The following is a 72,089-nucleotide window of genomic DNA, read 5'->3' as shown; positions in this document are numbered from 1 at the left end:
ACTACATATAAAATAGATAACTAATGAGACCCTATTATAGCACCGGGAACTTAGTGCTCTGTGGAGACCTAAAAGAGAAGCAAATCTAAAAATGAGGGGATATATGTATACTTACAGCTGACTGACTTTGTTGCACAGCAGAAACTAACACAACATTGTAAAGCAGCTAGACCCCAACAAAAATTAATAAAAAAACAAGTAAGTTGGGGTAATTTTTCCAGTGCACTTCGGCTTGAAAATCATGGATTTAGGAGGAGACATCCATTGCTTGGAACAGAGTGAAAGGTCATCTGTGCTCTTCGGTTGGTCCACTTGGAAGCCTCATCTCATCTCAGGCACTCCTCTGTCTCCTCCACAGAGCGCCATCTCCCAGACTCCTTTGCAAGAATCTCTGCCTGCCTAGAATGCCCCCTCTGGTCCCCATTTCCTTGGTGAGCATGATTCACCTTTCAGTTTCCAGCAGGAGCTGGTAAACTGCAGTAGAAGAAAAGCAATAATTTGTCCCAAGGTTTCTGAGGGTGCTCATGGGTACATTTCTTAGGGTACATTTCAGTAGCCATTTTCTATGTCTCCTTTGGTTACCGTTAAAGGTATCCCCAGAAATCCTCCCCCAATCCTCATTTAAGAATAGAACCAACTATTCCATTAAAAATAGGACATAAAAATAAGCTCATGTTTGCCCCAAATGACACTTATACCAGGCCCATGTCTGAACCACACAGAAACAGGCTTTTTTTTTTTTTTTTTCATGGCTGTATAAAATGAAAGACTCTCAAAAAGCAAGAATAATCATTATTATTTGTTCTAAAATCCAAATGTATATTTTCCATCCTTTTTATTTACAATATAAAGTGCTTTTCTCAGTAAATCAACAAATATGAGTATTCATGTCACCAAGTGCTGATGATTAAAAATAATTACTTTAATGGTAGCTGGCCCGATGCCAAACACGATCAGGTTTTGCATTTCAAGCATGATCATGGATAATTTACATCTCCTTTTGCACCAGTACCCCACTATTCTTAATGGATTCTATTTTAGTTTTTATGAATTAGTAGAAATTTAGTGCCTAATATTATAGTCCACCATTTGCTTTTAGAATCCACAGAACTATCTTTTTTTTTTTTTTTTAAGTAGGATGGTTCAACATCATATAACTCTTCAAGTTACTTATTTAAAATGTTTAGGTTTCTGCTTTCTGTGAATTCTGAATGGAGGCACGGGAATGGGGTAAAATAGGAGGGGAAAAACAGAACCAGGTCTCATGCCTCCGGTGGCCTCTTCCTTACTCAGGAGAATCTTTGTGGCCATGTTGGCAGGCAGTGTCCTTTACAAAGCACAGGACCCCTTCAAAGTGCCTGTCCCAGCCTGAGGGCCTGGAGTCTTTACCACACAGGAGGCTGCCGCTCAGTGTGAGAAGATGGGGCTGTCTTGCTCCCTTTCTTTTTCTTATTCCTTTGAGCTTTCATAAGTAATGAAAACATGTCACAAGAGGGTTACAAAGAACTGTAGCAAGTTTTTAAATGTTGGTATGCATCTCAGTTTGTGTCCTGTCTGACTGTTTGCTACCTATTGGACTATAGCCCACCAGGCTTCTCTGTCCATGGGATTTCCCAGGCAAGAATACTGAAGTGGGTTGCCATGCCCTTCTCCAGGGGATTTCCTGACCCCGGGATCCAACCTGTATCTCCTGCACTGGCAGGCAGATTCTTTACCACTGTACCACCTGAGAAGCCTGTTTTAAATGTTTACACTGAACAAATTAACACTTTCACCAAAAATGTAATGTAACTGTATTATTCAGAAGATGATTATAGGATTTATTAACAAGAACTGTATTAATATGTGGTATCCTAAAGGCAGTGTGGCCCAGTAATAGGAATACAGTTTAAATCTGTATAATGCTTTTCAATCCTATCTATTTATCTCTGTGACACTATATGGACAAATGACAGCATCGAGTTATTTGAATTTAATGTCAAAAGTAAAGATTTGATGTCCCAAGTGAATGCAAGTTCTGTCAAACGGCCCTTTGGTTTCCCCACTAGATAGATTTGTAAATATGTGTCAAGTAAATGCACTTTAAAATGTATTCACTGCTGGTAAGATCAGGGTAGAGAGAGATGCATGCCCCAGAATTTGGTTCAAAAGATAAGCAGATAAGCAGAGAAGACTCAGAAATGTTACCAGGTCAAGAGGAGTCTCTACTGGTGCTGGGGAGAGGAAGCAGAAGGGTTAAATGAGCAAAGATTCTCCAGGTATACAAGCCGGGGGCAACCTATCATAAACATTGAGCATAACTTGAGTCATGCTAGCCAATGGCAAGCGAGGAGAGGACAGGGCTTTATTTGCTTATTCTTATATATGTGTTACCTGAACCAGTGCCTTTTGACAGTGGGGAAATGAACAGTAGGTTGGATAGTGGCTTCGTTTGTAGTATCTCCTTTGACCATCCTTAGGAAGACTCATGATGATGCTAAAGGAAAAAACATTGGTACCATTTTGCAGGACGACTTGATTCCAATTCAAACTGTTCAGTTCAGTTCAGTCGCTCAGTTGTGTCTGACCCTTTGTGACCCCATGGACTGCAGCATGCCAGGCTTCCCTGTCCATCACCAGCTCCCAGAGCCTACTCAAACTCATGTCTATTGAGTGGGTGATGCCATCCAATGATCTCATCCTCTGTTATCCCCTTTTCCTCCCATTTTCAATCTTGCCCAGCAACAGGGTCTTTTCAAATGAATCAGTTCTTCACATCAGGGGGCCAAAGTATTGGAGTTTCAGCTTCAGCACCAGGCCTTCCAATGAATACTCAAGATTGATCTCCTTTAGAATGGACTGGTTGGATCTCCTTGCTGTCCAAGGGACTCTCAAAAGTCTTCTTCAACAAAATAGTTTAAAAGCATCAGCTCTTTGGCACTCAGCTTTCTTTATAGTCCAACACACACATCCATACATGACCACTGGAAAAACCATAATTTTGACTAGAAGGACCTTTGGTGGCAAAGTAATGTCTCTGCTTTTTAACATGCAATCTAGGTTGGTAATAATTTTTCTTCCAAGGAGTAATTCAGTTCAGTTCAGTTCAGGTGCTCAGTTGTGTCCGACTCTTTGCTACCCCATAAACCGCAGCATGCCAGGCCTCCCTGTCCATCACCAACTCCCGGAGTTCACTCAGACTCACGTCCATCGAGTCAGTGATGCCATCCAGCCATCTCATCCTCTGTCGTCCCCTTCTCCTCATGCCCCCAATCCCTCCCAGCATCAGAGTCTTTTCCAATGAGTGAACTCTTCGCATGAGGTGGCCAAAGTACTGGAGTTTCAGCTTTAGCATCATTCCTTCCAAAGAATACCCAGGACTGACCTCCTTTAGAATGGACTGGTTGGATCTCCTTCCAGTCCAAGGGACTCTCAAAAGTCTTCTCCAACACCACAGTTCAAAAGCATCAATTCTTCAGCGCTCAGCTTTCTTTATAGTCCAACTCTCACATCCATACATGACTACTGGAAAAACCATAGCCTTGACTAGATGGACCTTTGTTGGCAAAGTAATGTCTCTGCTTTTGAATATGCTGTCTAGGTTGGTCATAACTTTCCTTCCAAGGAGTAAGCGTCTTTTAATTTCATGGCTGCGATCACCATCTGCCATGATTTTGGAGCCCTCCAAAATAAATCTGACACTGTTTCCAATGTTCCCCCATCTATTTCCCATGAAGTGATGGGACCAGATGCCATGATCTTACTTTTCTGAATGTTGAGCTTTAATCCAACTTTTTCACTCTCCTCTTTCACTTTCATCAAGAGGCTTTTTAGTTCCTCTTCACTTTCTGCCATAAGGGTGGTGTCATCTGCATATCTGAGGTTATTGATATTTCTCCCGGCAATCTTGATTCCAGCTTGTGTTGCTTCCAGCCTGGCATTTCTCATGATGTACTCTGCATATAAGTTAAAAAAGCAGGGTGACAATATACAGCCTTGATGTACTCCTTTTCCTATTTGGAACCAGTCTGTTGTTCCATGTCCAGTTCTAATTGTTGCTTCCTGACCTGCATTCAGGCTTCTCAAGAGGCAGGTCAGGTGGTCTGGTATTCCCATCTCTTTCAGAATTTTCCACAGTTTATTGTGATCCACATAGTCAAAGGCTTTGGCATAGTCAATAAAGCAGAAGTAGATGTTTTTCTGGAACTCTCTTGATTTTTTGATGATCCAACAGATATTGGCAATTTGATCTCTGGTTCCTCTTCCTTTTCTAAATCCAGCTTGAACATCTGGAAGTTCATGGTTCACATACTGTTGAAGCCTGGCTTGGAGAATTTTGAACATTACTTTGCTAGCGTGTGAGATGAGGGCAATTGTGCAGTAGTTTGAGCATTCTTTGGCATTGCTTTTCTTTGGGACTGGAATGAAAACTGACCTTTTCCAGTCCTGTGACCACTGCTGAGTTTTCCAAATTTGCTGGCATATTGAGTGCAGCACTTTCACAGTATCATCTTTCAGGATTTGAAATAGCTCCACTGGAATTCCATCACCACTACTAGCTTTGTTCGTAGTGATGCTTCCTAAGGCCCACTTGACATTTATTTTATAATAGTAGGAAGAAATGACCAAAGATGTTCCATCTGCTTTGGGAAGATAAACTAATGCATGCCAGTTTACTAAGTTGGACAGTAGGGAAAGAAGCCTTTTACCACAGTCAGATCAGATCAGATCAGATCAGTTGCTCAGTCATGTTCGACTCTTTGCGACCCCATGAATCGCAGCACGCCAGGCCTCCCTGTCCATCACCAACTCCCGGAGTTCACTCAGACTCATGTCCATCGAGTCAGTGATGCCATCCAGCCATCTCATCCTCTGTCGTCCCCTTCTCCTCTTGCCCCCAATCCCTCCCAGCATCAGAGTCTTTTCCAATGAGTCAACTCTTCGCATGAGGTGGCCAAAGTACTGGAGTTTCAGCTTTAGCATCATTCCTTCCAAAGAACACCCAGGGCTGATCTCCTTCAGAATGGACTGGTTGGATCTCCTTGCAGTCCAAGGGACTCTCAAGAGTCTTCTCCAACACCACAGTTCAAAAGCATCAATTGTCCGGCGCTCAGCCTTCTTCACAGTCCAACTCTCACATCCATACATTACCACTCCTTTTCCTATTTGGAGTGGTAATGGAAAAACCATAGCCTTGACTAGACCGACCTTTGTTAGCAAAGTAATGTCTCTGCTTTTGAATATGCTACCTAGGTTGGTCATAACTTTCCTTCCAAGGAGTAGGCGTCTTTTAATTTCATGGCTGCAGTCACCATCTGTAGTGATTTTGGAGCCCAGTAATTACCCAAAAAAGGGCTTCCCAGTTGGCTCAGTGGGTAAAGAATTTGTTGCAATGAGGGAGACACAGGAGACGTGGGTTTGATCCCTGGGTTGGGAAGATCCTCTGGAGAAGGAAATGGCAACCCATTCCAGTATTCTTTCCTGGAGAACCCCATGGACAGAGGAGCCTGGTGGCCTGCAGTCCACAGGGTAGTAAAAAGTCAGACATGACTGAAGCAACTGAGCACACACCCCAAAACAGAAAAAGTTGCCCTGTCTCTGAGGATCAGTGGCTTCTCCCACTTTGCGTGGCCTAGAATGAATCTCTTGGTATGAAACTGGCCTTGGACAGTGACACTCCTTGTCCCCCAGCCTAGCCAAGTTGCAGGGCTGGTGGCCTCTCTGTAGTGGACAGTCAAATATGTAGGAAAGAGCCCTTACATTCATGCCAGTCAAGGTGAGATAGGTGTAGAGACCCAAGCCAAAGCCAGCTACCTGTACCTTCTACTAAGGAATCTGTACCATCTATATAAACCTCTCTGTGTATGCTCAATCATGTCCAACTCTGTGTGACCCCATGGACTGTAGCCCTCCTGGCTCCTTTGTCCATGGGATTCTCTAGGCAAGAATACTGGAGTGGGTTGCCACTTCCTTCTTGAGGGGATCTTCCTGACCCAGGGATAAAACCCACATCTTCACCTGGGAAGCCCACAAAAACTTCCCTGGTCTCTAGAAAACCAAGAACACACATCACACACACACACACACACACACACACGCACAGAAAAGAAAGAGAGATGTGTGTGAGGGGGGGAGAGAGAGAGGCTACAATTACAGTATTATCTAGTCGAGTTTCCTGTGGATTCTCAAATTACCTCAGATCAAAACAGCAGGATGCATAGCTCACTTGTAAGAATGTTCTAAGAAATATATCTTATGCAAAAATAGCGCTTAATTTTTATTTATTTACATTTCACTCAATAAACATTTATTTACCCTCTTGATCCATAAAACAATCTTTACTCTCAAAGAGATGGCAACAGTGGGGAAATGGTTCAGATGTTAAAACAGACTAAAACAGGACAGGGTGGAAGCTGTTACATGCCCAGTTCTGTGCAGGGCAGGAAGGGGAGGGCTAAGGGAGTGAGGGTGGGGTTGGGCAGGGAGGGAGTGATCAGCAGAGGCAATACTCATGACCTTTGTCTGGGAAGACCTCACAGTCCTTTTGAGAGAAGGATTTAATTCATTGATGAGCAAAGAAGCATTAGATAAGTACATCCTGTGCCCCTAAAGTGAAACAGGAATTGTAGTGGTTCAGGCTGTGAGCAGAACGGGCCACGCTGAGAAGAAAGACTCAGCCGAAGCCACTGCCTCCCTCTCAGCAGAGAGCCCTGCACTTTTTCTTCATGATGATAACAAGAGTTGAGATAAATTGAGTGGCCTAGCACTTTAAATTTATTATCCCATTTAATCCCTACAATCAAAACTGAAGGTAGCACAATGATTACTGCCATTTTAGGAAAGGCTAGTGAGGTTTGCAGATGCGTTAACAGCTGGAAGTGATGGTGCTGGGATTGGAACAGGAACAATCAGACATTACAACCCACGAGCCCCTTTTCTCTAGTCCCATGTGATTGTAAGCCCACATCCCTGGTGGTTTTCCAGCTATTCCCTGTAGTTGTGAAATAGAGTCCCTTGGACTGCAAGGAGATCCAACCAGTCCATCCTAAAGGAGATCAGTCCTGGGTGTTCATTGGAAGGACTGATGCTGAAGCTGAAACTCCAATACTTTGGCCACCTGATGCAAAGAGTTGACTCACTGGAAAAGACCCTGATGCTGGGAGGGATTAGGGGCAGGAGGAGAAGGGGATGACAGAGGATGAGATGGCTGGATGGCTCACTGACTCGATGGACATGAGTCTGAGTGAACTCCGGGAGTTGGTGATGGACAGGGAGGCCTGGCATGCTGCAATTCATGGGGTTACAGAGTCGGACATGACTGAGTGACTGAACTGAACTGAACCTGGCTCGGTGGCTCAGGGATGAGGACGCAGAGAGTGACCATTCCTCTTGTGCATGCGTGAGGGTGGGTCACTGGAGTTTCCTGAGCTTGCGGCACGATCTGATGGTGCATGGACAATAATTCTACTCTCCAGCCTCCTCCCTTGCTGTGTGTGTGTGTGTGTGTGTGTCTGGCACACCACGGGACTTGCTCTTGGAGCCAACACTGCTGCTGACTATACACACCCCTCCCAGTTCACAACTGGGCTCGAAAAGCCCGACCATCTGTGGTCCCCAAGCTCTGCCTCCTCAGAGGACCTTTCCCCAGCTCACCAGGATAAACCTCCACATTCCCTAAAATCTCCCTCTCCTCTGCCTTTTGGTCTGGTTGCATCAAGGTTGGCAGAGTATTTCTGATCCAAAGGTCAGCTTTCAGGTTACCCGGGTAATGATAGGAAAAGGAGTATGTCAAGGCTGTATATTGTCACCCTGCTTATTTAACTTACATCCCGAGTACATCATGAGAAACACTGGGCTGGAGGAAGCACAAGCTGGAATCAAGATTGCTGGGAGAAATAGCAATAACCTCAGATATGCAGATGACACCACCCTTATGGCAGAAAGTGAAGAAAAACTAAAGAGCGTCTTGATGAAAGTGAAGGGTGGAGTGAAAAAGTTGGCTTAAAGCTCAACATTCAGAAAAGTAAGATTATGGCATCTGGTCCCATCGCTTCATGGGAAATAGGTGGGGAAACAATGTCAGACTTTATTTTTTGGGGGCTCCAAAATCACTGCAGATGGTGACTGCAGCCATGAAATTAAAAGATGCTTACTCCTTGGAAGGAAAGTTATGACCAACCTAGACAGCATATTCAAAAGCAGAGACATTACTTTGCCAACAAAGCTCCATCTAGTCAAAGCTCTGTTTTTTCCAGTAGTCATGTGTGGATGTGAGTGTTGGATTATAAAGAAAGCTGAGCACCAAAGAATTGATGTTTTTGAACTGTGGTGTTGAACAAGACTCTCGAGAGTCCCTTGGACTGCAAGGAGATCCAACCAGTCCATCCTAAAGGAGATCAGTCGTAGGTGTTCATTGGAAAGACTGATGTTGAAGCTGAAACTCCAATACTTTGGCCCCCTGATGTGAAGTGCTGACTCATTTGAAAAGACCCTGATGCTGGGAAAGATTGGGGGCAGGAGGAGAAGGGGATGACAGAGGATGAGATGGTTGGATGGCATCACTGACACAATGGACATGGGTTTGGGTGGACTCTGGGAGTTGGTGATGGACAGGGAGGCCTGGTGTGCTGCGGTTCATGGGGTCACAGAGTTGGACAGGACTGAACGACTGAACTGAACTGAAAGAAAGGAAACCACAAACTGACTTGGTAAGCAAGTGTGAATACACAGTGGCAGAGAAGCGAGGGTTGTGAGCACCTTGAAACCTACCATGACTTAGCGTAGGTCAGTGTCAATACCTTGGGCATAAAATGGTTAACTTTTATGATGTGTGAGGCATCCAATTAAAGTGGATGGTTCAACATGCTTAATTGTGGTTCCAGCCAACTTTCAATTGAGAAAAAGACACAGAGATTGGGGTGGCAACTGAACCTCATTCCTCTTTGGTGTAAAAGAAATCCTTGAGATCACTCAGACTTCCTAGGAGTGCAAATTTTGCCAGAAATTCAATGTCCCCTTGGGTACTTTGCAACGGGGAGAAGCTTGTGGTCTGAACAGTCGAGTATAACAAATACATGGTTCATTGGAAGAGAACTGACCATGCTTCATTTTTAATAGTCTAACTTATCAGTAGCTACAATTATTAATCTATTAACTTATTAGTATTACAATTATTAATCTATTTTAAAGTATATTCAGATTCAAAAATGTAGTTACGTTTTGGGCTTGCCCCAAGGGGCACCTTCCAGGGCTGCTGCTGCAGTGCCCCCATCCCCAGAGCAAGCCACCAGTGTCCCACATCTCCACGGGAGACTCTCCAACACCAGCAGGAGCTCATCAGGCAGGACTTTCCTGTCCAGTACAGCCCTGCAATGGCCACCACCACCACAGGCTGAGACATCTGGTCAAGAATCTTCAGTGCTTTTGCATTTACTGTCAACTTATTGTTGTGGTTTCTCACCAGACAGATGGAGTCCGTTATGGTGGATCCAGATGCCATGGGAAGCTGTAACCCAGAGGAACAACTCAGCAGAACAGAAGATCTGGACATCATCTCTCATGGTGCACATCAGCCTTCTGCTTGTGGAGCTCCTAGATCAATTCTCTATGATTTGTATGTTTCTAAAAGTGGATTGGGAGCAGAGATGGGAGAGTAAAATGACCTTTTACTGCTGTGTTATGTGAAAATTAATAAAGTGAAACAATTCATATGGCGTTAGCAGGCCAGAAAGAAGAGCTCTCATGCAGTACAACTGGAGTTCCATTACAAGAAGAATTGTCAATTACAGACCCCAAGGAAAAAGTTTTCAACAAGGGAGTCATCAGTGACAGTCCCCAACAGGAAAAGGTGTACATTGCATCTCTTAGAAGAACTGACTACCCCAACAACTCAGTTAATGAGAAAGAGTCATCACCCTGATCCCTCACTTTTCTCCAGTGGACTTGCTTTCAAAATAATCTTTCCCAACTCCTTTCTTTTCTCTGTAAAATAATGTTCTTTCTTTGTTGGTCTTGCCCACGGATTTTTCTATAGCTTGCTTCTCCCAAATTACAATTCCTCTGCTATTCCTGAGTAAATTCACTTTTACTTGAAAAAAAAAAGATATAGTTAAGTTTTACTGATCAGTAATGTATTTGCCAATTGTTTATTCATTGTTTGATAATATTGTTGTTTTATATAAGCCAGTATGGAGCATGTCTTTCAGCCCATCATTCATATCCAAGCAAAATCAAAACCTTTTCCAGAGGTATTTCTCTTAAACTTCAATCGATGGCAATAGCTTCCTATAGGTTCAGACACTAGTTCCTGATGCTGATAGTATAAAAGGAATCCAAAGTCTGTATATCATATTGCTCAGAATCATACTGAATTTAGTGTTGGCTGTTGCCTTGCTTCTCTGACTTTCCCTGAACAGCCCATATTTGGCTACTTCCCCTTACTCTTGTCCCCAGGTATGTCCTGTTTGTGTGACAGTTCCTGACAAGGGTCATTTGCTAATGTTTGGCTCTAGTTGTTAATCTGGTGTCTGGGCCCCTAACCTACCCTGCAGAGAAGTAACTGACTGTTTGAGGGACTCTTGCTATGATTATCTGGGTACCTACCTCCTAGATGAATTGTACTCTTTTCCAATTTCCCTTATGCCCGTCTGAAAATTCCAGTTTTCTGGATATCCACACTGGGTGTGACAGAGATAGAAAATATATCAAGTGATGTGATGTTACTGATTCCCCACCTGCCCATCTCTCATCTTTGCCCTTGGAAAATTTAACTTAATTATACTGATGAATTTACATTACATGTTCCTGTAGTACTCATCATTTTTACAGCTTTCTTTGGGAAGTCTCTTTACCCTGCTTTAATTTTCTTGGTAACATTTACCACTACCTGACACTAAACTTTATATTTATTATCTATTCCTACCATGAGATTAAGTTTCATGAGAGCAGGATTACAACTTTGGTGCTTAGAACAGTGCTGGCATGTAGCTTTCAGGCAATATTTATAAATTTTTTCAGTAAATGTTGAGTGGATAAATTAGCCATATGCAAGGAGAGTTTGTAACACCGAGGAGACAATATTGCTGATTATCAACATAATGTACCTTCTACAGGAATCTTTAGGACTAAGATGTCTAGGATGTTTTGTTATGATATTAGGAGATGGATGAGACATTGTGCCATACTGCTTAAGAGCACAGATTCTAGATTCAGACTGCCTAGACTTGAATCTGGTTTCAACTCTTACCATCTGCTCAAAATTTCTTGCAACTTACTTAATTTGTGACTCAATTTTGCCTTTTTAGAATGGGGGTTATAACAGTGCCCTTTAAGGGCTGTCAAAGGATTGTGGTGAAGATGAAATAATGTATCTAAAGGTCTGGCGATAATGACTTGCTCATAGTAAGCACACAATACGTGCCATGTATTATAAGTTGAACGTGATTACAAACAACAGAAAACTCAGTTCAAGTTGACTTAGTTGACAATGATAAAGGGAATTTACTGGTTCATATAACTGGTTCAAAATTGCTTCAGAGGCAAAATGTGATTCAAGCATGTATTGATAAAGACTGCTCATATTTTTCTGCAATCCACTCATTTCTACCCTTCTCTCTTTGGAGATGTTTTTCTTCATGGCTGGAAGGTATTGCACTAATTTTTGACTTTTACCAAAACATAGTGCACTACTAAAAGACAGAGAGGTTCTCTTTAGATAAGTGTGGAAGGTTGGGCAAGTTCCTGCCTACGAGCAGTGTCTCTGAGAGTCTCCTGACATCTCCTTGGGAAACTGCATTGCATGCCCATCTTGACCCAATCACTGGGACCTCTGGAATTGGATATATTGATTGGCACAAGCTAATCATGTGTAACTTCTTGGACTGGAGATGGGGTCAGCTTGTACTGAAACCCAATCAAAATTGGGGCACTATTAATTAAAAAAAGGGAAAATGGATGCCCAAAACAGCCAACATATTTTATTGATGAATAAACCATAGAGAACTTCTTCATTCCCATTGGTGCTATAAAACATGCAGAAGGGGAAGAAATTTCATCACCATCACCATAACTTTCACAAAACATTTATTTTGGAGAAATAGTTTACCAATACACTGTAATAGACAGTGTTCTTCAAACTCATGGCTTGCTGAAATTTTTTTTCACTCCAATTTCTCCCTAGTCAACAGTCCCTCTACCATAAAGATACATTCTGTTATTTTATATTTTCTGGACTCTTTTGAATGTCTTAGTGCACAATATGAATGAGAAACCTTAATCCCTTATAATCCTGGATTGCATTTTTTCATTTTTTATTGCAATATATATATATATAACCATTTAAAATGTACAATTTAATAGTATTAAGTACATTCACAGTGTTGTACAAAGACGAGCACTATCCATTACTAGAACCTTTTCATCATCCCAAACAATACCTCTGTATCAACTAAACAATAACTCCATCTCCCACCTTGCCCTCAGTCCCTGATAACCTATATTCTACTTTATGTCTCTACGAATTGTGTCTCTATGAATACCTATTCTAGGTATCTCATAGAAATGGAATCATGTAATATTTGTCCTTTTGTGTATGGCTTAACTCACTTAGCATAATGTTTCTAAGGTTGATCTATATTGTAGCCTGTGCAGAATTTGGATTGTATTCTTAATTGTATAAAAGAAAAGCATCTTTTGCAGTTAATTCTCTTATGTGAAATAAAAAAAATAGTGAATTTAAAGTGGGATGATGATGTTTTATGTGATTTTTTTCCTTATACATCTTATGTGACTGTTGATTTGCAGAGGATAATGAGATATAATCCTCATTTTATCCTAGTGACAAAGGTTCATGGGACAGTGTCAAGTATCTAGTTTTGGAAAATGTTCAGGCCATTTCTTATTCTTGCTCTGTTGTTGTTTTGTTTAAATAATATGCACAAAAGACACTGCTTTCATTGTAACCTTCTGTATGAAACACTATTATTGACATCTGAGGATTAAGTTCTAATTGAAGTAAGATTTCAAATGGTCTATTATCTGTGATCCCTATATAATGATCACAAAGACATCCTAGAGCAGGCAATGAAACAGATAAATATGTTGAAAAGACAGCTAACAGCTCCATTTAGCTCACCCACGCTTGCCAAACTTGACACACACAATTTATCCCAGACTGATGGAAAGGGAGCATAAAATATAGCCAGATTGTAATACTGTATGCTTCTCAGATGGTGTTTCCTTGGGCTGAAAATCAGGTGTCTCATATGCCCAGATATTGTATTCAGATAGCTGTGGATGGGCTTTTTGCCCAAACTTATCGTAGTATTAATGTGTTAGTTTGGAACTTCCTTGAAAGCAAGGTCAATAGTGAGTCTCTCATCCATGTAACATCTTGGATGAAACAAGTGCTCCAGCACAAGGAAAGAATTGAGAATGTCCACAAAACCCAAGCTAACCCTTAGGGGAGAAGTGAGAAGTGACTCCAGCAAATATTCAACAAATAATAATAACTTGAGATTATTCTTGTAAAGGATAGGAAGTAGAAGCTTTGCTGTAAAAGTGACTCTAGTGATTTTTTTTAAGTCTCTAGATTTTTAAAGATCTTCACTCCATAGTTTTGCCAGAAGAACATGCCAAAGGGAATCTGCTCCAGGAATTTGAATCTCTTCCGAAAAGTGATTCAGTAGCCTGGATTCCAATGGCCTAAACACAAAACCTGGGCAAGCCTTAGACTGTGGTTTCATATAGGGTGGGAACTAGGCCATAGCTGTGGCGTTATCCATTTTTATTAGGAACCACACCCCTCTTGCACGTGTGTCTCACTTTCTGATTCTTGTTCAACCAGCCACTTGCTTCATCTGGGCTAAAGTGAACCCAAAAATGTATAGACACACTCTACTAGAAAGAAGCCAGTGAAGGAAACCTCTTGTGGACATGGATTTCATGGGAAGTAACCTGCTGCTTCTCACCATCTGTGTCCCCAGCAAGAGTTGAGAGTATGGATGAGGAGGTCAGAGAACATGGTGCCTCTGCACTCCAGTGTGGGTTTTGGGGAATCAGCCTAGCAGCCGAGGATGTTCTTGTTGCCATCATTTGTCCCCTTGCTTCTACTTCTCCTCTGGTCCAAACATTTCATCTTCCAAGCTCACCTGGATGAGTCAGACTGGAGGTGCAATTTGCCATGTGAAAAACAGATGCAGATGGACTTAGAGTTTGTCATATAGAATGAATTAAGTCAGAAGGAGAAAAACACATATCATATATTAACACATATATGTGGAACCTAGACAAATAATATAGATGAACCTATTTGCAGGGCAGGAATAGAGACACAGAGGTAGAGCGTGGACGTGTGGACAGTTGGGGGAAGGGGAGAGTGGGACAAATTGGGAACCTGCTGTATAATGCAAGGAGCTCAGCTTGGTGTTCTCTGATGACCTAGATGGGTGGGATCGGGGAAGGGGAGGTCCAAGAGGGAGGGGATATTGGTATACATATAGCTGATTCACTTTATTGTAAAGCAGAAACACAACATTGTAAAGCAATTATGCACTGATATAAAATAAATAAATAAAATTAAAAACAACAATGAAAACACCCAGCAATTGCCAAACTTCCTCTTCAAGTAACCAATTTTAACCAGCGATAAGTCTTGGCTTTTGCTTTCCAAAACAGCACATGATGAAAAGGGTAACAGACATAGAGATGTTATTAACAGGCAATACCCCACAGATGACAAGAAAAAGTGACTATTTGGTATTACTTTCAAAGGGATCTATTTGGTATGAGGACTTGCACCAGGACCAGAATACACCAGTTCTGCTCAGGGGTGGCAGAATTGGGTGACTTCCCTGGTGGCTCAGACGGTAAAGCATCTGTCTTCAATGCCGCAGGCCTGGGTTCGATCCCTGGGTGGGGAAAATTCCCGGGAGAAGGATCCCATGGACGGAGAAGCCTGGTGTCCATGGGGTCGCAAAGAGTCGGACACAACTGAGCGACTTCACTTTAACTTTGAGACATAAGAGAGAAAAAAAAATGTTGTGCTCTCTTTTTTCCATTTGCTTTCCTGGAGGAAGCTCACCCGCGCTCTAAAGCAATCGGTTTCACCACTTTCTCGGAGAAGCACTGCTGCCTCTCCTCCTCTCTTGGCGGACTCACCCTTTCTGGGAATGAGGCTCTGCTCTCTGAGCTCTGCAGTGCTCCAGGATGCCCCCAGGAGAGCTCTCCAGGACTGTCCAGTTGGCTGGAAGAGTCCGTAGCATGTAGCCAAGAGCCAGGGCAGAGCGGAAAGAGCAGGCTTCAGCTGAACAGAAGGGAGTGAAGCCAACGTTAGGAAGACAGTGTCTGGATTACAAACCAGAGAGGATGCATCCTTCAGCCTGGAACCACTCTAACCCTTCTCTACCTGGAAAATGACCCCTGAGTTGCCAAAACTCAGCTCAGAATCCTACTTCTCATCTTCCCTTTCCAGACTCTCCTGGTCAGAGTTGGTGACACCTTTTCCCATTAGTTACTCCCTCTTTCTCTTGCACTGCTTACTTGTATGCTTTCTCTAGTCAGACTGTGCATCCTGAAGGAAAGTGGTCCTGGCCTATTTTGTTGAATGTTCCCCAAACCTGGAATCACAATAGTACTGATGACAATGATGAAAGCTAACACTCAATACAGCACTAACTATATGCCAGCCATTGTTCTAAGCTGTTCAAATACTTTCACCCATTAACTTTGATAACAATCTTATGAGGCAGCTTCTTTTATACCACTCATTTTATAAATGACAAAACCAAAACCTCGAATGATTAAATAGCACTCTAAAGGTAACAGGGACATGCAGCCTCTGAGTGTGGGGACTGCTGGTAGACTCAAGCATTTTGACTCTGTCCTTTCTCTACTGCCAGAGCAAATGGTAGGCATTCGACAATTTTCTCATGAATGAATGAACAGACTGGGGAAGGAACCTGAAACAATGCCACCTACCAATGCTTTAGATGATTTTTTATCAGTCCGTGAAATATAAGAGACCAAATCTTGTTCTCAAATCTTAGTTTAACAAAAAATTAATTTTTGGATTAATACATTTCTTGAATTTTTTAACAAGTGTGTCCCCCATATCTGATTTTGATGTAGATGGCCTTTGGCCCAGGCTTTATGCCTGGAATGAATAAGGTAAATGGAAACACTGTTTTTCTACATGGCTCATCATTCTTAATCATCACAGTCAAAGATGTCAATTAAGTGGTGAGCATATTTTGTAGGGGCTGGTAATGAAGGCTCAGAGCCACACTGGTTGGTCAAACTACTGTCACAGCCACAAGGACATGACCCAAGAAAGCCTCCAGGACTGGAGAATCCAGTCCATATGCTTCTATTACAGGAAAGCTGCAACAGATAATAATATTTGGAGGGCAAATGATGTGGTGCACATATGAACACCACTAATGATCAAGGTTTCTAAGCCAAGGTGCCATCGATCTGAGTTCTACCTCTTCACAAATGGCATCTTCATAAAATGAAATGGTGTTCCAAAGCTTCTGCCAAATGAGTAGCATTCTGGTTTTTTAATGTGGATGGTTAGAAAATCATCCAGCTCCCACAGGGCCCAGAAGAAAATTAGCTACATTTGAAAGTATTATACCCAAGCCCACAGACTCACAGCTCTGCTTTTCCAATCTGTTTTCTTCCCAGAGGATGCGCAGGGAGCATGTCAGAGAGGTCAGCATTCTCCACTAAGCTACCTGGAAATAAACCGTCCAGGGGTTACCCGTCAGGAGCAGTGAGGACTGGTGAGGTATGTGGTCTCTGCATAAGGAAACTTGCAGGTTGATATCCTGAGATGCTGGCAGGTGGGTAGAATTCTGCCATAAATATTTCTTAGGAAACCAAGAATCCAATTTGTTTCTGCTCAAATAAGGCAAAACGTCACTGAGCTCCAGTGTATCAATACCAGGGAAAGCAGGTGAGTGGAATGTGACCTTTTTTATTCTTCTACCACGTGTGTATCACCAGTGCTCTTGGCCCATCCACACGTGCTCATATAATCATTCTTTCGTGACCCCATTGTGTTGAAATATTGGTTAAGGTTCTGGTGAGATGATGAAATGAAATCTGTGCTGCCTGGGGGGAAACACTAAGGAAACACAAATTTTAAATGTGGATGGTGTGTGCGCACACATTTTTGTGCTGACTGTGTGTTGGAACAACGTGACTTTTGCTATCGGGATGACTGGCAACATGCCAGTAATGTCTGAGATATAATATTGCTAGGGCATTATTGCAAAATGCAGATGTGCATGCAGGAATCTTTGATATGCACATCCACACATCAGCAGAGTTTTTATTCTTTTCACTCCCGAGTCCTCACCAATGAGGCAGGCTGATGGGATATGGTGATAGGGGATCAAAGGAGTTTGGGGGATGGCCATCCTCTGACCTTCGCAAAGTAGACAAACACTCAGAGTTGCACAGAGACATAACAACATATGGTGACATGGAAACTTTTGTAACCAGACACAGATGTAAACAACCCAAACTGTGCCCAACCTTGCCCCCTTGATTAGTGGTGGCTTCATCCTTTTTTTTCCTCCAAATGAATTGATAGTCCTCGCTCTTATAAGAATCAGTAGGCTTCCTAAGAAAGATCTTCCTTATCATTGACATTTTGGGACCATAAAGGAAATGGCAACCACTCCAGTGTTCTTGCCTGGGAAATCCCACGGACAGGAGCCTGGTGGGCTACAGTCCATGAGGTCACAAGAGTCAGACATGACTTAGTGACTAAACCACCAGTCTGACCCTCACAGTTAAGATAGCTAAGTGGCCTATTCAAAATTCACATTCAGGTGGATGACTGCCAACCCCGGAAGCTGAGCATTAAGGCTCTAGGTCCTTCTACAGCTGGCTCCTGCCCTGCCCCACCATCTAAGAACAGAAATATGCAGGATGTCTCCTCCTGGTTATTTAACCTTGACACATTTATTTGGATGATGATTTTTCTAACTTGCATCACCTACCTCCTCTGGTCTGGAAGAAAGTAGTCAGAAAACACATCTTATAATATTTGCTGAATGAATGAATGAGTCATATACCAATCATCTTTACCATTTTTAGTGTATTTTTGTACCAATGTATTCTTTTTTAATCTAAACTGTGATTTTTTAAAAATATAAACTGTCATTTACATTTCTGTTTTTTACACACACTGCAGTTAGCAAAAGCATCTTCTATGGCACCATCTAAGGAATGATGCTAAAGCTGAAACTCCAGTACTTTGGCCACCTCATGTGAAGAGTTGACTCATTGGAAAAGACTCTGATGCTGGGAGGGATTGGGGGCAGGAGGAGAAGGGGACGACAGAGGATGAGATGGCTGGATGGCATCACTGACTCGATGGACGTGAGTCTGAGTGAACTCCGGGAGTTGGTGATGGACAGGGAGGCCTGGCGTGCTGCGATTCATGGGGTCGCAAAGAGTCGGACACGACTGAGCGACTGATCTGATCTGATCTGATGGCACCATCACAGTAACTCATCCTTAACAACAGCAAAGTCTACATTCAAAGCCACTCACATCCAGTTTTCCATTCCAAAGGTCTGCTTCTCAGGAGGGCCAATTACAAATGGCAAGTAAATATAAATATTTATTTAGAGACCTTAAAATCCATTTTCTCCAAAAGTAGTCTTTCTGATTGGATTATTACTTACGGCTGTGGCTACAATCAATCACAAATGATGTGAAACCTTTTATCTTTCTCATGCTGTACACACACACGTACAAGCACACACACACACGCACACAGCACAAAACATGCCTATGTGCTTTCTATTCCTTGTTTTGTTTCTCTTCTTCTTAAAACATATGTATTGTTTGAACAACACAAGACTGTCTCCTGCTGCTTTTTCAGATGCCTGTCTAGTGCTCCTGGTTGTTAGGTGCCAGTGCTGGCTACTCTATCATCCAGGGCCTTTCTGGATTTCCCTCACTCGTGGATAGGTGTGCAAAGGCACAGTTTTAAGATGGAAAGCTAATGCAGGCAGTTTTTTTTTTTTTTTTCCTCTGAGCTCAGAGAAGCCAATTCTGAATTGAACTGGAAAGTCTTTAGCTGCCTCTTTTGATTGCTATTGGTCCAGGGCATTGGGAGTGCTGTCCCCAAATGAGCACATTAATACTGTGGATAAGACTGTATGGAGAGTGGGCCCCTGGAGAGGAAGACATCTGGTTCCCCCTCCTCCCAGCCAAAGTGCTGCCCTGTGTTAACAGTGTGTGTGTGTGTGTGTGTGTGTGTGTGTGCATGTGTAAGTATTGACGCAAAAGGGAAGTATATGTGCTTAGTCGCTCAGTTGTGTCTGACTCTTTGCGACCCCATGGACTTTAGCCTGCCAGACTCCTTTCTTCATGGAATTCTCCAGGCAAGAATATTAGAGTAGGTAGTCGTTCCTTCTCCAGGGGATCTTCCCGATCCAGGGATGGGACCCCAGTCTCCTATACCACAGTTGGATTCTTTACCATATGAGTTACCAGGGAAGCCCATTTGTTAATACTGTTTTGACCAGAATTGCCTGATTGGTGGAAAGTGATTTTGTGGCCTGAAAACTTCCTTTACCAGGATGATACCTTTTATCTAATCTGAGTCAGATGCACTATCTGAGGATGTGCTTGTAAATCCTGCATGAGGCTGATCAGAAAAACCAATAGGAAAACAAAACCTGCAGTCCCTATGGATCCCAAGAAAAATAACCCAAGAGCTAGATTTGAAACATTACAAATATTTTAAGTTAATCGACTTGGTCTCTATAACCATATGTCATGTACTGTATGATTACAAGTGGGTCTGCAACTCTGAAAATCTATGCTCATCTCTGTGGTGATATCACATCAGTTTTCACTTATCTGTCGACAAGCGAGCATTCTCAATATCCCAGTGCAGGTTCTGATATAGAAAGCAGAGTGCAGAACGGGAGAAATATGTGGTCAGGGGCCCAGCAGGTCTGATGTGGTACAACTCTCGGCATGCAGGGGAGCCAAGGCCTGATGAAATCTGAGAGCTCTTCCTACTCAGCTTCCTTGAAGTGCTTCCTCCGAACCATCTCACAGGATCCGTGAACCAAAAAGAGATGGCCTTGACTCCCACCTACCTCCGCTTTGAAAATGTAAACCTGTCCCAGCTGGCTCAGCTCTGGGGGCCTGCTTCTGGGTTTCCTTACTTTCTTTTGATGCCAAGCACGATAAAAGAAATGGTAAAAGGACACAGCGTTGTTTGATAGGCTAGCATATTCAGGTCAGGACAAGCAGTTTGTGAAATACTCTGCCCGCCCCTCGGAGGCACTGTCTCCACCCTCAGCAGAGGCCTCAGGACGCTTCAGGTGCACAACTTTAGCTAATTTCACCGCTGGTCTTGACTCCTTTGCCTGGAGAGGACAGATGAGGCAATCGTTGCTCCCGTCATGATGAGCCAGTGCCCTGAGAACATTTCCTAACCCAGCTCCACCCTCCCCAAGAATGAGTTTAACCTACAAAGCTCTGTGAAGAGGCCCCAGGGGAGTCCTGAAAAAGAACTCACATGGAAGGGATTCTGGCCTGTTGATGGAAGAACACAGGGAAGGAACGGATGGATAGAAACATTCATGTTGATATATGGGAAGACCAAAACAATATTGTAAAGTTAAAAAATAAAAAATATATATATATAAAAAGAAAGAAACACTCCTTTACCTTTATGGATGACAAACAGATGCCTTTTAAAAATAAACATACATTTTTGATGCCTCCTTTCCTATCCCCTGTCCCAGGGACACACATATTTTTTTTTCTGTTTTATACACCACTACCATGACCACCAGTATAATCACATGTCATGTAATCGGGTCCAAATTGGAATTCTGCTGTGTGCATGTGAGAGCTGATGGCCGCAGACGTGTTATTCGACCTCCCATGCCTCAGTTTCCTTAGATGGTAAGAAGAAATACTGACAGCTCCCTCATCTGGGAGGTTGCTGGAATTGGTAAGGATGACATTTCCCCCCTGGAATCCTGCCCAGTGCCTGGAGCTCCGTAAAGGTAAACAGCAGTGGGAAGGACTCACTGCCCCAGTGAGTCCTAGACACTACCCTCATGACCTTTCACTTTTCAGATGGCTTCACAGTCATAAAACATCCCTCTGTCTTCACATCAGAAGGGATTTCTGCCTCCTGGGACCTTAATACTCACCATATCCCCTCAAATGCCTGTTTCTCCACCTGACAGCCAGACACTCGGGACATTTTCTTCCATCTCCCTTCCATCTCTCCTGCTTCACTTAAAAGGTAGCTAGATGAACATGGCACAGAGCTGGAAGCACTTTCCTCAGCAGGACAGCTCTCTCTCCAGATCTCTGTGCAGCCGTCTAAACAGAGGCTTCACAGATTGAGCACCACCGAGGAGCGTTCCCAGCAACCACTCAGCTGCTTCCCTCTTTGGGGTTTGGGGTCTGTGTTCCCTGAACGAAGATCCCTGTGACTTCCACAAATTGGAATAACACCTATTTCAAATATATTATTTGATGAAAGCAGATGTCAGCAGATACTGCCTATGTAATTGATATTTGATTTATTCAAGATTTATGCATGCTGTGCCTTAGATTTATTAATGATAATCCCCGGCTCTTGTGTTTAATATAGTGGAACCAAAACATAATTTGCTGGGATCAGTCAGAAATGCATCAAAGTGATTAACTCTACATGCAAACCATTACCCAGTGACATCCCTACTGTGCACAGTGCAAAAGGAGGCAATAATACAGTAATTGGCTTCACTTATGCAAGTGAGATATTTGCTGTGATTGCTAGTAAAATTTGGTCTCTTTTATCTCATTCTGCATCTCTGTATCCCTTGTCATCCTTTGATGCTCCTTTCCCAGGCAGGATTCGGCTGAAACGAGTTGGCATGCACCACATGCTCATATACAACACCCCACCCCAGCAGTTATGTGTGAAGGCAGGCGCAGAATCTGACTAAAACAGACGGGAGGGTAACTGCCTACTCAGGAGGCCCCCTGGGGGTCATCGCCTCTGGTGGGGATGAGGGGCCACCCCCCTCTTCCAGGGGAAAGCCAGCAAATGGAAATCACATCCCGCCATCACTCTCTAGCCACATCTGTCACCTTTATCAACACCCAGACAGGCTGCAAAACCATTGCCATTTTGGAGTGGACATTTGGGACTATGCAAATAATCACTAAGATAACTTTTTTGGGGGGAAATGCCTACTCATTTATGTTTGTTTTCTGTTTTGTTTCAGCTAATTAAAACTTAATTAGATGGACAACCCTTTATTATAAGACTACACCCTTCCCACTACTTTGTTTTAAAATATCTTTTCTTTTTTTAAAATTTATTTATTTTTTAATTTTATTTTATTTAACTTTACAATATTGTATTGGTTTTACCATATATCAAAATGAATCTGCCACAGGTATACATGTGTTCCCCATCCTGAACCCTCCTCCCTCCTCCTTCCCCATACCATCCCTCTGGGTCATCCAAGTGCACCAGCCCCAAGCATCCAGTATCGTGCATCGAAAGTGGACTGGCGACTCATTTCATATATGATATTATACATATTTCAATGCCATTCTCCCAAATCATCTCACCCTCTCCATCTCCCACAGAGTCCAAAAGACTGTTCTATACATCAGTGTCTCTTTTGCTGTCTCGTATACAGGGTTATTGTTACCATCTTTCTAAATTCCATATATATGCATTAGTATACTGTATTGGTGTTTTTCTTTCTGGCTTACTTCATTCAGTATAATAGGCTCCAGTTTCATCCACCTCATTAGAACTGATTCAAATGTATTCTTTTTAATGGCTGAGTTATTGATGATAGTAGATGAGAGCAGTTTTGATTTTAACAATTCAAAAGTAAAAATAATATATGCGGGGGTGGGGGCAAAATATTCAAAGCCTATGAAAATGTGTGAAATGAAAAATAGAAATTCCCCTTCTTTGTTCTATCCTCTGTCCTTCTCCCCAAAAGTAGTCATTGTCATAGCTTCTAGAGTAGCTTTCTAGAAAATGCAAGCCTAGTATACCTACTTAAATATGCTCACATAAAAATATAAGCCTAGTATATCTATGTAAATTTGCTCACATAAAAATATAGGCCTCATATACCTATGCTTTTCATTTAATACTGTATCTCAGATGTTTTCTGGTTTGTACCTGGAGAGCTACCTGATCATCTTTCATGAGTATCTATGGTCATTTTTAATTGTTTAAAGTGCTGCCTGGCCTGGCAGTGCTGTACAATAAGGCTGATACTTGGAAATCATTGCAATGTTCCTGCTTTGGACTTGGGGCTGCAATTTAGAATGAAGTAGCACCTTGTGAGGATTTACAGCAAGACCAAAACACACCTGCATCCCACATTTCACAGCAAAACTTGTAAATGGCCCTTGATTTCTCTGTTGTCTGGAATGTGCCATCTTTCTTCAGGGCATCTGGTGGAACGCATCAGTACATCAGCCTGGCATCTTGATGGGTGAGGGTGGCTCTGACTCCTGCACCTAATGCCAGGTTTAGATCAGGCTTTTAAGCATATTCAGTAACATGTTGGTAAACGTGGCTTATACTATCTACCTCATGAATCTAACAGAGTTCCCCAATCCCTGGGCCACAGATGGGTACTGGTCCATGATTTGTTAGGAACCAGGCAGGAGGTGAGCAGCAGGTGAAACCAAAACCACCCCTCCCCACCAAGTCCATGAAAAAATTGTCTTCCACGAAATTGGTACCCAGTGCCAAAAATGTTGGGAACCACTGATCTAATGTCATTCATAGTTAATTTTAAATGAAGTCCCAGGCTGCTTTCTTTGGCTCCTTCATGGAACAACACTAATTTTTCTGTATCAGTTTTTCTTGATTCCTAAACAGTATTAGAGGTATCATTAGAATACACAGGGACAGCTCACAGGGGCATTCTTTTGCATTTTTAATGCCATCAGGGAATTGCCCTGAGAATCAAATAGGTAACTTTTGACGTTTTCCAGCTCATCTTTTTCCATCCTTCTGAACAATGCCCCAAGTTCTGAAGGGTGTTCTGCATGGGCTGGGCTGGCTAATGCACTTCCCAGGCCTTGGCCGCTAAGTGCACTCTCTGAAGCTCCACCTGGCTCCTGAGCATGGACACAGCTATCCCCTCTCTGGACTGGTTTCCCTTAATTGTTACAGAAGCTATTCCTGCTTCAGCAATCCAAGTGATCTATTTTTCCTGTCCTAAAAGTTAATTGATTCCTGCTTCCGAGTGCCATGGACAATGAAGAACTATGTCTTCCCTGGGCAGCAGTCAACTAGACGAGGTCCAGCTTGACCCACTTACAAAGGCTGCTGCGGCCCCAGCTCAGCCTGGCCTGAGGACCCTTGGCCTGAAGTCTGAAAGAAATCAGCAAGGGGTTAGAAGCAGCCTGAGGGAGTGATCTCCAATGTGAAACATGGCTGTCAGTCTTCAGAGTGTAAATCTTCAGATTCTCAGGAAACAAGGGGATGGGCAGGCCATTTGAAAGCTGATAACTGTTCTGGTGGGCTGAGTCTTGAGCAAGGCTCTCCTGGGCTTCCCCAGTGGCTCAGTGTCAAAAGAATCCACCTGCAGTGCAGGCTCACAGGAGACTCTGGTTCTATTCCTGGGTCGGGAAGATCCCCTGGAGAAATGAATGGCAACCCACTCCAGTATTCTTCCCTGGAGAATCCCATGGACAGGGGAGCCTGGCAGGCTACAGTCCTTGGGATCGCAAATAGTCAGACACGACTGATGCGATTTAGCACACCCCTGGGTGCAACTTCCAACTACACATGCTTCTTCTAACTAAGAGACCTCAGAAATGACGTTGAACCACTCCGGGCCTCCGTTTCTTCTTTTTGGGGAAAAATGCTTACCTCGGGTGTTATGGAGAGAACTAGAAGAATGTGTGTGAGGAAATGTACATTAGGAAAATGACGTGATGATAGTGGAGTGTTTGAAACCAATACCTGATGGACAATAACATCAATAATAGTAATATTTATTACTATTTAACAAGGTCTTAACATTCAGGCCACTAGCAGTTTTCTCAGTGACTTCAGAAACCTAAACAATGCTCCGGTGGACTTCTGAAGTTCACCAGGTCACCACCTGCTCACCATCTACTGCCATGATCTTCAGGTTCACTCCCCTCAGAACTCTTCCTGTGTCCCGTGAGCTACTGATATTGACAATCCCAAAGGGGTTATTCTGCTGGTGTTTATTAAATGCAGGTTCAACACCTAGACCACAGGAGTAAAATGAGGAAACAAATGGAGACTCTGAAGCAGCAAATGTTTAATTAACATCAAAGTACCAGGGGAAAGGCTGGCTGGCTACTTAAATTTCAAAAAACGTTAGCTCCCCTCCTGGAAGTGAGTCCTCTCCTTCCTCAGAGCAGTGTTGACATTCAAGTTATTGAGATGACAAATGATGCTGAGCTTGGGAGATTTAGGCTTATGAAACCTCCTTTATATCTTAGTCCAGTTGCTCAGTCGTGTCTGACTCTTTGTGACCCCATGGACTGCACATGCCAGGCTTCCCTGTCCTTCACTATCTTGTTGATTTTGCTCAGACTCATGTCCATTGAGTTGGTGATGCCATCCAACCATCCCATCCTCTGTCATCCCCTTCTCCTCTTTGACTTCAATCTTTCCCAGCATCAGGATCTTTTCCAATGAGTTGGCTTTTCACATCAGGTGGCCAAAGTATCGGAGCTTCAGCTTTACTTCTTAGCCACTCTTAAAGTTGAGGCAAACTAGTAATTTGGGGATTATTCATGACATTCTATTGGGTTTGCACAATACCAGGATATCACAATGAAAAGATGTTCAAGGTTCTTCTTTATTACCAAGTGACAGATATTTGTAGAAGGTTAGGGTCTGAAGAGAGCTTAGAAATCTTCCAATTATAGTGTCTTGGCTTTCAAACATATTTGGGATGGGTATGGAACATGTTTTATCAAATAAATTCCCATGCAAGTAACCAATCAATGCAATTGATAAAAATGCAGTTACTCTCATAGGGGGAGGAAAAGAAAATTCCCCTCTGGGCAACTCAGGAATGGGAAACACCTTTGAAAACCACATCTGTCTAATTTTATTTTCACTTAATAGAAGTGAACTATAAAGTGAAGCTATCTGAAAGCATGGTTTCCTGAGCACGGCACCAGCCTCACCTGGGAATTTGTTAGTAATTCAGATTCTCAGGTCCATCCTAGACCTACTGGTGGTAAAGTCCAAGCATTTGTGCCTTTACAATTCATTGAGATGATTCCAATATATGTTCACTCAAGTTTAAGAAATAAGAGGCTTTAAGTGAATACTGCAAGCTCACTGAATGAGATTCACTTTGATAAGTGGCAAGGCATCTACAAATCTCACCCAGATTCCAGGCTGTGCATGCTATCTTGTAAATGGTTCTCTTCCATTCCATACACTTTGCTGTTGTTCAGTCACTAAGTCATGTCCAACTCTTTGCAACCCCATGGACTGCAGCATGCCAGGCTTCCTTGTCCTTCATCATCTCCCAGAGCTTTCTCAAATTCGTGTTCATTGAGTTAGTCATGCTATCCAGCCATCTCATCCTTTGTTGCCCCCTTCTCCTCTTGTCCTCAATATTTCCTAACATCAGGCTGTTTTCCAACGAGTCCATTTTTCTCATCATATGGCCAAATTATTGGAGATTCAGCTTCAGCATCAGTACTTCCAATGAATATTCAGGGTTGATTTCCTTTAGGATTGACCAATTTCATCCCCATATTGTCCAAGGGACTCTCAAGAGTCTTCTCCAGCATTACAATGTGAAAGCATCGAATCTTCAGTGCTCAGCTATTTTTGTGGTTCAACTCTCACATTCGTACATGACTACTGAAAAAAACCAAGGCTTTGACTATACAGACCTTTGTCGGCAAAGTGATGTCTCTGCTTTTTAGTACATTGTCTAGGTTTGTCATAGCTTTTCTTCCAAGGAGTAAGTGTCTTTTAATTTCATGGCTGCTTCACCATCTATAGTGATTTTGGAAACCAAGAAAATAAAATCTATCTACCACTATTTCCATTTCCCCCCCATCTATTAGCTATGAAGTGATGGGACTAGATGCCATGATCTTAATTTTCTGACTGCTGAGTTTCAAGCCAACTTTTTCACTCTCCTCTTTTACCCTCATCAAGAGGGTGAAAGTTACTCTTCACTTTCTGCCATTAGAGTGGTATCATCTGCATACATTTTAGGAACATCAAACAGAACTGTGTGTCTATTGTACTTTGGAAACTATTCAGTGATTCTCTTAGACAAATGGCTTACAATCAAGAGATGTTGATCCCCACCACAGATTAATTTAAATGGATTTGACCAATAGTGCAAATTGTTGCGAGGGTTTACACCCAAATACATACTATTCTACAAAGAATATAATTTGTCAGTTATAAAGACTGGACACACCTTGAATTTAAAGAGTGACTTTTAAGATATGTTTCCCATGCACTAAGATTTAATAATGCCCTCTCCCTACATCTTCCCCCTTCTCATTTTAGGAGTGAAAAAATGAAGAACAGCAATGTTAGTCAAGCTTGCCTAGGCCACATACCTCCATAGTGGTACAATAAATATTTAAATCATGTTCTCCTGATACTTGAGTGAGAGTGAGTGAAATTCACTCAGCTGTGTCCAACCCTTTGTGACCCCATGGACTATAGCCTGCCAGGCTCCACTGTCCATGGAATTCTCCAGGCAAGAATATTGGAGTGGGTAGCCATTCTCTTCTCCAGGGAATCTTCCCAACCCAAGGATCAAACCTGGGTCTCCTGCATTGCAGGCAGATTCTTTACCATCTGAACCACAAGGGAAGCCTTTCTGATACTCAGTTTATTATTTTCTCTGACATTCCAGGAGGTATATTGGACAATTTTCTAAGATGTAGCTATTCAACCAGATCAGTTTCCTCTAAGGATTTTATATTCATCTCTCTTCTGCTGCTCATAATTGATCCTAGTAAACTTCATAAAGGACCTGAAATTGTTGAATCCTAACTTCAGTAATTCAGTAATTCAGTGGGCAATGGCAACCCACTCCAGTGTTCTTGCCTGGAGAATCCCAGGGACGGGGGAGCCTGGTGGGCTGCCGTCTATGGGGTCGCACAGAGTTGGACATGACTGAAGCGACTTAGCAGCAGCAGCAGCAGCAGCAACTTCAGTAATTAATTAAGAAGGTCCCTGCCCCATCCTGGTGATGGCTGAGATGAGAGATGTCATAACTAAAGCAACTATTCCCTTCTGATCCTACTGGTGGGCATCTGTTTCTAGTTGTAACTGACCAAACGTTCCCTTTGCAGGGAAACTAATAACATCTTAACATATGGTCTTGAATCTGGGCCACCTAATGACTTTGCATGGAGATTAATTGAAGGTGTTAATGGCATCATTCCCAGCCAGGAATGTCAAAATACTGGCTTGGCCTCCTGTGTACATGTTTTAAGAGGATTTGCTATTGATACTGAACTGGATTAACTTTAAATATAAAGAAAAATACTGTAACTTCAGCAACCACCTGTGAAGCAAGTTTCTGTCGCTGAGGAGTCTGGATTAGTGCTCTAAGCAGGGTGCAGGATAATGAATTTGACATCCCATTTTGACTCCCTGGGAAAAATTCCCAGGTTACAATCTTCTTAAGTGGGGGTATTACAGAAAGCAAAATTCTGTTGAGGGTGAAAAATTCATTCTATGACCTTCTATAAGACTGTGCATGGAAAATACCATTAGAGATTAGAGTTGATTTATGGATGTTCTGTGTTATTACCGCCCCCTCCCCATCTCACCCAGGGAGGAGAAATGGGCAAAAGACCAGTGAAAAGAACTATAGTGTGAACCGTATTCCCTCAAGTATTTACACAGAAATGTATTCAACTTCCAGGAAGCTTTAAGCTTAGTTATCGTAATTATCTCACGCGTTGATCCTGGTACAACTGCCCTTCTATTGGTTCTATTTTCTTTTTTAAATTTCTATTTTAACCACCCAGCACTTGTGTGCTTATGTATGTGTGTGTTTATTATGATTCACCTTAAAGGCTTCTTGAGGAATATAAATTATAAAGACATAAAAGTAAACACAGAATAATCTCCTTTCATGCATATATTTACAAACCCGTAAACTCTAAGGAAGAGTGAACTGGATTTTAAAAACATTTTGAGAATTGCTTTTACTGGGTTGTTCTTTGCCTAGTTTGTTCAAGTGATTTTGGCCAAAGGAATCATATAAAATACGTCAAAACCAGATCCACTGCTGGCTATACAACTGGCTAGAGAGTAAAAATTATTGTCTCACACAGAGCACCACCAATTCAATCACGCCTCAGGGAACGGACCCTCGAAATTACAATTTCACAAGTCTTTTTTGAGGAATTACTCAGTGCCTAGTTCTTGGAGTATTTCCTCTCTGTGCTCCTGCAGCACTGTACACACAGCTCTCTTACATCACTGTGTGGACTTGTGTGTATCTTCTCTCTTCCCATTTGTCCTGACTGGGAGCTTCCTGAAGGGAGACTTGTCTCTTACTTATTGTTTTTGTACCCAGTTTCCAACAGTGGCTGACATACGATAGGCAAGTAGTCGGGGACAGATTTTTGTGCATGAATAATTCTGAGAGATACGCAAAAAGGTCTGAGACACCATCCTGACTGCAAACAGGTTATCATATTTTTGTGGTTTTAGTACTTATTGTCCTGAAACAAGCAGAATGGAATTCTTCCATAGTATTACTGGCCACATTACACATTTGGTTTCATAATCTCACCGAAGCCAATAAGATAGTTTTATTTAGGTCACACAGTAACACACATTTGTGCTTATGGAGAAACACTCTGGAGCACATGAAAAAGTTCTAAATGCTTAATTAATCATTCTTACAAATTTAGCACATTTTGTGCTCATGTACTTGTGCCAACAAGATTTCACATGTGCATTTTTATTTTCTCCTAAATAAAAAAATTAAAAATTGTTTTAAAAAAAGAAAGCTTAACCCCTTATATTCAGATGAAAGCAGTAAAGCATGGAGTGGGCCGGCTTTATCTAATTTTCCAAATTGAAGACAATGAAAAACAAACAAATGGATCACAAAAAGCAATGTATGTCTGATTTATTTGACTTTCCTATTGGTCAAACCACTCAGGGAATTCAGTTGGCAGGCTGAAATTCCTTGCACATTTGACTTTAAATATCAAGCAGGATAGCACACTGTCCACCGTGATCAGTTTAGTTCAGTTCAGTCTCAGTTGTGTCTGACCCCATGTTGTGACCTCATGGACTGAGGCACACCAGGCTTCCCTGTCCATCACTAACTCCTGGAGCTTACTCAAACTCATGTCCATCGAGTTGGTGGTGCCATCCAACCATCTCATCCTCTGTTGTCCCCTTCTCCTCCTGCTTTCAATCTTTACTAGCATCAGGGTCTTTTCAAATGAGTCAGTTCTTTGCATCAGGTGGCCAAGGTATCAGAGTTTCAGCTTCAGCATCAGTCCTTCCAATAAATATTCAGGACTGATTTCCTTTAGGACTGAAACTGGTTGGATCTCCTTGCTGTCCAAGGGATGCTCAAGAGTCTTCTCCAACAGTTCAAAAGCATCAATTCTTTGGCGCTCAGCTTTCTTTATAGTCCAACTCTCACATCCTTACATGACTACTGGAAAAACCATCTCTTTGACTAGATGGACTTTCGTTGGCAAAGTAATGTCTCCACATTTTCATATGCTGTCTAGGTTGGTCATAGTTTTCTTTCAAGGAGCAAGCATCTTTTAATTTCATGGCTGCAGTCACCATCTGCAGTGATTTTGGAGCCCAGTAAAATAAAGTCAGCCACTGTTTCCATTATTTCCCCATCTATTTGCCATGAACCGATGGGACAGGATGCCATGATCTTATTTTTCTGAATGTTGAGTATTAAGTCAACTTTTTCGCTCTCCTCTTTCACTTTCATCAAGAGGCTCTTTAGTTCTTCTTCACTTTCTGCCATAAGGGTGGTGTCATCTGCATATCTGAGGTTATTGATATTTCTCCCGGCAATCTTGATTCCAGCTTGTGCTTCATCCAGCCTGGCATTTCACATGATGTACTCTGCATATAAGTTAAATAAACAGGGTGACAATATACAGCCTTGACGTACTCCTTTCCTGATTTGGAACCAGTCTGTTGTTCATGTTCAGTTCTAACTGTTGCTTCTTGACTTGTATAAAGATTTATCAGGAGGCAGGTCAGGTGGTCTGGTATTCCCATCTCTTTCAGAATTTTCCACAGTTTGTGGTGATCCACATAGTCAAAGGCTTTGGCATAGTCAATAAAGCAGAAGTAGATGTTTTTCTGGAACTCTCATGCTTTTTTGATGATCCAACAGATGTTGGCAATTTGATCTCTGGTTTCTCTGCCTTTTCTAAATCCAGCTTACACATCTGGAAGTTCATGGTTCACATACTGTTGAAGCCTGGCTTGGAGAAGTTTGAGTTATTACTTTGCTAGCGTGTAAGATGAGTGCAATTGTGAGGTAGTTTGAACATTCTTAGGCACTGCCTTTCTTTGGGATTTGGATGAAAACTGACCTTTTCTGGTCCTGTGGCCACTGCTGAGTTTTCCAAATTTGCTGGCATATTGAATGCAGCACTTAACAGCATCATCTTTTAGGATTTGAAATAGTTCAGATGGAGTTCCATCACCTCCCCTAGATTTGTTCATAGTGATGCTTCCTAAGGCCCACTTAACTTTGCATTCCAGGATGTCTGGCTCTAGATGAGTGATCACACCATCATGATTATCTGGGTCATGAAGATCTTTTTGTATAGTTCTTCTGTGTGTTTTTATCACCTCTTCTTAATATCTTCTTCTGTTAGGTCCATACCATTTCTGTCCTTAATTGTGCCCATCTTTGCACAAAATGTTCCCTTGGTATCTCTAAATGTTCCCTTGGTATCCACTGGGTAGCCCACAGCAAAGACAGCCACACAAACCAAAAGGGAAGGAATGTTAAGCTGAACTGTCATTGACCTGCCAGACTCAGTTACCCATGAGCTGTGAAACATATGTAGAATTATGAAAAGATTATGTGGCCCTGGATGTTGTAAATGCACTATAGACTGTTTCCCCTTACTAAAATAAAGTGATGGAGTGATGCCTCCATAGAAAGAGCAATTAGTGGTAGGGAATGAAGTTCCTTACCTTTCTTTCCCCATCCTCTCCCTCCCAATCCTTTCAAGTCTCCCATGGGTCCAGTTTGGGAATTCTTGCAGAATCCGAAGTCCAGCAGTTTAACAGCTATTAAACACGGTCATAAAGTGAAGATGCAGCCCTCGAGTTGGGCTCTTGGCAGCGTCAGAGGAATATGGCAAACCGCATAGCTCTTTCACTGACAGGAAATAATGGAAAGGATGAGGGAGGAGGTATGGACAGACCAGATTGGGACTCGGAGACGATGACCCATGGAGCATACTTACCCGCTCTGGTATTGCTATTTAGTACCTGTGAAGTCTACCATTATGCATTATTAAATTCATGTATTATTGAATCATGAATCCTTGTTCCCTGATAAGAAATGGAGATGATTTCTTAGTTTAAATGAAAGCCCTGCCTCCTTATTTAAATAAAACTGCATTACTGGCTGCCTAGCATGCTAATCAAAAAGCTGCATTAAACAGGTAGGACTATACGAATTAAAAAATAATGAAACAAGATTTTCAGCCAGACATTGTTCCCTCGCCTGCTTTTCATGACAGCGGATTTCCTACTTGGAGTTGATAAGACAACGGCAAATGAAGATAACAACATGAGAGGGAAATCACTCACTCTAATGGGCTCCACCTGTGCAGACTTCAGCTCATTTACATGGCTGCAGAAAAATTAGAAATCATGCAGCAATTAGTCTGTTCTAGATTATGCAGTGTGTCAACTGATACCACTCAGGAGAGCACTAGCGCTAAAATGGTTTCAGAAGATAAATCTGCTCTCCTATACAAACAGTTTTAATTACCTGGAAAACGGCATTGCCTGTTGAGAAATCTCCATTGTGAACCTGGGCTGCTCTCCTGCTATTGGAATCAGATGTCGGGAAATTCCAATGTTTATGTAATTGACTCATATAATATTTGATGACTTGTTGAAACTGAAATTGGGTCTTTTGGTCGGCTCCCCAATTGTTCATCAAAGGCCCCTTTAATGTTTCTGTTAGAGTTGGTCAGGGAAGGGAATTTAGATTTTTTTAAGAGTGTATGTTTACTGGTACCCTTTGCTTCTTGAACCTTAACTTTTGTAAGTCTATACAAATCTGATAATTTTTCATAAATCATTTCGAATATGAAGCTGGAGTCAACAGATCAAGCAAATATGAACAATTCCTTATGAATAAAATGTTAAAACCATTAAGGTTTTGGAGTCTTACTTGAGATAGGGGGAGAAACTCTTCTATTCATTTTGGCCTTGAGGTATAACTTTCCTAAAAACCAAGGAAGTGTCTAGGGAACAGTTATGAAAATTCAGCTTTTGTATTTATATCATCATCAATTCAGTCACTCAGTCGTGTCTGACTCTTTGTGACCCATGAACCCCAGCACACCAGGCTTCCCTGTCCATTACCAACCTCCCTCGTTTACCCAAGCTCATGTCCATTGAGTCGGTGATGCCATCCAACCATCTCATCCTCTGTCGTCCCCTTTTCCTCCTGCCCTCAATCTTTCCCAGCATCAGGGTCTTTTCAAATCATTTAAAGATTTTACTTTGATATGCTTATAGAAATGTTTATGTATTTACCCACTTTATTTATTCTTTTTTTGTTTGTTTTTTTAATTGTTTTATTGGATTTGAAAGTAATGCATTAAAGTCTGAGGTTAATGGAGGCATTCTTCAAGAGAATGTTTTGGTCCTTGGGTAGCAATAACTTCTTGGGATATTGGTAGAAAGCATTCTGTCTGTGCTTTTAGGGAAGACAGAATTAAGGGCTCTTATGGAAAAGAGCAAGTAAATACTTAGCATTGTCCACTAGAGTTTTCTCCCAAAGCAAACCTTAAAAATGGCTTCTGGTTGGTGGATGGGAGTAGGAGTGAAGCATGTCTTGAAAGGCAGGCTGTGTGTTCCTTCAGTGGTGAAAGCAGGGCCAACCTTACCTACAGGTAAAGAAGGCAATCCCCCTAATATAGATGGGATTTCAGTCAGCAAACCTCTACTGGCCAAGAGATTTTTTTCTAAACTTGCTCTCCAAAACTGAGTTCAAGATTCTAATAAAGATATGGAATAGCCAGGGACACTTCATATGGAACTTCATTGGTTTCCACCTTTCGTCCCAGAAGCTGTAGTCTAATGAAGGTTCTCTTGACAAAAGATTTGCAAAGACTATCAATGTAACATATGTGCTGTAGCCCCTTCCTTAGTAACAAAATGAATAAAGTAATGCTCAAAATTCTCCAAGCCAGGCTTCAGCAATATGTGAACCGTGAACTTCCTGATGTTCAAGCTGGTTTTAGAAAAGGCAGAGGAACCAGAGATCAAATTGCCAACATCCACTGGATCATTAAAAAAGCTAGAGAGTTCCAGAAAAACATCTATTTCTGCTTTATTGACTATGCCAAAGCCTTTGACTGTGTGGATCACAATAAACTGTGGAAAATTCTGAAAGAGAGGGGAATGCCAGACCACCTGACCTGCCTCTTGAGAAATCTGTATGCAGGTCAGGAAGCAACAGTTAGAACTGGACATGGAACAACAGATTGGTTCCAAATAGGAAAAGGAGTACGTCAAGGCTGTATATTGTCACCCTGTTTATTTCACTTATATGCAGAGTACATCATGAGAAACGCTGGACTGGAGGAAGCACAAGCTGGAATCAAGATTGCCGGGAGAAATATCAATAACCTCAGATATGCAGATGACACCACCCTTATGGCAGAAAGTGAAGAGGAACTCAAAAGCCTCTTGAAGAAAGTGAAAGAGGAGAGTGAAAAAGTTGGCTTAAAGCTCAACATTCAGAAAAAAAAAGATCATGGCATCCGGTCCCATCACTTCATGGGAAATAGATGGGGAAACAGTGGAAACAGTGTAAGACTTTATTTTTCTGGGCTCCAAAATCACTATAGATGGTGACTGCAGCCATGAAATTAAAAGATGCTTACTCCTTGGAAGGAAAGTTACGACCAACCTAGATAGCATATTCAAAAGCAGAGACATTACTTTGCCAACAAAGGTTCGTCTAGTCAAGGCTATGGTTTTTCCTGCGGTCATGTATGGATGTGAGAGTTGGACTGTGAAGAAGGCTGAGTGCTGAAGAATTGATACTTTTGAACTGTGGTGTTGGATAAGACTCTTGAGAGTCCCTTGGACTGCAAGGAGATCCAACCAGTCCATTCTGAAGGAGATCAGCCCTGGGATTTCTTTGGAAGGAATGATGCTAAAGCTGAAACTCCAGTACTTTGGCCACCTCATGCGAAGAGTTGACTCATTGGAAAAGACTCTGATGCTGGGAGGGATTGGGGGCAGGAGGAGAAGGGGATGACAGAGGATGAGATGGCTGGATGGCTCACTGACTCAATGGACGTGAGTCTGAGTGAACTCCGGGAGTTGGTGATGGACAGGGAGGCCTGGCGTGCTGCAATTCATGGGGTCGAAAAGAGTCGGACCCGACTGAGTGACTGATCTCTGATCTCTGAAGGCACTGAAATGTTCTGCAGTAAAGAAATTCATTGAACACAGCATTTTCCAGACTGATCTGAAAGAAGTCAAATGCTCCTCCACACCCCTTTATAATGGAGTGGTCCTTTACATCCAGTATCCAAGAGAAGAAATTTGGGTCATACCCCTGCAGTTCAGGGGTGGGGGAAATGGCAAGAGCAGACTTTGCCTATGGACAGGAGGACACAGGACTTTAGGGTCATAGTTTATGGCGCTAGAGAGTGCAGAGGCCAACTTCATTGGCTGTGTGGATTTCTTTGGATTATTTCAAGGGCAATTTCCTCCCGTCTCAGCTCTTACACGCACAACATGTATACACAGGCACACACACAGACACACACACAGCCCCAGCCACATAATGTCCATCAAAGTCTAACACAGTTTTGCAACTTAGTTTCCTTACATGAGCCACTGAACACAAACAAAGGTTTTCACTGTCTTTTCTCTGATTCTCTCAAGGCTGGTAGGTACCAGTACCATTCTGGGTGCCCAGGAGAGGAGTTAATTCATTACACACAGTGCATACCTTACAGCATTAGCAGGTAATTCTCTCCTAGAACCAGAGCACAATGACACTCCAGCAATGTTTTTAGGATAATCCATTCTTTTCTGGCAATACCTTTTCTTACTCCACCTTCCCTGAAAGAGAACATAAAGTGCCACGTGATACTGCATCAAAGAATGATGGACTCTTTAATCTGGGAAGGATCTTAAAGATGGTGCATTAAAGGTGAGGACAGTAAGGCCCAGATGGATGGCCCTTGTTGCCCTGTGTGACACACTAAACCAAGACAGAACAGGATTATTGTTCTGGTCTTCAGAGACTTCAGTTTGTTCAACCACATCCCTGTGCTCTGCTATCACCCAGGGCCCCTCAGCAGAGGAGACAGCAGGCCCCATTCAAGAGTTCTAACCACAGCATGTGAATTTATCACTTTGAAAAAGTAGGTCATGCAGGACCCTGAAACTCAAAGAGACATGGACAGCACTGAGAATAACAAGAGATGGAAAGTCATCAGGGCAACTGGGAGTGTCCTGGAGAGAACAGGAATCTGGGTGTAAGGTGACTAAGTCTGTACTTTCTAGAGTCATAGCCCTCTCATGGGTGTGCCAACTCACCCCCTTCCACAGTGCCAACACAGCAGCGGTCATTCTGTTTCTAGAAGGATGCTAATAAAGAGAGGTCCAGGTGTGTACAGGGTGGGGGAGACTGAGCTCAGGATGGGGACCCCAGTTGGTCCTTCATATACCCAAGGACTGTCCTTACAGCCAAAGGGGGAATTCAGGATTAAAAAGCAACAACAACATAACTCAACTTTCTGCTTCTTGATCCATCTGCTTGAATAAATATGGAATATTTGCTAAAAATAATGGTGATTCTTAAAAATACTAGAAATAAATTGGATTTAGAAATATTCTAAGCATAAGTACAATGAAGAAATGAAACTATGGATTTGATGATATAAAACACAAAAGATTTGTACATTAGGGAATGGAACAAAGTCAAAGGTAACCTGGTAAGGTGGTCTGGCGTCACTGTGATCGGCACATGTTTCCACACTCTGTTTGAGGTGGGAGTAAATGTACCTCGGGATTTGAGAATAGGCAGCACTCACTGCATCAGCCCAACAGCATCCTTGAGAGGTGTGTTCTTGGCCATCACTGTTCTCTGCTCTTTATATCTCTTGAGGTCACAAATGTGTCCTCTCACAGTTCCTCTGAGCCACTGCTGATTACAGTTATGGGACGATCCCTACAGATTGCAGTGGTACTTACAGCACATTTCATAATATCAAAGAGTTTCCCCTTTGCCTGCTAACTTTTATCATTTCCTGTCACTTTAGTGAAGGCACTTATAGTGACCTCATAATTTGCATGTAACACCCAGAATGACATTCTTTGTTTCTTTGCTGCAGGCCTGGTGCCAGTTCTTGCATCCCTTTTATTAGTCATTATAAATCAAAGGGTCTACAGAATACAATAAATCACAGAGGAGACACAACAGATAAAGCCACATTCTTGATGTAGTGAGTACTCTGGAGCAGGATTTGACTGAGGGAGTTCCCAGTATGGTTCCCAGAGTACATATCCCAGATAGTATATTCCACCATACCAGTTTCCGTTGACTAAGAGCATAGTGGAGCCCTGGAACATTGGAACAAATTTAACATATGGACTGTTAGCTCTGAGCCAAAGGAGGCTCAGTCCTTCATCTTCTTCTCTATCTCGGCTCACCCCCTTGGTGATCTCATCTTGAATTATGATTCTAAATACCAGTAAGTGTTGACTACTTGGAAATGTATGTCTCCAGCCCAGACTTCTCCCCTGAACTGTAGACTCATATATCCAACTGCCCATTTGACATCTCCACTTGGAAGTCTAATAAACATCACAGGCTGTCACCTTCCACATGAAACTCCTGATCTTCTCAGGCATGTACCCCTTCCCCATCTCAGAAAATGACAATCTCCTTCTTCCAGTTGCTCAGTTCTTTCTTTTTCTCATCCCCACCTCCGACCAAGTGGGAAATCCTGTTGACCATTATCTTCAAAATATATCTAGAATCTGACCACTTCTCACCACTTACAGGCAATTCCACTGGTCCAAGCCCCCATCATCAATCACCTGAGTGACTGCAGTGGTTTCTAACTGATCTATTTTCCTTTTGACAGCTGCAGCTCAGGCTCCTCATAGCAGCCAGAGCCTGTCATGTCAGACCTTTAACAAAGGCTTCACCTGACTCGGAGGAAAAGCTCAGATCCTCACAACAGCCAGAAGGCCTTACTAGTCTGCCACCCACATCTTACTTCTTTCACATGATCTTGAAGTCACCTCTATTTTTCTCACTCTGCCTAAGCTATTCTGGGCTCCTTGAACGTATGTTTGAACACATCAGGCATTCTTCTGCCTTGGGAATTTTTAAAAATTTGTTTTCTCGTTTGCCTGGGTCATTCTTCCTCCAGATATCTTCACGACTCTCTCATTTCTCTTAAATCTTTGCCTGAATGACACCTTCTCAGTGAGTCCTTCACAGACCATACTATGTAAAATTGTAAACCTCATCCTGATATTCCTTACTTATTTTCTGACTTTATTTTCATCCATAGTCCCTATTCTATGTGATGTTACAACTTTAATGATTTACTGTCAGTATCTCTGCATCAAAATATAAAAACAATAAATGTAGAGATTTTTGTCTCAATTTTCCACTGCTATACCCTTAGTGCCTGGAATAGTGCCTGGAACATAAGAGACAAACAAAAAAAATGTTTGTTGAATGAATGAATAAAGGAAAGAAAAAAGATTTACATATTTTTTGTTTGTGCAAGATTAAATATTTGGGAAAGAATATATTTATGCTAAACTATGCTATGCAATGCAGTTTGTAAGTACGATTGGTCTGTGACATCTCCGAATCTCAGTGCCTTTTTGTAAAGTTTCTTTTTCATTTGTACAAAGTTCACTGTGGGTGTATACCAACTGGGTGGGCCTCCTGAATGGCTCTCTGACAGACAGTAACTCAAGAGATCCAGGTTATTTTCACCTGTAATTCTCTACATCCTCAGAATCCTTGACTTATACCAAATGGGAAAGTGAGGCAAATGGAGTTATTGAATGAAAGTTTGGATGAGATACTGCATAGGATCAGTTGGAAAATGACATACATACTTTTGTTCACTTTCCTTTGATCAGCACTCAGGTCCATGGTCTCATCTAGATGCAAGGATGATAGGGAAGGAATTGAGAAATATAGCTTAGCTGCAAGCCTGGGAAAGAGTAGAAGTAGATATTGGTGAACATTAGCAGTTTTTATGACATGTTATTAAAATCATATAAATTGATAAGATAAACAATAAGTCCCTAGGAAACCCTAAGTAGAGGAGAAAATCTAAAATTCTAAGGAACACATAAAAGCATGTTTAGCCTCAGTATAACAAATCAGTGCAAAAATTTAAATAAGATAACATTTTAGGAAGTTCTTTTCTAGTTTGCTGAGAGTTTATATAATGAATTTTGTAAAAAAAAAAAAAAAATTGTAAATTTTTCCCCTGCATTTATCATGATGTATGTTTTCCTCCTTTAGCTTTTTAATGTTATTAGCTGCATTGGTTGACCTTTGGCTGTCAAAATAACCATGTCTTCCTCAGATAAAATACATTTAGATGTGATGTATTAACCTTTTGGGGCTTCCCAAGTGGTGCTAGTAGGAAAGAACATGCTTTAGACATAAGAGATGCATGTTCAATCCCTGGGTTAGGAAGATCCCCTGGAGGAGGGCATGACAAACTGCTCCAGTATTCTTGCCTGGAGAATCCCATGCGCAGAGGAGCCTTGCGGGGTATAGCCTGTAGGGTTGCAAAGAGTCAGACATAACTGAAGTGACTTAGCACCCACACATTATCCTTTTTGAATCTTGACTGATTAAATTTACTAATGCTTTGTTAAAGATTTTTGTGTCCATGGTTGTGAGATATTTGTCAGTGAATTTCTTTGATGTTAATGTTTCCATCAAATCTGAGTATTAAGGAAATTGAGAAGAGTTCCTTCATAGTCTACTTTCAGAAAGAGTTTGTATACATTAGGTATTATTTCCTCCTTGAATGTTTGCTAGAATTCACCAATGAAGTCATCCAAATTTTAAGTTTTCTTTAAGGTAGATTTTAATAAGGAATAAACTTTATAAAATAGATATAGATAAATTCTGATCTTTTACATCTTCTTGTATAAGTTTTGGTACATTGTGTTTCTCTTTTCAAGGAATATGTCTTTTTCACATAAATTCAAGATTTATTTGCATAAAGTGGTTCATAATATTCACAGCTCTTTAATGGATCAAAGCCTTGTCATGGTGAAGGGGCTTGCATAGCTCAATGAAGCTATGAGCCATGCTCTGTAGGGCCATCCAAGATGAATGGGTCCTAGTGAAGAGTTCTGAAAAAATGTAGTCCATTGGAGAAGGAAATGGCAGTCCACTTCAGTAATCTTGCCTGGAAAACCCCATGGACAGTATGAAAAGGCAAAAGCATATGAAATATCAAAGACAACAGAATGATCTCAGTTTGTTTCCAAGGCAAATGGTTCAACATCATAGTAATCCAAGTATATGCCCCAACCATTAATGCCAAAGAAGCTGAAGTTGACAGGTTCTATGAAAAACTAATATCTTCAGGAACTAACACCAAAAAGATGTCCTTTTCATCACAGGGGATTGGAATGCAAAAGTAGAAGTCAAGAGATACCCGGAAAAATAAGCAAGTTTGGCCTTGGAGTACAAAATGAAGCAGGGCAAAGGCTAACAGTTTTTTCAAGAGAACATGCTCATCATAGCAAACACCCTTTTATAACAACCCAAGAGATGACTCTACACATGAACATCACCAGATGGTCAACACCAAAGTCAGACTGATTATGTTCTTTGCAGCCAAAGATGAAGAAACTCTATAAACAGTTATTAAAAACAAGACCTGGATCTGACTGTGGCTCAGATCATGAGTTTCTTATTTCAAAATTCAGGCTTAAATTGAAGAAAAGATGGAAAACCACTAGTCCATTCAGGTATGACCTAAATTAAATCCCTTATGATTGTATGGTAGAGATGATGAATAGATTCAAGGGATTATGTCCGGTAGACAGAATGTCTGAAGAACTATGGATGGATGTTCATAACATAGTACAGGAGGCAGTGACCAAAACCATTCCAAAGAAAAAGAAATATAAGAAGTGAAAGTGGAAGTCTCTCAGTCATGTCTGACTCTTTGTGAACCCATGGACTATACAGTCCAATGGAATTCTCCAGGCCAGAATACTAGAGTGGGTAGCCGTTCCCTTCTCCAGGGGATCTTCCCAACCCAGGAATCAAACTGGGGTCTCCTGCACTGCAGGCAGATTCTTTACCAACTGAGCTATCAGGGAAGCCCAAAGTGGTTGTCTGAGGAGGCTTTACAAATAGCCAAGGAAAGAAGAGACACAAAAGGCAAGGGAGAAAAGGAAATGAATGCAGAGTTCTAGAGAATAGCAAGGAGAGATAAGCAGGTCTTCCTAAATGAACAATGCAAAGAAATAGAGAAATGAGAAAGAATAGAGATTTCTTCAAGAAAATGGAGATATCAAGGGAATATTTTAGGCAAGGATGGGTACAATAAAGGACAGAAATGGTAAGAATCTAAGAGAAGCAAGAAGAGATTAGGAAGAGGTGGCAAGAATACACAGAAGAACTGTACAAAAGAGATCTCAATGACCTGGATAACCATGATGGTGTGATCATTCACCTAGAGCTGGACATCTTGGAGCATGAAGTCAAATGGGCCTTAGGACACATTACTATGAACAAAGCTAGGGGAGGTGATAGAATTCCAACTGAGCTATTTAAAATCCTAAAATATGATGCTGTGAAAGTGCTGCACTCAATAGGCCAGCAAATTTGAAAAATTCAGCAGTTGCCACAGGACTGGAAAAGGTCTATTTTCATTCCAATCCCAAAGAAAGGCAATGACAAAGAATGTTCAAACTGCCACACAATTCCACTCATTTCACATGCTAGCAAAGTAATGCTTGAAATCCTTCATGCTAAGCTTCAACAGTATGTGAACCAAGAACTTCCAGATGCTCAAGCTGGATTTAGAAAAGGCAGAGGAAGCAGAGATCAAATTGTCAACATCCGTTGGATCATCGAAAAACCAAGAGAATTCCAGAAAAACACCTACTTCTCTTTCATTGACTATGCTAAAACCTTTGGCTGTGTGGATCACAACAAACTGTGGAAATTCTTAGAGATGGGAATACCAGACCACTTTACCTGTCTACTGAGAAACCTGTATGTGGGTCAAGAAGCAACCATTAGAACCAGACATGGAACAATGGACTGGTTCAAAATTGGGGAAGGAGTACATCAGGGTATATTGTCACCCTGCTTATTTAACTTGTATGCAGTTACATGTGAAATGCTAGGCTGGATGAATCACAATCTGGAATCAAGACTTCTGGGAGAAATATTAGCGACCTCAGATATGCAGATGATACCACTCTAATGGCAAAAAGTAAAGAGGAACTAAAGAATCTCTGGATGAGGGAGAAAGAAGAAAGTGAAAGAAGTGGCTTAAAATTCAATTAAATTAAGAAAACTAAGATCATGGCACCTGGTCCCATCATTTCATGGCAAATAGAAGAGGAAAAAGTGGAAGTAGTGACAGACTTTATTTTCTTGGGTTCCAAAATCACTGTGGACAGTGACTGCAGCCATGAAATTAAAAGATGCTTGCTCCTTGGAAGGAAAGCTATGACAAACTTAAACAGCATATTAAAAAGCAGAGACATCACTTTGCTGACAAAGGTCCATATAGTCAAGGCTCTGGTTTTTCCAATAGTCATGTACAGATGTAAGAGTTGGACCATAAAGAAGGCTGAGTGATGAAGAATTAATGCTTCTGAATTGTGGTGCCGGAGAAGACTTTTGAGAGTCCCTTGGACAGCAAGGAGATCAAACCAGTCAATCCTAAAGGAAATTAACCTGAATATTCATTGGAAGGACTGAGGCTGAAGCTGAAGTTCCAATACTTTGTCCACCTGATGCGAAGAGCTGACTCATTTGAAAAGACTCTGATGCTGGGAAAGATTGAAGGCAAAAGGAGAAGGGGGTGACAGAGCATGAGCTGGTTAGATAGCATCACCAATTCAATGGATGTGAATTTGAGCAAACTCTGGGAGATGGTGGAGAACAGAGGAGCCTGGCATTCTGCAGTCCAGGCCTGCAAAGTATCGGGCACAACTTACTGACTGAACAATAACAATAACAATATCCACATATTATATTTTTAATGTGAAATACTATCTTAAATCTCCATGTTCATGAATATGAAATGGGACTTACGGTTTTCCTTTCTTAACAGATTTTTTTTTTCCCCTTAACAGATTTTTAAGATCAGTTTTAGGATCACATAAAATTGAGTGGAAACTACAGTCATACACAGATTCCCCCATTATTACCTCCCCACGAGAGTAGCTGTCACATTAGTTACAACTGATGAACCTACCTTGATACATCTTTATCCCCCAGAGTCCATTAGCATACATAGGTTCTCTCCTGGTGTTGTCCAGTAGAATGGACATATATCCATCATTATGACATCATAACACAGTTTCATTGGGCTAAAACTCCTCTATGCTCTACCAATTCATCCCTCCTCCCCACTGCAACCATTGACTTTTTTTTTTTTTTTTTTTTGCTATCTCTAACTTTTTTTTTTTTGTCTTTTCTAGAGGTTCATATGGAGAAGGCAATGGCACCCCACTCCAGTACTCTTGCCTGGAAAATCCCATGGATGGAGGAGCCTGGTAGGCTGTAGTCCATGGGGTCACCAAGAGTCGGACACGACTGAGCGACTTCACTTTCACTTTCACTTTCACTTTTCACTTTCATGCACTGGAGAAGGAAATGGCAACCCACTCCAGTGTTCTTGCCTGGAGAATCCCAGGGATGGTGGAGCCTGGTGGGCTGCCATCTATGGGGTCGCACAGAGTTGGACATGACTGAAGTGACTTAGCAGCAGCAGCAGAGGTTTAAATAGTTAGAATCACACAGTATGTAGCTTTTTCAAATTGGCTTTTTTCAGTTAGCAACATGCATTTCAATTTCCTCCATATCTCTTCATGACTAAATAGTTCATATCTTTTTGGTGCTGAATAATATTCCATTGTCTGGATGCAGCACAGTTTATTTACCCATTCACATACTGAAATAAATTCTGGTTGCTTTTAGCTTTGGTAAATAATAAACTGTTATAAATATCCATGTGCTGATTTTCAAATCCTATAGGGATATACCAAAAAGTGAGATTGCTGGACCATACAATAAGTATATGATTAGTTTTAAAAGAAGCTGCCACTATCTTCCAAATTGGTGGTATCATTTTGCATGCCTACCAGCTATGAATGAAACTTCCTGTAGCTCAGCATCTTCACCAGGATACTGTGCTGTTAGTGTCCTGGATTTTGGTCATTCTGTTTGTTCATTTGTTTAATTATTTATTAAATATATTTTGATTGGAGCATAGCTGATTTATAATATTATATTAATTTCAGGTATACAACATGGTGATTCAATATTTCTATAGATTATATCCCATTTAAAGTTACTATAAAATATTGACTATATTCCCTGTACTGCACAATATATCCTATATTTTACTTATTTTATACCCAGTAGTTTGTCTCTTTTAATGTCTTATCCCTCTCTTACCATCTCTCTCTTCCCATTGGTAACTACTAATTTAATCTCTATATCTGTAAGTCTGTTTCTGTTCCAATATATTCATTCCTTTCATTTATTAGATTTCACATACAAGTGATAACATAAAGTATTTGTCTTTCTCTGACTTTTTTAGTTAAGTATAATACCCTTCAGGTCCATCCATGCTGTTGCAAATGGCAAAATTTCATTCCTTTTTGTGGCTGAGTAATATTCCAAAATCACATCTTTTTTATCCATTCAGCTGCTGATGGACACTTAGGTTGATTTCATACCTCGGCCATTGTAAGCAATGCTGCTAGGAACATTGGGGTGCATGCATCTTTTCAAATTAACATATTTGTTTTCTTTTCTTTAGATACAGACCCAGGAGTGGAATTGCTAGATCATATGGTAGTTCCATTTTCACTTTTTTGAGAAACCTCTGAACTGTTTTCCACAGCGACTGCACCAAACTCCATCCACTAATATTTTGTTGAGCAATTCCACATCTATGTTCACCAGGTACATTGTGATTTTCTTTTTTGGTGGCATCTTTGTGTGATTTTGGTCTCAAGTCTTGTAAAATGAGTTTGGAAGTGCTCTCTCCTTTTCCATTTTTTGAAATAATTTGAGAAGGATAGGTATTAACTCTTCTTTAAATGTTTGGTGTAATTCACCTGGGAAGTCATCTGGTCTTGGGCTTTGTTTTGGGGGAATTAACTAATTCAATCTCTTTATAGCAATCAGTCTATTCATATTGCTTCAAGATTCTTCTGTATCATCTAAACTGCTGTTGATTTCCTTTAGTGTATTTTTTAATATTATTTTTGTTCTCCCTGAAGGCATTTAAAAAAATAACTTTATTTACTTTTGGCTGTTCTGGGCATTCATTGCTACACGGGATTTTGTCTAGTTGGGGTGAGTGGGTGCTGCTCTCTAGTTGCTGTATGCGGGCTTCTCACTGCAGTGGCTTCTCTTGTGTAGCACAGGCTCCAAGGTGCTAAGGCGCACCAACTTGAGTAGCTGCAGCACATGGGCTCAGTACTCGCAGGTCTCGGGCTCTAGAGCACAGGCTCGATAGTCATAGGGCAAGGGCTTAGCTGCTCTGTGGCATGTAGGATATTCCCAGATGAGGGATCAAACCCGTGTCAACTGCACTGGCAGGTGGATTCTTTACCACTGAGCCACCAGGGAAGCCCCATTTTTAGGTTATTTTTTATTTCAGTTATTGTATTCTTAAATTTTGATTGTTTCTTTCTTGTGTTTTCTAAGTCTTCTCACTGAATCCCTGCATGCTTTTCCTGTGTTTTATGAAGGTTGTTATGAATATTTCTTTGAACTTTTTATCAGGTATATTATTTACCTCCATGTCATTATGGTTTTCTTCTCTGGGATTTTATTTTATTCTTTTGTTTGGAACATTTTCCTTTGTTTCACTTTGATGGGATAGTTGGAGCTGGAGTGGACATGGCTCAGGAGGAGTCCCAGTTCAGTTCAGTCGCTCAATCGTGTCCAATTCTTTGCGACCCCATGAATCCCAGCACGCCAGGCCTCCCTGTTCATCACCAACTCCCAGAGTTTACCCAAACTCATGTCCATTGAGTCAGTGATGCCATCCAGCCATCTCATCCTCTGTCATCCCCTTTTCCTCCTACCCCCAATCCCTCCCAGTATCAGGGTTTTTTCCAATGAGTCAACTCTTCACATGAGGTGGCCAAAGTATTGGAGTTTCAGCTTCAGCATCAGTCCTTCCAATGAACACCTAGGACTGATCTTTAGGATGGACTGATTGGATCTTCTTACAGTCCAAGGGACTCTCAAGAGTCTTCTCCAACACCACAGTTTAAAAGCATCAATTCTTCAGTGCTCAGCTTTCTTCACAGTCCAACTCTCACATCCTTACATGACCACTGGAAAAACCATAGCCTTGACTAGATGGACCTTTGTTGGCAAAGTAGTGTCTCTACTTTTTAGTATACTATTTAGGTTGGCGATAACTTTCCTTCCAAGGAGTAAGCGTCTTTTAATTTCATGGGTGCGATCACCATCTGCAGTGATTTTGGAGCCCCCCAAAATAAAGTCTGACACTGTTTCCACTGTTTCCCCATCTATTTGCCATGAAGTGATGGGACCGGATGCCATGATCTTTGTTTTCTGAATGCTGAGCTTTAAGCCAACTTTTTCACTCTCCTCTTTCACTTTCATCAAGAGGCTCTTTAGTTCTTCTTCACTTTCTGCCATAAGAGTGGTGTCATCTGCATATCTGAGGTTACTGATATTTCTCCCGGCAATCTTGATTCCAGTTTGTGCTTCTTCCAGCCCAGTGTTTCTCATGATGTACTCTGCATATAAGTTAAATAAGCAGGGTGACAATATACTGCCTTGAAGGACTCCTTTTCCTATTTGGAACCAGTCTGTTGTTCCATGTCCAGTTCTAACTGTTGCTTCCTGACCTGCATTCAGGTTTCTCAAGAGGCAGGTCAGGTGGTCTGGTATTCCCATCTCTTTCAGAATTTTTCACAGTTTATTGTGATCCACACAGTCAAAGGCTTTGGCATAGTCAATAAAGCAGAAATAGATGCTTTTCTGGAACTCTCTAGCTTTTTCGATGATCCAGTGGATGTTGGCAATTTGATCTCTGGTTCCTCTGCCTTTTCTAAAACCAGCTTGAACATCTGGATGCTCACGGTTCAGGTATTGCTGAAGCCTGGCTTGGAGAATTTTGAGCATTACTTTACTAGCATGTGAGATGAGTGCAATTGTGTGGGTCGTTTGAACATTCTTTGGCATTGCCTTTCTTTGGGATTGGAATGAAAACTGACCTTTTCCAGTCCTGTGGCCACTTCTGAGTTTTCCAAATTTGCTGGCATATTGTGTGCAGCACTTTCACAGCATCATCTTTCAGGATTTGGAATAGCTCAACTGGAATTCCATTACCTCCCCTAGCTTTGTTCGTAGTGATGCTTCCTAAGGCCCACTTGACTTCACATTCCAGGATGTCTGGCTCTAGGTGAGCGATCACACCATCCTGATTATCTGGGTCATAAAGATCTTTTTTGTCCCATGGGCAATCAAACAATGGGACTCACAGATACGTCCAAACTTGAAGAGGCCCACAGCATTTCCCTGTTTGGCAGGAGCACTAGAGTTAGGTTTGTTTTTTTTCCCATATAATCCAGGAGCCCTTTAAACTGCTGTTGTTTAGCTGTGTCCCAGGGTGGGTGAGTCTGCACTTGGGCTCCTTGGCAATGTCCCTCCCTAGTGCAAGGCACTGCACTGGCAGCGGGATTCCCATAGGTGCTGTGTCTCCCTGTCTTTCCTATCAGTCTTGATGTGGTCCTTCTATTTGCAGTAGGTGTTTAGTCAGCCTTCGGATCTTCAGGAGGAATTGCTCTAAATGTAGGTGTAGATTTGGTGTGTTGGTGGGTGGAGGTCAGTTCAGGGTCTCTCTATGCCAATATCTTGGAACTCTTTAAATTTCCCTTCCAGGTAAAATACTTCTCAGGTCTGGTCCAACAATTCTATGTCTAAAATGAATTAGAATCTTCTATATAGAGAGAAATATATGTGCTTTTTTTTTTTTTAAAGAAAGTCTAGTTTTAAAACAGCACAGAGAACACTATATGGCTACCTTTAACTTATTTCAACTTGAAATATACTGAGTATCTGCTATTTCACAGAAAAAAATATCTTATTTTCCTATCGTGGTCTCCCTTGTCATTTGTATATGCAGAAGTTATGTTGTTAGATACAAATATACTCATTGTTGATATATCTTCCCTATTTATTGGTCATTTATCAGTATAGTGTTTCTTTTGGAGATTTCATTAAGAGCTATTCTGTCCTGATATTGCAATTGATATTTTTCTATCCTAAGAATTGCCAAGGTTTATGTTAATTTTTACTTTCACAATAATAAATTCATCATTTACAAGAATCATATAAGTGCATATTATACTTTTCAGATTGCTGTTATCTTCTTCATTGTCAAATTTCTGTGCAGAGTTTTTCATATTTCTCAGTTACTTTATTTATTTTATTTTATTTTTTTTAAATTTTATTTTATTTTTTTTTATTTATTTTTTTTTTCACAAGCAATTTCCATTTTATTTTACTTTTAAACTTTACATAATTGTATTAGTTTTGCCAAATATCAAAATGAATCCGCCACAGGTATACATGTGTTCCCCATCCCGAACCCTCCTCCCTCCTCCCTCCCCATACCATCCCTCTGGGCCGTCCCAGTGCACCAGCCCCAAGCATCCAGCATCGTGCATCGAACCTGGACTGGCAACTCGTTTCCTACATGATATTTTACATGTTTCATTGCCATTCTCCCAAATCTTCCCACCCTCTCCCTCTCCCACAGAGTCCATAAGACTGTTCTATACATCAGTGTCTCTTTTGCTGTCTCGTACACAGGGTTATTGTTACCATCTTTCTAAATTCCATATATATGCGTTAGTATACTGTATTTATGTTTTTCCTACTGGCTTACTTCACTCTGTATAATAGGCTCCAGTTTCATCCACCTCATTAGAACTGATTCAAATGTATTCTTTTTAATGGCTGAGTAATACTCCATTGCGTATATGTACCACAGCTTTCTTATCCATTCATCTGCTGATGGACATCTAGGTTGCTTCCATGTCTTGGCTATTATAAACAGTTTGCCAAATATCAAAATGAATCCGCCACAGGTATACATGTGTTCCCCATCCTGAACCCTCCTCCCTCCTCCCTCCCCATACCATCCCTCTGGGTCGTCCCAGTGCACCAGCCCCAAGCATCCAGTATCGTGGGTCAAACCTGGACTGGCAACTCGTTTCATACATGATATTATACATGTTTCAATGCCATTCTCCCAAATCTTCCCACCCTCTCCCTCTCCAACAGAGTCCATAAGACTGTTCTATACATCAGTGTCTCTTTTAAACTTAAAAGCTTCTGCACATCAAAGGAAACTATTAGCAAGGTGAAAAGGCAGCCTTCAGAATGGGAGAAAATAATAGCAAATGAAGCAACTGACAAACAACTAATCTCAAAAATATACAAGCAACTCCTACAGCTCAACTCCAGAAAAATAAATGACCCAATCAATAAATGGGCCTAAAAACTAAATAGACATTTCTCCAAAGAAGACATACAGATGGCTAACAAACACATGAAAAGATGCTCAACATCACTCATTATCAGAGAAATGCAAATCAAAACCACTATGAGGTACCATTTCATGCCAGTCAGAATGGCTGTGATCCAAAAGTCTACAAGCAATAAATGCTGGAGAGGGTGTGGAGAAAAGGGAACCCTCTTACACTGTTGGTGGGAATGCAAACTAGTGCAGCCACTATGGAGAACAGTGTGGAGATTCCTTAAAAAACTGGAAATAGAACTGCCTTATGATCCAGCAATCCCACTGCTGGGCATACACACTGAGGAAACCAGAAGGGAAAGAGACACGTGTACCCCAATGTTCATTGCAGCACTGTTTATAATAGCCAGGACATGGAAGCAACCTAGATGTCCATCAGCAGATGAATGGATAAGAAAGCAGTGGTACATATACACAATGGAGTATTACTCAGCTATTAAAAAGAATACATTTGAATCAGTTCTAATGAGGTTGATGAAACTGGAATCTCAGTTACTTTAGCTTTTCAAATTTCTCTCATAAATTTCCTTAAGTTTATGCTTCTTGGTGAGAAATATATTTAAATTATATTTTACAAATGTATATTAAGGATGCCATTAACATTGCTTCTAATTTCTTCTCCCTTAATTCTTGGATCCTCTGAATTATTGGAAAAGTCATTTCCATTCAAATAGGACTAAGAGTAGCTAAACATTGATAAAAAGTTTGATGAAATATAAACAGAGAGAGAAGTTGGACAGATTTGTAAAAGCTTATTTTTTTCTTCATGAAAAGTTTCTAGCTCCTAATTGAACAGACTAGCTCTTCCAGTCTTCACTGTTACCAAAAAAGACCCCAATCCACCTCCTCGAACAAATAGACATTCACATTTTTCATTTTTTACCCCAGTTACCATGATTCAACTATAGCACTAATCCTACTGAGTTTTTAATGACACAAAATATAAAACTTTCTTATTACCCACCACATATACATGTGTTTTACTCTCCTGCTTTAATGAACAGATGGTATATATCACAATAATCTGAGTGTATGAATAAACAAATTAAAAGAAAATGTCTAATATTTCCAGGAAAATTGGTACTTTGGGAAGATGTGCTATGTTTAACATAACATCACATACACACTCTGCAGGGTTGTATCCATGGGCATATGTGCAAAATAGTTGAAAATCATGGAAAATACAAGATGAAATACAAACTCTTTAACTTGCTAATTATGGTCTATCATCTCACTGCCACCTACCAAGCCAGCTTTGCTCCCACCACTGCCCTATTTGCATCCTATATGACAGACATTTGAACTATTTGCTAGTCTTTAAATCACTGTCCCATTTCATACCTCTGTGCCTTTGTGTATGCAGGTCCCTTTGCCTTCCCTTTAAATGGACTCATTGTCCATCAGGTAAAATCTTATTCACCTCTCAAATCTCAGCTCAAATCATACCCGCTAATGAAAACGTACCTTATTATGTCAAGAAGAAAAAAAGAATTTGGTTTCTACTCCTGTTGTTCTTTATACTAAATCCACAGTATGCCAATCATCTCACTGTATTTTAATAACCACTATTTTAAACAAAATATATTTTTCATCCTTATTCCCCATCACTTATCACCTAGCATGGTACATATTTGTTACTGTATAAATATTTGCTGAAAGAAGTATTTAGGGCCAGCCATTTAAAAGACACGATTATACCCTCTAAACACTACATTTCTAGGGTTATATTTGGTATTCCCTTAGTGGAACAACAGAGAAGGCAATGGCACCCCACTCCAGTACTCTTGCCTGGAAAATTCCATGGATGGAGGAGCCTGGAAGGCTGCAGTCCATGGGATCGCTGAGGGTCGGACACGACTGAGCGACTTCCCTTTCACTTTTCACTTTGATGCATTGGAGAAGGAAATGGCAACCCACTCCAGTGTTCTTGCCTGGAGAATCCCAGGGATGGTGGAGCCTGGTGGGCTGCCGTCTATGGGGTCGCACAGAGTCAGACACGACTGAAGCGACTTAGCAGTAGCAGTAGCAGTAGTGGAACAAAGACTGGGCTTATAGAACTTTACATAGAACAGTTGTGAAAATTCTCATCCGTATCATGTAAGACCCCTTGAAGTCCCACAGCGCCTGTGACTATTCATTCTCACTGACCTCTCTCTTCTCTGAACTGTGAACACATGAACCTCTAAAACCCAACTTCCCATTGAGAAAAACCTGACAATCATGGTGTGAGAGAATAAATTTCTCAAAAGCTGCATCTTTACTTATTATTAAAATAAAACTCTTCTGGAATTTGGGAAGAATGGAGATATTTCTATTTCAAATATCTATTTCAAATGTTGCATAAATCCAGTGAGAGTAGTTTTGATCATCTGCCACATGGTCTGTCTTTTGTCCTCTATTGAAAGGTCAGAAGATGAAGGGACCCTGGCTAGGACAGTCTGCAGGACAAGATATTTAAACCTGGGGAAGGTAATGAGACATACTAAAATACATACATGTAAAAGTGTGTGCATGTGTCTATGTGGAAGTAGGTTTAAATTGTTTTTCCAGTTTTCATGTCTTTTGGTGGGATTATATTTGGAATAAAACAGACATAAGTTTGCATGGTAACTCCATCATGTATTTGTCTCTTAAACATAAGCAAGTCAAGGTCAAACTCTTTAAGTTTCAATTTTATCAATTCTATAAATACCTTACACTCTCATCTCTAAGATCCTTACACACACACAGAGACACAATTTCTCTTGGTTGTGAACATACACTGTAGCTTACAGATGCTCACTGTCTTAAAATGTCTTAAGAGAAATAATTTTGTTCTTGTTTAATCATTCAGTCATATTCAGCTCTTTGTGAGCTCATGGATTGTAGCATGCTAGCATGCCAGGCTCCTCTGTCCTCCACTATTTCCTGGAGTTTGCTCAAATTCATGACCACTGAGCTGGTGATGCTATCTAACCATCTCATCCTCTGCCACTACCTTCTCCTTCTGCTTTCAATCTTTCCAAGCCTCAGAGTCTTTTCCAATGAGTTGGTTCTTCATATCAGATGGCCCAAGTATTAGAGAAATACTTTGGCATTCCCCAGTTATGACCAACCTAGATAGCATATTTAAAAGTAGAGACATTACTTTGCCAACAAAGGTCCATCTAGTCAAGGCCATGGTTTCTCCAATGGTCATGTATGGATGTGAGAGTTGGACTGTGAAGAAAGCTGAGCACCGAAGAACTGATGCTTTGAACTGTGGTGTTGGAGAAGATTCTTGAGAGTCCCTTGGACTGCAAGGAGATCCAACCAGTCCATTCTAAAGGAAATCAGTCCTGGCTGTTCATTGGAAGGACTGATGCTGAAGCTGAAACTCCTAATACTTTGGCCACCTCATGCAAAGAGTTGACTCATTGGAAAAGACTCTGATGCTGGGAGGGACTGGGGGCAGGAGGAGAAGAGGACGATAGAGGATGAGATGGCTGGATGGCATCACTGACTCGATGGACGTGAGTCTGAGTGAACTCCAGGAGTTGGTGATGGACAGGGAGGCCTGGTGTGCTTCGATTCATGGGGTTGCAAAGAGTCGGACATGACTGAGCTACTGAACTGAACTGAAGGAAATTTAGCATGTGACTGACTTACTATGGACTGCAAGGGGGAATGAGGCTAGAACCCATCATTTTGTCTCTCCATTTTCCCACCCCAAGAGACCTCTAAGGTAGATAAGCAAAGTACTAGCCTAATGCCCTGTATTTCTTTCAACTGAGAAAAAGGACTCAGCCAGGTGGATTGTGTTTCCCCAAATTAGAGTCAGACTAGACCTGACACTTCTGACTTCTTTCACTACACCTGTTTCACTGAAAACCAGAGGATCTTAAATCTGGTTGCATGATTTACTCCTATTTGCCTCCCAGGTCCACTCTCCATTCTTGTCTGTGGGTGGAGGAGGAATGAACTTGGTGGATGGCTCCAAAAGGCTCTCTTAGCTCCTGACTTCTAGCTGGGGTCGCTCAACCAGGATCACCAGCTGGGGGCAGAAGTGGGAAGGATAATGTGGTTGGGGTAGTCCTTCCCTGGGTGACTTCCTGTGGGGTTACCTACAGTCAGCTACTTCCCTCCTAGGTCAGGCTGCCCTCTCTCTTGTTTCTGACAGCTGCTCCCACCCTTTTCCCATTCAGACTAGGGGTAAAACAGCAACCCACTGTCCCCAGCCCAGGGTACTGGAATATCCCTTCTGGTTTCCTTCCACCCTGCTGGCACCTTTGTAAAAGTCCTTTTATTAAACCTTCTTCAAGGTACCCAATTTGAGTGTGCCAGTGATTTCCTGTTGGGACTATAATCGATATGCCAAGGAGCTTTTAAGAAATACAGATGCCTGGGGGCTTCCAAAACTCTCCAGGTGATTCTAGCTGATAGAAGGGATTGCAAACTTTTGCACTAAATCATGATGATGATTTTTGTTGTTGTTGTTGAATCACTAGTTGAATTACTAGTACGTATATACACACACATGCATGCATATTCACGTTCACAGGGAGAATGGCAGAGCCTTCACCAAAAGTGAGGTAATCTTGGTTTTGCAGGCTACCAGTCAGGCTGACGTATGGATTGATAAATGTGTGAACACTTAGGATCCAGCAGCCTTGTAAACACATTCAAAATATTTACTTTCATGCTGTTCCTTTCTTCTTCTTCTAACACCCAAATGTCAATTTTAATGGAAGCCACATCTCCTCATATTGATTGGTTCATCTTGATTTTATTAAGGTTCAGTTTGGCTGCCCAGGAAGCTTTTCTAGTGTTTGAAACATTTATAAAAATGTATTTGGGAGGGGTACGGTGGGGGAGGTAGGTGGGGGAGCAAAGAAAAAAAATCACATTTGCTTAAAGTAAAAGCACAGTTTGTTGCCCAGATTTCATTAATTCAATAAATAAAAATACAAGTAAGCTCCAACTTCAACAAGCTCAAGTTTCCCTCCTAGCTGTGAAACCACAGTACCCCGATGGCTTCTAAATGTGTCAACACATGACCTTCCCATCGCAAACTCACCCGTGGGGAGAACATGATTTATGAGGTTGTCTGACCATCTCTGAAAAGGCTTTAAATATTTTACTTTCATAATAAGTGTAGCTCCTTCATTCGGTGGTAAATGATCGTGGGTTCTTAGAGAAAAGGGTGAGTTTCTGGGGGGGGTGGGGAAGATCTCAACTTGGAAGAGATCCTCAAACAGCTCTGTGGCACCTTATGGTGTGTGAGCTAATTACTTGCCCTAAGTTGCCTAGTAAACCATCTTTGTTTGGGAAGGTTAAGTTTCACCTCTGTTCCAAAAAGTCAGAGCCAGACAGGGAAAGGAAAAAATGATGGTGTCTGTGGTGAGGCTGGCAATGCCGCCCACCGGCTGGTTATTTGGAAAGGTTTTAGAAGATGTGTTATGAGGCATGGTAATGTGTGTCATTTTTCATGACTGAAGTCAAAGGATTTAGCAAGTTGAGTCTGAGGACTTGGATGGGGCAGTGGAAAATACCAAATAATGTGTGAGCTTTGCATCCCACTGCTGCCCAGGGCTCTCCTACCATCCGAGACAGAGGAAGAGGACGCTATTTTTTGGACTGCCAAATGCAACAGTTAGAATATGAGAAATTTGGCTTAGCTCTAAAGTCATTTCTACATAGAAGAAAAGTGAGTTTTGGTTGTTGAAGAAGTCCCTCAGTTTACAAGTTGTTAATGGAGAACATGACTGTTCTTTGAAAAGGATAAGTCAAATAGTGACCCTCTTTTATTCTGAGAAAGATGAATTGACTCTAAAAAAATAGCATATGGAATATCTTTCTCTCCCAAGTTTCACTTCTGTTCTGGTTTCTTGTAAATGTGTGTTCAAGGGGAACAGAGGATATAGCTAACCCTCCTAGCCAAGGATCCTTAGTTCCAAGTAACGGAAACTCACTTGAATGCATGTTAAGACAAAAAAGCAACATTTCTTACAAGGATACAGGAGTATCCCATGGAATGTAATGGATCAAACGGAGGTCAGTCATAGGAGAGGCCAGAACAGGAGCCAGAGAGCCATGAAGAGCCAAGGCACCTGCTCCATCTGTTCAGTTGTCTGCCTTTCTGGTCCCCTGCTTTACCCTCTCCCTCCATTCTGCTTCTCTCTTCTTATCCCAGACTGGATTTCTCTCCTTATTCAGGTTCAAGGCTGAAGAGGACCATTCTGCAGTGATGTCTCCCATTACACAGTCACTTGGCTCAAGTGACCAGCCCAGATAATGAAAGAGCTATCCCTTAAGAGAGTGCTTCCAAACAATCTGCATGTTGTATTAACTCATTTAACCCTTCTACCCAGCCTATTAGGTTTATCCCCGTTTTAGAGATAACAAATTTGTGAAAGTCTCTCAGTCGTGTCCGACTCTTTGCGACCCCATTGGAATTCTCCAGGCTAGAATATTGGAGTGGGTAGCTGTTCCTTTCTCCAGCAGATCTTCCCAACCCGGGAATCAAACTGGGGTCTCCTGCATTGCAGGCAGATTCTTTACCAGCTGAGCTACCAGGGAACCCCTAACAAACTTGAGGCAGAAAAATTAAATGACTTATCCAAATTTATATAGCATGTGAGCAGTAGATACAGGTTTCAAATCGAGACAGCCTAACTCCAGAGCCTGTGCTCTTAATCAGGGCTGTTCTGCTCCCTGAGCCCCAGTGCCATTTCCCAGAAGAGAGAATGTGGTTGGCATCACTTGGATTGGGTGGGCACCCCACTCCAATCAGCCCTGGCCAAGGTGGTGATAGATGGACCTCAGCAGGACCACATGGCACAACGTGAATTGTAGGGCCCATCTCAGTGCTATTAAGGAATCAGTTATCCCAGAATGGAGATGGGGTTTGGACAGATACCACAAAGTCTTCATATTACTCTATGTAAATGCTGATGCTCTCTGAGCCAAGTCATGGGACAGTGTAGCAATACAGAATTGTGCTGTAGCTCAGCCGCTCAGTAGGTGTCTGACTGTAACCCAATGGACTGTAGCCCACCAGACTCCTCTGTCCATGGGATTTTCCAGGCAAGAATACGGGAGTGGGTTGCCATTCCCATCTCTAGGGGATTTTCCTGACCCAGGGAACCCATGTCTCCTGAGTCTCTTGCACTGGCATGTGGATTCTTTAACCACTGAGCCACAAGGTCATTAAAATATTTCAAGCACTGAGGATTTTCCTGGACATTATTATTTTCAGAGGCAACCCTACATGTGACTGATTTTTTTTTTCCCAGCATTCTCTAAAGATGAGATTTAAAATTTCCCATGTGGCAGTTTAGCCAGGTTCTTGCAGTAGGGGAGTTCTTCTCCCCATCTAACCTAAATGAATCTAATGGCAGCTGAAACTGATCACTTTGTGTTGCTTTCAGAGTAAACTGCACACAAAGGGAACATGTGAGGAGATGCTGAGGTAATCTGTTCTTTGGCTGAGTGTCACACTGACTTAATTAGAAAATTTTATCAAAAGACTAATAACAAAGGCATAAAACATTCCTGGAATTATGTGTCCGGAAAAAGTTTCATTAATTCAAGTTTTTTATATATAAACAAGTACATAAATGAGGAAAGCACTCCAAGTCTGAGAGAACATTGGCTCCCTAACAGAAATGGCAGGGACGATAAAACTGTGAACTAAGAAATAGGCAATTTTTGATTCATATTTCTGACCCTCACCCCATAAATGCCCTAATGCATGAGGCATTGGCCCATGTGGAAATTCTGATGCATTCACCAGATTCCTAATACAAAATTCCATTGAATGTATATAATATTCCACCACAGCAAATGAACTAAGGAAAAAGAAAAAGAAAACAAGATATGCTCATTTTATTCTAAATTATCCAAAGATGTTTTCAGCTTACCCTCTCCTCAAACTTTCTCTATTTTTGCTTCTAGCTAGCTTTTTACCTTTTGCAGGCCCTCAAATTTTTTAGCAGTCCTCATCTCTCTTCTATTGTGGCCAAAGGATTAGCTGATAGTTTGCCCCCATTCCCTCATTACATACACACACACACTCACATATATTCACATGCACACCCTTCTTGAGTCTGAGCCTCGATGTCTTCCCTGAAATTTGGTTTGGGTCTATTTCACTCCAGCTCAGCTTATAACAAGTAGTCTCCTAGGCATTCCTAACCTTGTTTCCACTCTCAGAAAACAAAAATGGCTGTCAGCTGCCACAGGGATCACTTCTGCCATGTCTCTTTATCACAGTCTCTCAGTTCCCTATATCATCAATGGAAGCTGCAACCCAGCTTCAACCAGTCCTCTCTGTGACCCCTCCAGTTCCCCATTTAACTAGAATTCTTCATTTCACTCCAACCTCCACCTACGACATCACTCCAACTCTCCTGAACAATCTGCTCTCACTTTCAATTATTCTTGGGAGCCTGACTTCTGAGTGATACGTACCAGGGACATCCAAATGGATGAGCTAAGAACAACCCCCATTGTACCTGAAGTGAGAAAAAGAAAGTCCTCAACCACCAATAACCCCACAAAGAGCAGACAAGAAAAGATAAGGTAACACTTTTTTTCTCTGTGGATACTTTCAGGTTGTCAACGCTTACATATAACCTCTTATTTTACAACCAAATAGCACCTCTCTAAGATAGGCAGTGCCTGGAAACTCCCATGGATGGAGGAGCCTGGTAGGCTGTAGTCCATGGGGTCGCTAAGAGTTGGACACGACTGAGCGACTTCACTTTCACTTTTCACTTTCATGCATTGGAGAAGGAAATGGCAACCCACTCCAGTGTTCTTGCCTGGAGAATCCCAGGGATGGGGCAGCCTGGTGGGCTGTCATCTATGGGGTCTCACAGAGTCGGACATGACTGACGTGACTTAGCAGCAGCAGCAGCAAGATAGGCAGGGACTGGATGATTTTTGTTGTTGTTTGACAGATGTGGAATCTCAGATCTTTTGATTTCAGGTCTGTTCCACTCTGTATCTCCTGGAGTTAAGAACCTGTTCCACAGGCACCAAAGCTTTGGTCAAGGGCTCCAGCAACCAGGCTAGAATGCTTTATTGATAGAGATGGCAGCACAGTACATACTACATACATTTGATTCATATATTCAACAAATACTGAGTCCATGACCAGCTACTGAGCTAGTACTTGGGACACTTATCTTCTGTCTTCCAGATTGCTGAAAGTATTTGCTAAAGACCTTTGCAGCAGTTGAGGGTTGAGAATTTCAAGGATATTGAGGCAGAGGCCACAGCCAACTCCTGACCATCAGTCCCACCCACAGATGGGGTTAGACGATGCCACCAGTTTCTTTAGGATATCCCTTTCGGTGATTCCTTCACTGCTATTAGCCAATGTCTCTCCCTCAACACCTCCTTCACCTGCTTTCCCGACTCATTAATGCTCAGGGTTCTTCCTGCCCCTAGTCCTTTCCACTCATGAAGAAAGCTCATCAAAACAACCAAGCTAGAAGCTCTTCTCTTCCAGGAAGTTTTTCACAAAACACAATGCTTAAAGTGGGCAATATTTAGTTCATATGAACACATTACAAATTTCAGATATTCCTTTATCAGGATGGGAGGGTTTAGTTATAAAGTGATCTCTGGCTGAAGGAAGCCTTCCTCAAGTAGCTCAAAGCACCAGGAATCATTGACACCATTCTGCCTATGCCCAAGGCCAGCTCAGAGGGAAGTTGCAGTGCGCTCTGCACAGAGAAGGGCCTGGACTCCAATGACCTGAGCTGTCTGCAAAATTGACTCCTGGGACTTGTTTTAAACCTTTATGTTTCCAGCCCCAAGTTCTCTGGCACTGATGGGGAAGCACTTCTTTTTGAGACTTAGGCGGCTTTTGTGAACACATGGGCCCTGACTTTCATTTCACCGGATACACTACTATAGTGTAGGAGGGGTTTGGCTGCACAGCTGGTGCCATCCTCTGTGTGTGCATGGTGGCTGTGGAAAAGACACACTCTCTGGGAATATGAGGAAAGACCCTACAAAGGAGGTGTCGTTCAGGCCAGCTGTGTCGAGGGGTGGGTGCAGCGTGTCAGGATGTGGAATGAAGAGACCAAGGCTTCAGTCTCTGCTCTCTCCTTTCTGGGAATGACCTCCCCGAGGCATTTCCCCTCTCTGGGTCTCAGGTTGCTCATCTGGGGTGGGAGTATCCCAAACCTTGACATTTGCTTGCAAACTCTTAGATTCTGGGATTCCTTAGACTTTGCTCTTAATCCAGTCTTTATGACTCTAGTTTCACCAGAAACTCTTTGTGAGGAACAAGGCCCAGCTGTGGAAGGCATCAGTGAAAGACGTCAAGTCAAACAGAAGGTGCAGGGAGCAGAAAAGAACCATGAACCGTGTGCCACCAAGGCTCATGATTCTCAGTTTTTTGAGAGGCCTGGCAGGTGGCAGGTAATGTGGGACATGCTAGGTCTATGGTAATAGGAAAATGTGAAGCTCCTTCTAAACCAGAGAGGGTGTGCCCCACCCACAGGCACTCAAATTCATGTCTTCTAAGCACTGCACCTGTCACACAGAGCAACTCCGCGGGTTGGCTTACAACCAAGGACAGCAGGTTTGAGACCCCGTACCATCTCCGGAACTAGAGAAAATATTTTTCCTGAAGGTAGCCAACTTGTCTGTTACCAGCTAAGACATTTTTCTTTTCAGAAATTCAGGTCAGTAGATTCCTTTTCAATCCGATGCTTCCCATGGAATCCAAAAGCAGAGACAAACAGGGTGGATCAGACAGAAAAGAGCTTAAAAACTTACAGTTTTAAGGACTTCCCTGGTGGTCCAGTGGCTAAGACTCCATGCTCCCAATGCAGGGGGTCTGAGTTTGATCCTTGGGCTAGGAACTAGATTCCACGTTTCAACTAACGATCCCACGTGCCACAACTAAGACCCAGTGCAGCCACACAAATAAATAAATATGTTAAAAACTTCCAGCCCATCTGAATCGCACTAGGCTCCAAGCGTCGACCCCAAAACTGGCTCTGTTGTTAAGCGGAAAAGCTTGTCTGCAACCTAAATGGTCCCCAATCACCTTCTGAACTGAGCAGTCCCTGAGAGCTGGGCAGAGTCACATAGGAGTGTGGCTTTTCAGATGAGAGAACAGCAGGCAAGAAATGGAGACTTCTTGCTAAGCCCCATTAACGTTTTAATAGAGCTTAAAGCAACGGTTCTCTTTGAAAACGCTTTATTCATAATTGACCAATTGTCATTAGATACAGTTACACTCCATGGCATCTTATTAGAAGGAGCTTGTTTGAACCCCTCCCCAAGCATTCATAGTAAATTCCTAACAGATGATGTCATAACAGGCCGTTACAATCCATAACATGTAGATACCATTAAAGCAATGTGTGTGCTTTTTTGGGACTGAAACATCTAACTTTATTATGAAGTTTGCTATAAAACCTGCTATGATGTATTTAACAATATTAAAGCGTTTATTCTTTCATATTGAAGTCACACTGCCCCTGTGATGCCTGTTATTCCTGCCACAAATCAGAATTGCCAAAACTATCAGCTCAGCGTTTAAACACTTCCTTAAGAGATTTCTTTCTTTCTCTTTTCCTCGTCTTCATTACTATTTTTTTTTTGCTATGAAAAAGCAGATGTTCTAAAGCTACAAGTAACTGAAAACCAGCAATATATGCTCAAAGGCTGAAACCTAATATTTATGATAAGCTGATCCAATGAGAAATGTCTCCCCAGTGACCCTGGTCATGAAGTGGGAACCCATGTGGTCACTGGCCCTGGTGAGATAGTTGTCATTTATCAGAACCCGTGCACTGTGATTCTCGATTAGGGACTTTCCTGACATCAGCAACTCTCTACCTACTTGATACAAAAAGCAAAATAAATATGAAATCCATCCTTACTGCATCACATTCCATTGGCTTTACAATTGCCATATAAGATAGCAGTGATGGATTCCATAATTTATGGAAGGAGATTTGGGCTTCTGGGTGGCGGTGGGCTCTACTTTTTGTCTTTATCACTGTAACAAATGTTATAGTTTCTAATAAATCCTTCAGGTAGAAACCACTGTCACAAATGTGTGTTTCTAATTGTTAATGAGAGCTAGAGATATTTATACTCAGACAAATGGCAAAAATAAGAGAAAGACCAGTATTCCTTAGAAGAAATCATCAAATTCAGACTGTGGTAGAGACTTGACTAACTGCAGTACTAATACTTTGGTATTCTGGGGAATGTGTGCATGTTGGGGAGGAAGCCTCCCCACAAGAGCTTCTGATCCAAATAAATTCTGTGAAAGAGCTGGACACAACTGAAGCAACTTAGCATGCACATGAATGCTCCATGATGAATATTCCATCACTTGCAGGTTAATTTGATATAACAAAGTCCTCTTTTAAAATGCAAGCATTCCTTAAAGGGTTAAGCCTATGAATTATTATGTTTTGGTACCTCTCTCATTACTGTAGTAATCTTCAGAAGATTCTCTTTAATTCAATCTACCAAACATTTTAGTGAGTGCCTATTAGGTATAAAATAGAGTACTCTGTCCATTATGGGGTTTTTAGAAACAAAGATTGTCCAAACCCTCTTAACGGCTCCTCAAAGGAGGTCCTGCAGGTTCCCAACAAGAAGTTTATTCAAGTAACTCAAGTGAAAGGCTCCCATTCCTCCCTGTCCTCCAGAACTCTCTGGATCTTTCTCACTGTTCCTGTTTCTTATTGTTCCCATTGAGACACTGGACATACATTTTTTCTCCCTGCGCCTACTTTTTCTATATGGAACTTCTAAACCCCATGGCTGTATTTGCTCTGTATGCATGTGTGTTCAGTTGTGTTCAACTCTTTTTCGATCCCATGGACTGTAGCCATCGGGGCTCCTCTGGCCATGGGATTCTCCAAGCAAGAATACTGGAGTGGGTTACCATTTCCTATTCCAGGGGATCTTCCAGGCTCAGGGACTGAACCCACATCTCTTACATCTCCTGCCTGGGCAGGTAGGCTCTTTACCACTAGCGCCATGTGGGAAGCCCTGTTTGCTCTGTAAAAGCCTATTGGGGCCAGAGCCCTGGGCTTCCACTTGCCAAGAGGAAATGCTTCCATTCAAATGAAAAAGACTGTATTTCTATAGGTCAAGCATGAGTCAGCCTGCGGGTTACTGTAGGAGGGAGCACTTGTCCCTGACTCTAGTGAATCCATGAGTGGGATTCCAGAAAGACTCACCCCTGTGATTTCCTCCCATCCCTCATTACTAACCACCCTGACCCCACTCCCAAAGGATTGATAAATTGACTGATTGTCAGTCAGGAAGAAAAAGTGGCCATACAAGGCTCAAGACTCTCATCTCCATTCTCTGAACTCACCTGTCTGCAGAAGGATGCATCTACTTGTCTGGGGCTATGAGTAAGGGGGTCTGTCCCTGGAGGTGAGATTTGTAATTTAGGAGAGAAGGGCAGATTCAATTCAGCAGAGTGTTGGCAATTCCATTTGGCCTCACATCAAAGCCACATTCTTTAATCCACCTTGAATCTGTAAAAAGCTGATATTTGGACCTCTACATGTCCAACCTCTGCACCTACCTCCCATCTCATCTGAATACTGCAAGGAAGAGAGCTATTTTGCTGGGGCGCGGGGGTGGCGGGAAATCCCTAAAAGCTAGCACTGTTACACCTCCTGCACTAAAGGTGGTACTGACTCCAGGTACTGTGTGCTCTGGGTGTGTCTTCTGCAGCATTTACGTGGAGACACAGTCCTCCAAAACTCTGTGGGCTGTTCTGGAAATCCTGCTTGGTACATTGCCATCCAACCCTAATCCCCATGGCAGAGATGCTTCTTCTTGGACACAAGTATGCAAAGTGATCTGATTAAATCCTCATTAATGAAATGTTAAGGAAGTAGTACCACATTTGCCTTCTCAGAAGTGTTCTGGTGATTTAATGGAGAAACACATGAGGAACCAGCTAACCAAAAATGATGAGTAAGAGGGGCAGAATTTCAGGCATACTTGAGCCAGATATTTGGGAACAAATCTAATCACCAGGCACTGAGGATGGAAAGCTTTAAATGCTTGCAGATAACATGCAGGGAAGAGAAAATACTGGTCTGACGATAAGAAAACCACGAGTTCAAGTATGACGGTAACTGGCGATGGTATTTGCCTTTGACATTAAGAAATAACACAGAGTGGGAGGGACTCAGGCAAGCCTGACACTATGGGCAACAAATAGCCTCAGTCAGTGTTCAACAAAAGGATTTATTTAAACCCTATATTTAAAAGAGGCAGCCTCTACTGGGTGCCAAAATATTGTCACTGAGCCAGATGGGGTTAATGGATCTTTTGCATTTTCAAGAGAAACAAGTCATAAATGTGGATTTTTATGTAAAAACATCTGAATGCAGAGTTCCAAAAAATAGCAAGGAGAAATAAGAAAGCCTTCCTAAGACATCAATGCAAGAAATAGAAGAAAACAATAGAATGGGAATGACTAGAGATCTCTTCAAGAAAATTAGAGATACCAAGGGAATATTTCATGCGAAGATGGGCACAATAAAAGACAGAAACGGTATGGACTTAACAGAAGCAGAAGATATTAAGAAAAGGTGGCAAGAATCACAGAAGAACTTTACAAAAAAGATCCCAATGACCCAGATAACCACAGTGGTGTGATCGGTCACCTAGAGCCAGACATCCTGGAGTCTGAACTCAAGTAGACCTTAGGAAGCAACATTACGAACAAAGCTAGTGGAGGTGATGGAGTTCCAGCTGAGCTATTTCAAGTCCTAAAAGATGATGCTGTGAAAGTGCTGCATTCAATATGCCAGCAAATTTGGAAAACTCAGCAGTGGCCACAGGACTGGAAAAGGTCAGTTTTCATTCCAATCCCAAAGAAAGGCAATGCCAAAGAATGTTCAAACTACCACTCAAAAGCACTTATCTCACACGCTAGCAAAGTATGCTCAAAATTCTCCAAGCGAGATTTCAACAGTACATGAACCAAGAACTTCCAGATGTTCAAGCTGGATTCAGAAAAAGCAGAGGAACCAGAGATCAAATTGTCAACATCCGTTGGATTATCGAAACAGCAAGAAAGTTCCAGAAAAACATCTATTGCTATTGCTATTGCTAAGTCACTTCAGTCGTGTCCGACCCTGTACAACCCCATAGACGACAGCCCACCAGGCTTCCCTGTCCCTGGGATTCTCCAGGCAAGAACACTGGAGTGGGTTGCCATTTCCTTCTCCAATGCATCAAAGTGAAAAGTGAAAGTGAAGTTGCTCAGTTGTGTCCGACCCTCAGCAACCCCATGGACTGCAGCCTTCCAGGCTCCTCCATCCATGGGATTTTCCTGGCAAGAGTATTGGAGTGGGGTGCCATTGCCTTCTCCGAGAAAAACATCTACTTCTGCTTTATTGACTATGCCAAAGCCTTTGACTGTGTGGATCACAACAAACTGTGGAAAATTCTGAAAGAGATGGGAATACAAGACCACCTGACCTGCTTCCTGAGAAATCTGTATGCACGTCAAAACCACAGTTAGAACCGGATATGGACAGCAGACTGGTTCCAAATTGAGTAGGAGTACGTCAAGGCTGTATATTGTTACCCTGTTTATTTAACTTATATGCAGAGTACATCAGGCGAAATGCCAGGCTGGATGAAGCACAAGCTGGAATCAATATTGCTGGGAGAAATATCAATAACCTTAGATGTGCAGATGACACCACCTGTATGGCACAAAGTAAAGAGGAACTCAAAAGCCTCTTGATGAAAGTGAAAGAAGAGAGTGAAAAAAACTGGCTTAAAACTCAGCATTCAAAAAATGAAGATCATGGCATCCAGTTCCATCACTTCATGGCAAATAGATAGGGAAACAATGGAAACAGTGACAGACTTTATTTTCTTGGGCTCCAAAATCACTGCAAATGCTGACTGCAGCCATGAAATTAAAAGATGGTTGCTCCTTGGAAGAAAAGCTACAACAAGCCTAGACAGCATATTAAAAAGCAGAGACATTACTTTGCCGACAAAGGTCCATCTAGTAAAAGCTATGATTTTTCCAGTAGTCATGTATGAATGTGAGAGTTGGACCATAAAGAAAGCTGAATGCTGAAGAGTTGATGCTTTTGAACTGTGGTGTTGGAGAAGACTCTTGCGAGTTCCTTGAACTTCGAGGAGGTCAAACCAGTAAATCCTAAAAGAAATCAGTCCTGAATATTTTTTGGAAGGACTGATTCTGACATTGAAGCTCCAATACTTTGGCCACCTGATGCGAAGAACTGATTACCTGGAAAAGACACTGAGGCTGGGAAAGATTGAAGGCAGGAGGAGAAGGGGACAACAAAAGATAAGATGGTTGGATGGCATCACTGACTCAATGGACTTGAGTTTGAGTAAGCTCCAGGAGTTGGTGATGGACAGGGAAAACTGGTGTGCTGCAATCCATGGGGTGGCAAAGAGTCGGAGATGACTGAGCAACTGAACTGAACTGACCTGCACCCTCCTTAGTGTTAGTAATGAATTCTCTAAGAAAACAAGGTCAAACAATAACAATCCCCCAGCCATACAGGCTCTGACTGTGCAGGAAGTGTGAGACTGTCCTTAGGCCCAAGCTGACCCAGGGGTGTTCTTTGCCCCCTAGGCCTTCACTGAGTCTGGCTTTTCTGGATGCAGGATCCCTGCATATGCTAAACTCTGGCCTTCCTAATTCTGATTTTTAAAATCACCATGAAATACTTCAAAGAGATGAGTACAGACTCATTTTCAATAGAATGAACTCCAGCTAGCTGAAAAAAAGGCTTGTTTCTTAGCCATGAACAGCTGCTAATACCACTTTGAATGTAATAATATAACTGGTGCCTTCTGATGTTCAGTTCAGTTCAGTTCAGTTGCTCAGTCGGGTCTGACTCTTTGCGACCCCATGAACCGCAGAACACCAGGCCTCCCTGTGCATCACCAACACCTGGAGTCCACCCAGGCCCATGTCCATTGAATCGGTGATGCCACCCAACCATCTCATCCTCTGTCATCCCCTTCTCCTCCTGCCCTCAATCTTTCCCAGCATCAGGGTCTTTTCAAATGAGTCAGCTATTCGCATCAGGTGGCCAAAGTAATGGAGTTTCAGCTTCAACATCAGTCCTCCCAATGAACAGCCAGGATTGATATCCTTAGGATGGACTGGTTGGATCTCCTTGCAGTCCAAGGGACTCTCAAGAGTCTTATCCGACACCACAGTTCAAAAGCATCAATTCTTTGGTGCTCAGCTTTCTTTATAGTCCAACTCTCACATCCATACATGACCACTGGAAAAACCCTGACTTAGACGGACCTTTGTTGACAAAGTAATGTCTCTGCTTTTCAATATGCTGTCTAGATTGGTCATAACTTTCTTTCCAAGGAGTAAACGTCTTTTAATTTCATGGCTGCAATCACCATCTGCAGTGATTTTGGAGCCCAGAAAAATGAGGTCAGCCACTGTTTCCAATGTTTCCCCATTTATTTGCCAGGAAGTGATGGGACTGGATGCCATGATCTTAGTTTTCTGAATGTTGAACCTTAAGCCAACTTTTTCACTCTCCTGATCTTTCACTTTCATCAAGAGGCTCTTTAGTTCTTCTTCACTTTCTGCCATAAGGGTGGTGTCATCTGCATATCTGAGGTTATTGATATTTCTCCCGGCAATCTTGACTCCATCTTGTGCTTCCTCCAGCCCAGTGTTTCTCATGATGTACTCTGCATAGAAGTTAAATAAGCAGGGTGACAATATACAGTCTTGACATACTCCTTTTCCTATTTGGAACCAGTCTGTTGTTCCAGGTCCAGTTCTAACTGTTGCTTCCTGACCTGCATTCAGGTCTCTCAAGAGGCAGTTCAGGTGGTCTGGTATTCCCATCTCTTTCAGAATTTTCCACAGTTTATTGTGATCCACACAGTCAAAGGCTTTGGCATAGTCAATAAAGCAGAAATAGATGCCTTTCTGGAACTCTCTTGCTTTTTCCAAGATCCAGCGGATGTTGGCAATTTGATCTCTGATTCCTCTGCCTTTTCTAAATCCAGCTTGAACATCAGGAAGTTCACAGTTCATATATTGCTGAAGCCTGTCTTGAAGAATTTTGAGCATTACTTTACTGGCATGTGACATGAGTGCAACTGTGCGGTCATTTCAACATTCTTTGGCATTGCCTTTCTTTGGGATTGAAATGAAAACTGACCTTTTCCAGTCCTGTGACCACTGCTGAGTTTTCCAAATTTGCTGGCATACAGAGTGCAGCACTTTCACAGCATCATCTTTCAGGATTTGAAATAGCTCAACTGGAATTCCATCACCTCCACTAGCTTTGTTCATAGTGATGCTTCCTAAGGTCCACTTGACTTCACATTCCAGGATGTCTGGTTGTAGGTGAGCAATCACACCATCGTGATTATCTGGGTCATGAAAATCTATTTTGTACAGTTCTTCTGTGTATTCTTGCCATGTCTTCTTAATATCTTCTGCTTCTGTTAGGTCCCTACCATTTCTGTCCTTTATTGAGCCCATATTTGCATGAAATGTTCCATTGGTATCTCTAATTTTCTTGAAGAGATCTCTAGTCTTTCCTATTCTGTTGTTTTCCTCTATTTCTTTGCATTGATCGCTGAGGAAGACTTTCTTCCCTCTCCTTGCTATTCTTTGGAACTCTGCATTCAAATGGGCATATCTTTCCTTTTCTCCCTTGCTTTTCGCTTCTCTTCTTTTCACAGCTATTTGTAAGGCCTCCTCAGACAGCCATTTTGCTTTTTTTGCTTTTCTTTTTCTTGTGGATGGTCTTGATTCCTGTCTTCTGTACAATGTCATGAACCTCCATCCATAGTTCATCAGGCACTCTGTCTATCAGATCTAGTCCCTTAAATCTATTTGTCACTTCCACTGTATAGTCATAAGGGATTTGATTTCGGTCATAGCTGAATGGTCTAGTGGTTTTCCCCACTTTCTTCAATTTCAGTCTGAATTTGTCAATAAAAAGTTCATGATCTTAGCCAGTCAGCTCCTGGTCTTGTTTTTGCTGACTGTATAGAGCTTCTCCATCTTTGGCTGCAAAGAATATAATCAGTCTGATTTCGGTGTTGACCATCTGGTGATGTCCATGTGTAGGGTCTTCTTTTGTGCTGTTGGAAGAGGGTGTTTGCTGTGACCAGTGCGTTCTGTTGGCAGAACTCTATTAGCCTTTGCCCTGCTTCATTCTGTACTCCAAGGCCAAATTTGCCTGTTACTCCAGGTGTTTCTAGACTTCCTACTTTTGCATTCCAGATATCATATAAGAAACAAATCGCCAGTCCAGGTTCGATGCAGGATACAGGATGCTTGGGGCTGGTGCACTGGGATGACCCAGAGCGATGGTATGGGGAGGGAGGTGGGAGGGGGGTTCAGGATGGGGAACACATGTACACCCGTGGCAGATTCATGTTGATGTATGGCAAAACCAATACAATATTATAAAGTAATTAACCTCCAATTAAAATAAACAAATTTAATTAAAAAAAAAGAAAAGGAATCTTTTGGGGTTGTTAGTTCTAGAAGGTCTTGTAGGCCTTCATAGAAGTGTTCAACTTCAGCTTCTTCAGCATTACTGGTCGGGGCATAGACTTGGATTACCATGATATTGAATGGTTTGCCTTGGAAACAAACAAAGATCATTCTGTCTTTTTTGAGATTGCTTCTGATGTTATTTTATTAAAAAGTTGCATTATAACAGAGAAAAAAATGATGGAATTATTATGAAATTCAGGCCTCTTCAAAGCAGATGCTTCCCACCATGGACTCTAATATCTTTAAAAGGCTAAAACACCTGAAACAATCTGGGAGTAAGAATACATCTTTTAAATTATAGCCTTTATCAACATTCCTCAGGATTTCACCTTGAAACTTAGCAACTTTATTCTCCTGACAACAACTTACTTCACAAAGATGAAACAGGTTCAATAAATTGGTCTAACAGAACCTTTGCTGCTGCTGCTAAGTCACTTCAGTCATGTCCGACCTTGTGCGACCCCATAGACGGCAGCCCACCAGACTCCTCTGTCCCTGGGATTCTCCAAGCAAGAACACTGGAGTGGGTTGCCATTTCCTTCTCCAATACATGAGAGTGAGAACTGAAAGTGAAGTTGCTCAGTCGTGTCCGACTCTTCACAACCCCATGGACTGCAGCCCACCAGGCTCCTCCATCCATGGGATTTTCCAGGCAAGAGTACTGGAGTGGATTGCCATTGCCTTCTCCAACAGAACCTTTAGGATGTTAAGTAAACCAACATTAAGGGAAGGCAAATTCCTCCACTCCATTGGGTACCTGATGACAAGGCCCTCTAGGTTTTAGTTACAGAATCTCAAGGAAATGTGGTCTGAGTACTGAAAAGAGGCCCCGTGTGTACAATGGAAGCATGATGCCTCTTCAGGATCTCATTAGGGGCCTGGAGCTCTTTGCATAAGAGCCTGGTCAGCCTGCTGGCGTGGGAGGGCCCCCACCGCGGAGGGTGATGGAGGGTGGTGAAAACAACAGGACAGGGATGATCTTCTCCTCAAACTCCCTACCAGAGAGGACAGCTTTATAGCCTGGACCCTAGATACACTAAGCTTATGGGGACAAAACAAGCAGTTTGGGGGGTGAGAATCAGATACATTCAATCAAATAACAGGATCAGGGCCAAAGGAGGGGGGTCCAACAAGAAGTTTTTTGTGTTTTGTTTTTTTTTCCCCCACTGACTTAAGCTGGTTCCTCGATTGACCCTTCAGAAGACAAATTGTTTGACTTAACAAACCTGCATGCTGGTCCTTGGGTGTGTATTTCTGTCCTCAAAACTACCAGTTAGTTTACATAATTCAGTTCTTGGGAAGAATTATGCTGCTTTAAAATGTACTTAACATGCTTAGTTCTTCAGATGCATTCATTTGTTTCAGAAATTGGTTTCTGGATACAGAAGTCATCTAATTCTCTTTGCAAACTTCCTCATGAGTGAAGGAAGATGAGCTAATAACACAGTTGTATCTGGGAAGATTAATGTCTGTCTGTCTACCACAAACCCAGGTCTTCCCAGATGGCTCAGCGGGTAAAGAATCTGCTTGCTAGCAGGAGACGCGGGTTCTACCCCTGGGTCAGGAAGATACCCTGGAGAAGGAAATTGCAAACCATTCCAGTATTCTTGCCTAGAAAATTCCATGGACAGAGGAGTCTTGCTACAGTTCATGACGTTGCAAAAGAGGCAGACATGATTTAGTGATCAAACAACAACCACCACAAACCCAGAACAAAACATGGTGGGGAAGGGGAGGGAGTTAGTACTTTTCAATTCAATTCAATAAAGATTTATGCAGAGATTCCTTAAAGGAGTTGATAGCTCAGAAAACAATAGGACATGATACACTGAGTTTGAGGGGGTAATTAGAGTGCATATCCAGCCAGGCTTGCCTGGAATGGTCCTAGTGGTGGTCTAGTCGCTAAGTCGTGTCTGACTCCTATGAACCCATGGACTGTAGCCTGCCAGACTCCTCTGTCCATGGGATTTTCTAGGCAAGAATATTGGAGTGGGTTTTCATTTCCTTCTCCAGGGGATCATTCTTCAGTACTAGCCTTCTTTAGGGTCCAACTCTCACATCCATACATGACTACAGGAAAAACCATAATCTGAAAGGAAATCAACCCTGAATATTCATTGGAAGCACTGATACTGAAGCTGAAGCTCCAATACTTCTGATGTGAAGATTGACTCACTGGAAAAGACCCTGATGCTGGGTAAGACTGAAGGCAGGAGAAAAAGGGGATGACAGAGGAGATGGTTGGATTGCATCACCAAGTCAATGGACATGAGTTTTAGCAAACTGTGGGAGACCTGCCATGCTGCAGTCCATGGGGTCACAATAAGAGACATGACTGAGCATCTGAACAATGACATGTGAGAACAACTTCAAAGGCAGAAGTCAACAAACCACAACTCATGGACAAATCTATCCCATTGTTTGTTTTTATAAATAAAGTTTTCTTAGAATACAGTCATGTCTGTTCATTTATGGATGCTGTGGC

At 41.9% G+C, this 72,089-nt stretch overlaps 1 long non-coding RNA gene across 1 annotated transcript; it reads right to left on the bottom strand.

Annotated features, from left to right (window-relative positions):
* Nucleotides 1–29,943: 29,943 nt before the first annotated feature.
* Nucleotides 29,944–43,799, bottom strand: LOC139185799 (uncharacterized). Its single transcript, XR_011569313.1, has 3 exons — nt 43,726–43,799; nt 39,365–39,462; nt 29,944–36,334 (listed from the first exon to the last, which is right to left on the bottom strand). It is a non-coding gene; the product is annotated as an uncharacterized lncRNA (long non-coding RNA).
* Nucleotides 43,800–72,089: the final 28,290 nt, after the last annotated feature.

The sequence above is a fragment of the Bos indicus genome, chromosome 11 (genome assembly GCF_029378745.1).
Source record: "Bos indicus isolate NIAB-ARS_2022 breed Sahiwal x Tharparkar chromosome 11, NIAB-ARS_B.indTharparkar_mat_pri_1.0, whole genome shotgun sequence".
Classification (NCBI taxonomy): Eukaryota; Metazoa; Chordata; class Mammalia; order Artiodactyla; family Bovidae; genus Bos; species Bos indicus.
This window is presented reverse-complemented; position numbering and strand designations above follow the sequence as displayed.